We start from the raw sequence: 72,089 nt of genomic DNA, 5'->3' as shown, positions 1-72,089 counted from the left end.
TGAAAACTTTAAAGTTTTTTTTCTAAAAAGTCAGGGGAAATTATATCTGCTAGGGTAATTGCAGATTTTTAAAATGATGAAATAACACAGGCCAATAGAAATCAGCAAAATGCAGTTTTTATGTTGGTCCAGCAGTAGTGATCATAGAAATACACGCATTTTTTAAGTAATGTTTTTTTTTAATGAGGATAGTGGAGATAGCTGTGGAAGCTGCAGGCATGTAACACAGCACTTTAGTTATCCTCGAAAAAGATCTGTAGCATACTAGTAAAACTAGTTTCTATTTTATGTGCAACTTTTTTGTTTTATGCAAAGTCCTCAAAATATTCACCAAAGCCTATCATTGCAGATTGCAAGTATCTACTAAAAGTGAGGTCATTGTTGAAGGATACCTACAAGGCAACATGTAGTTACATAAACACATAATAAAATTATATGTTTATACCTATAATATAAACTTTACAAAATGTTGAATCCATAGGTTAACTAACTGGTCTTACATACAGAAGACTGATTTAGATTCAAAAGAAATGTCATGCTATTTAGTTTAGGTATTTAGAAGTTCATAAAATAAAAGTGATAACATTGTTCAGCACTTCCAAAGAATCTTAGAAGAAGAAAAGATTCAGATATTAAGTAAGTAATCAATTAAAATTCAGCAACACAGCCTAATTTGTACTTGTCTAAATTAATGGATAGTCTACAGGCTTTAAAAACAGTTTTATTATTTTATGTGCACAGCCAGGCAAACCAAATGAACCAAATGTTGCCTTTTTAAAGTTACTTTAATTACTAGCTAAGAATAGTTTGTAATTAGTCAAATGTAGAAACATAATAGTACATGCCCTTCCTTGTATAGCAATTACTTGCTTGAAATAGAGAGTTGTAAATTTGTAAAATAATGTTTTTCTTTAAGAAGAATTTTTTTCCTTTGAAATTAATTTACAAGACTGCCTTGACTATAAATAGTGCAGAAATAAGTTCACCTATCTTCTGACTGAATTCAAATAAATTCTATAATAAATCAGATTTGAGCTAATGAACTGTACTAGTGCATTTTCAAATAAGAGCAACTTCTGTGTTGTCTTTTCAGTATTTCCTTTTGAGAGCATTTAATTTTTTCATATTTCTACTTCCATTATTTCTAGATTGGCCTCATCTTATGCAATACGAAATCTGTATAAAATACTATTGATATCTAAGCTAAATTGGAGATAATTTGTTCTAAAAGGATTCTTCACTTTATGCGAATATTCACACAAGAATTACTTTGAATGGTAAGATACTTTTAACTTTATTTAAACACCCACATTTTCACTCACATTTTTCAGATTAGAGGGTATTTCTAAGATAATCTAAAATGGTGCTTTTTCAAACTTTAATGCATATACACATTACTTGGGGATATTATTAAAATACAGAAATATTTCAGTACTCTGGGATGGGGTCTGAGATCTTGCATTTCTAACATGCCCCCAGGTGCTGCTTATCCAAAGACCACACTCTTGAGTTACAAGTATCTAAAATATCTTTCTAAATGCAGTGATTTTGTGGGTGATCTGATTGTCTTATAAAATTATTGCATATATGCACTTCATGACTGTGGCTGCAGATTTTTTTTCAACATTAATGTTTCCTGAAAGGCTCAGTAGAAGGAAACCAACTGTATTAACTGGATTTAAACCGAGTTAGTTTTCATAGACTCAGACTACTTTCTTTTAAACAAATATTTCTTGATATGTGAACTTAGTTAAGACATTTTAAATCTCTGAGTTTTAGTTTTCTCATCTGCAAAATTGAAGGTATGGAATGAAAGACTAAGCCTGAAGTAGACATGCAAAGATATTAGGTATAAAATAATTACTTTCAGCTTTATATTTTGAGATTTTTAAAAATCAAGGTTGGGGGTAATTTCCTTGAAAAAATGAAATGTAGGTCTAGATTATTAATAAGCAATTATATAAAAGCAATTAATTGTATTTGGGTTTAAAAAATGCAAGGCTGAGCTTGCAGTCAGGAAGGAATGAGAAATAATTTGAGTGGTAATGTGTTATTAAAACTGTATTTTCAAGTGACAACACTGTCTCAACAACTCAGTCCTTAAAATTATGAAAAGTGGTCACATTTGTGTTTACTTTGTCTCAACCAACTTATCTCAGAAAAAAATGTAGTTTCTCTTTCATGGTCTACTTGAAGAACTGGTTATTTAAGCTGTTAGATGGTCTCCAAGCTCTTTATTTAAGCTATTTTTTTCCTGTTACAAAACCCAAAGGAAGTATCTTAACCCATTAGATAATACAGTTATCCACCCCTCACCATATATGTGTGTATGTATGTATTTATTTTTTATTAAAGTACCATTGATATACAATCTTATGATGATTCCACATAAATAACACTGTGGTTTCAACATTCACCCATATTATTAAGTCCTCACTCCCTTTATTGCAGCCACTGTCTATCAGCGTAGTAAGATGCTATAAAGCCACTACTTGTTTTCTCCATGCTGTACTGTCTTCCCCATGACCTACCTATATTGCCTTACCATGTATTTATTTCTTATATTTGGCTCTCTTGTTTTCTCAGAGGCTAATAAGTACTTTTATACTTTACATAAGATTGGTAATATGCATGTACTTACCGACTACAGTGACTAAACCAAAAGTGGTGAATGTGATATGTATTTTAAAAAATAATACAAGGTATTTGAAATTTTAATATCCAGTATTATATTTATGCTTACCATAACTAAAAATAAACTTTCTTCCTTTCCATACCAACTCTATGTCTCTATATTTCTATACTTTCAATTTATGTTCACAAGAAATTTCTGAGTTATTTAAATCAAAAGCTTCTGAGGACAGATTTTCTGACTGACTTATTTTGTGTGGATACATTTTCCGGGTGAAGAGTAGGGGAGGGGAAAGCTTTAGGGAAGCAAACAAATCAGCAATGGAAAATAATACCAGTAGCAACAGTCTCCTTTTTCTTACTGGCCGGAGCTGAGTCATGGATTACGGATGTGCCATCTTTAGTAGGTTTAACCTGGCAAGTAGAGAAGAGCATATGGAAAGCTTTTCTTATGTTTTAACAAATAAGAACTTGGATTTGAGAGAAATCATTTTTAAAGGAAAATTTTTCTCAGAGTGGGAATTCAGCTAGTAGAAACCCATATGACCACATTAGTTGTTAAAGAAAATCTCTCTCTTCTCTCCATTGTTACATGGCCATCTTTTGAGTACCTACTCCCTGCCAAGAGCCTTCTCACATCCCTGGCTGCCTTGGCTTTTCTCCCAGGCCCCAGTTGTTTATCTAATGAATAAAAATATCTCTTTTGTACTTTCTCAATTTAAATAACATCTATCTTCATACTCTAGAGAAAGGAAACAGCATTTGAGAAGGGAAAAGATAGTCTAAGCACTTTCAAAGCAAATATAATACATATATTAAGGCAAATGTGTTAGCAGCTGTGTCCACGATAGTAAGATTTTTCTTTGACTGCCACTATCAATGAAAGTAGACTATTAGAAAACATAGGCAACAGAAATTTTCATGACAGTCTCAAATAAAAATCTCTCTGAAATGCAAAAGGAAAAGGCCAGGACTGATTACTCACTGGTTCTCAAATCTTTGATGCCCTTTTGTAAAGGTGATTCTGGTACTGAAAAATTTTTTAAAGCACTATGGTTTGGCTTTAAAAAATTCACAGAATAATTTTTAATCAAACTTGCCCCCATAAAATGTCAGTTTTAAGATGTTAGATTAGAGGTTGCTTACATGATGTTGTTTTAAGGGGTGCTTCTCTTTCTATCTCCTCAGTCAAGTGCCATGATCCTTAGAAATTCATTTCTCTGGATTTTTATTTTCTTTTCTGTTTGATTTGAAAGTTCACTGCAAAATGTGCTTCCTGTCCCACAATTCTGGTTCTCCACTCCTTCCCTAAATGTTATGGGGCATTGAGTAACTAAAATTGAAGAACAGGGCAGAGTTCTAGTGAACACTGAATTACGAGAATGAACTTTCCTGCTAACCAGTGACATCTTTCTAGAAATGATGGCTAGGAAAGAGTGTGTAATTCCAGTACCAAAAGGAGGCATCACTTTTGGGGATACTTATAAATCCTTACCTAGTGAAGGAGGAAACTCAATTCAAATTCAGAGACATAATTTTTATGGGTATATTCCTATCTGAAACTTGAAAAAAGAACTGAAGTATAATTATTAGTTTGAAAGTTAATTAATGCTGGTAGTACTTATTAGGATTAACATGCTCTGTATTCCCACGTTAATGATACTGAGTGATTTTGGAAATCTCTGTGGCATTTGACAGAGTTGATCACACTATTCGCAATGAGAACTTTTTCTCTTCTGATTTCTTTGACATTATCTTGGCTCTTTGGCCATCTCTGAATACTAATTTTGTGTTTACCTCTTTGCTGTCTCCTTTTGCTGTATCTTTTTCTTCCTATAAAACCACAGATTTCTGTCCTCATACCACCCCCTCCATAAACATTTTTTAAATCCAATTCTTGCCATTCAAGATTGTAGTAGCTTTTTACTGCTTCATGCAAATCATTCCCAGTCTTACAGATCTGCTCCTTGACTTTGCTACAAAGCTCTAGCTACATATTTCCAATTGCCTGCTAGACATCATTATTTGCATGTTCTACAGTTTCCTTAAACTAAAAATTTCTCAAACCAGATTTACCACCTTCCTTCACAAAACAGCTCATTATTACTAAATTTCCAATTTCTGCTACTTATACTTTTCTCCCATTGACTCAGCCTGATGATAATGGAGTTTTGTTGGAGCCCTTCATCTCTGTCTAATCAGATTATCTCCTTCTTCCTTCCCATTTGTAAATTCTGCTGAAGGGTAGCAGAATTGGCCATCCCAAAATATGCCTTTTTGGCATAAGAATATTTTGAGTTGATTATTTTTGAGGAGAAGCAGGTGCAGGAGAAGCTCTAAAAACAATTCCAGTTTACCCTTTCATAAGGGTTATATACATTTAAAAATCTCCATTTCTAAAGTTATCTCCCTTTCTGTCCCAGGAAGAGAAGGATGACTAAAGCACAAGAAACTTTTATCAAGGAAGATGGCACTGACTTAAATCTGCATAACAATCTTACCCTTGTTTATTGTGCTTTTCCTGGTAACCTCCCATAACTGGCTCCCTCTGCCACAACCTCTAACACCTCTTTTGTCTTCAACTGAAAATGACAATTAAGGTGTAGCTTGGGCCATTCTGAGGAATTTTATTGTTTCCCTGGGTATCTCCCATGTGTGTAGGAACTGTACATACTATAAACTTCCATTTATTTGTTTCTCTTATTAATCTGCTTTATGTTGTTAGGCAGCTGCATCTGGGGAGGTTTCTCCCTGTGTACTAGGTGAAACCTCAACCCAGATGGGGGAGGGTTCTTGACTCTGAATGAGAAAAAATTCTCTACCAGGTTGGAGGAGTATAGGTAAGGAAGGGATTCATTACAGTGAGAGTAGTAGTGAATGGCAGTAGCCCTGCAGGCAGAAGAGAGCAAGGAAGAGCAGAAGGAGGAAAGGGAAGTTCATTGAATTCCTGCTTGACAAAGGACAGATCCCTTGTTAACTCCTAAAGCCAGGATAACCTGGCATCCAGTGTCCACTTGAATCTGCACAGGTTGGGAATTAAGCCCCTACCACCCCAGGATTTGGGGGAGCCACAGAACACTGGATGGAGTGAGTTAATGTTCTGAGAACTTCCCAAAGGCAAAGAAAGGAGATTTTCGCCTTACAGTTACAGGCCTGTCTGGGTTACCCAGGTGATGGGAATTTGCAGGTCCAAATTACAGAGCTCAGTAGTCCCTCCCTACCTTGTCTGAAGTAAGACAGAGAGAGTGAAGACTTATGCTTAAGTCTAGAAAATTGAATGACATAGCAAAGTGACAAAGATGCTTACCCCTGGAAGAGCACAGAGCCAAGACACACTAAGTTGAGCAGTGAGAAGTCTTTATTTAAGGTGTGGGTAAAATTGCAATATTTCCAGAATCTCTTGCCTGGCTTTAGTTCATCTGCATATCAATAGGTAATCACAAGGGTGTGCAAGAGTTTATCTGTACCAGAGAGGTTGGGTGGAGCTTTCTTCTGCTGCAGTTTGGTCAAGAGAGACCAGATGACTCCTTGTGAGAAAGAAACAGGTTTCTTAACTTTATTTTTCCCCTTGACTGATTTTGGCTTTAGAGGTATTTTGCCCTGGGATTTTCCCCCCAGAGTTACATAAGGAAAAAAGAATATACTCGAAGAAAGAGTAGTGTGGGTAGCCTCAGAGATGAGGCACACATAAGGGCTTAGGGTTCTGTCTTTTAAGACTTTCAAGCATGGGACAAAGGGCAGCGGAGGGGACTAAGGTTTGACATGTGATCTCACATTGACTGTCTCCAGTGAGAGACATTATGTTATCATCTATAGTCTGTCCTCTAGATATTCTGTAAGATAAACTTAACACAAGGAATTTCTTGATCCTGTTCTTCTCCAAGATAGTGGTTACCCCCAAGCAATGGGGTCATATCATTTAGGACTACTTTCCCTGCCTTAAGATAGGGTCAGTTATTGGTTGATGACCATGAATATATTAGGAATCTTATCTCCTAACTCCCTGGTTTTAAAATGTAATCTTAGCCTTAAGATGGAGTCCCTACTGTTCTTACTATACTTTTTATATCTCAGCATTTTTCATCACAGACAGCAAAAATTAATTATGATGCTTGTCCTATGTCCCTGTCCTACCTTAATTATAAGAAGTCTCACCCGAGAACAATGAAGTATAGATGGGAAAATTATTTTTCCTCTCCTATACTGGCTATCATAGCTTTAGTTCATAGCTTAATATTCCTTCCCCACTTTAGTTCAAGTGCTACTGTAAGATCTACTTTTGCACCTGATTTACCCATCTGAGGGGATTTAGAATCTGTATTGAAAGAATTGTGACTTCCTACTTTTTAAGTCTGGGACACATAGCATAGTGTCTTAAGCCTAGTAGATACTCATCTGTTTACTTAATTATTTTATCATTATAAGCTCTATATAATGATAATGAAACATGAAAATAGTGTCCAAACTTAGTCATTAAAACAAAGTATCAAAACAACAAGCATTATTTTATTGGTTTGATTTAGAAAGAGCCTTGGCTAGCCAATAGAAGTTCAAATTGACATTAGAACTTTTTAAGTTACTTGCCTACAGTGTGACAAATCCTGTCTCACAAGAGTGACTTTAATAATTTAAGTGTTTCTTTGGATTTTATACTTGAAAGCTAAATGTATGTGGGTGGAAAAGAATGATTCTGACTTGAGTTGATAGGATTAAGAAACAGCTCAACTGAGTAAGCTTTTGTGGCTACTATTCACTGAAAATGCAAAAGGTAGATGGTTGTATAACAAATGGTAGAGACAGAGACTAATTTTAAGTGTAGAAGAGGGATTTAGACTACTAAATAACACCTTGCTTATGCACTTGGAAATAATTTCACTTTTCTTGAAAAAATAATTGAAAATGGCATTAGCTTTAAAGCAGCCAATAAAACTAGTTTGATGATCAAGTCTTTTTATTCTACATCTAAATAAAAATCATGTGAGAAAACTGGGATGGAAAAAAATGGATGGAAAGGCACTTGTGTATTAAAGTTGTCAAGACATGGGCTTCTTAATATTCTGGTCAGCTTTTGCATTTGGCTGTAGCTTACCATCAGTCCCTGTCTTCCCCAGTATTTATCATCTAGAGTCAGAGTTCTAACACCTTCAAAGTCCAGCATTATCCAACTTTGGAGCCAATTCTAGACCAGGCTGGCCAAACATTCATAGCCATACTCATCCATAGGTGCAGTTACTTATGCCCCATCTGTCTTGTGTCATCTTCCTAATCATTAGCCCTTTCCAGTCTTTACTATTTTCCCTATCCAGCTTAGATTCCATGTGTTAATTTTTAAAAATACATTTTTCTGCCTCTGGGCTAAATTAAGGCAGAGAGTGAAATCAAATATTCAGTTAGAGGAAAATAGAATGTTACATTATTTTTCTCAGATAACATAGCTACACCAACTTTAATATCTTTCTAAAAAGCAAACTTGCCTTGCTCTTTTGTCTGTCATCTCGTCTCTCTGACAAAACTCCGACCTTGCATCAACCCAAATATTTGCTTTCTCTAAGCGTGCACATGAGCAAAGGGGCACTACCAAAGAAAATCATCAGTTCAGCACATTGCTTCTAACATAAGTTCTTAAGTTCGGTACTTGGACCATAACACTGCCCAGCAAGCCTGCTGTATTTTACTGACCAACTCTTTCCCACTTGGTACAGAAACAATTTCAAAACTTTTCTACTCTCCTTAAGGTCCTGGATGCAATTTTGTTACATCTGTCCATAGACTGTATAGAAACCACTAGTTGAATTTACCCAGCTGCCATCACTAAATCTATGCACTTAGCCATACGGTGATGCATCTGCATTCATCCTCTTTTCAGTCCTCCTCTACAAGATGATTAATTGTCCTTCTTCCTGGCTAATGTGCAGTCGGTGCTCCACCTTTTGGTTTCTAATCATATTCCTTCAGCCTTTTGTATTAGTCAGGGATCTTCAGAGAAACAGAATATGTAAGTGGAGATTTATTATGAGGAATTGGCTGACATGATTATGAAGGCTAAGAAGTCCCATGATCTGCCATCTGTAAGCTGGAGACCCAGGGAAACTACTGGTGGTGTCATTCCACTTTGAATTTGGAGGCCAGGGGACCTGAAAGTATAAATTCCAGTCCAAAGCAGGAGAAAACTAATGTTGTAGTTCAAGCAGGTAGACAGGAATGGAACAAATTCTTTTGCTTTTTGTTTTATCAAGGCTGTCAGTGGAATGGGTGATACTGGCCTATGTTGGGAAGAGGAGCCTTATTTTATTGAGTTCAAAGATTCAAATGCTAAATCTCATCTGGAAGCATTCTAACAGATACACCCTCAAAGTAATGTTTAATTTGGGCACTCTGTTGCCTAGTCATATTGACACATAAAATTAACCATCATACCTTCTTTCAAACTTATTTGGCATACCTTTTCCTTCCCAAATTATTCAACCCTGTCCTCCCTAGTTGATCCTTCCCACTTACATTTAAATGTGCTTAAATATCTCTCATCTTAAGATAGCAATGTCAAACATTATATAACATTACATTTTTCTTCCTTATTAAATGTCTTTTATTTACTTTTTTAATCTTTTTTGTCCTTGGATGGGAACTCAGATTTGCTCCTATGTCATATGATATTCATCCCACACACTCATTTTATTTCTAGTTCTTTAAACAACAGAACTAGTAGGAACTTAATGAATGAGCTAAGTAAACTGGAAATGTACTCTGCGTGCATACTTGGAATCATCATGTATGGTAAGATGCTCATAGGTTATTTTCTAGAGTTAAATATTCATTAAGTGCCCATTATGTGCACAGCATTGTAATTGGAGCTGGAGATACACTGGTGAGTAGAATAGGCAAGCTCCCTGTCCTTATAAACTTAAATTCTCTTAAATAGGTAGAGGGAGTTGAAAAATAAATACTGAATATGTACCAACATGCACAGATAAATACATACATTCAAAAATAGATGTATGAAAAAATGAGTAAGTAAACAAGAAAATATCAAATCATGATAGTGCTGTGCAGAGAATTAAAAGAGGAGTGATGTTCTGGAGATTGTCTAGGCGGTCATTTTAGGAGGGTTCTCAGGTACAGCCTATTTGAACAGGTGACATTTATGGTGAAATCTGAACATACGAGTAGAGGAGTATTTGAGGCAGATGGAACAGCTTGTGTGAAGCCCTAAGATAGCAACATTAAGAAGGCCGTCATGGTTGGTGTGGTGCACAGGAAAATGGTAGTATGATTAATATCAGAAACAGGCAGATTCCTAAGGCTTTGTAAGACAGAGAAGGAATTTGGATTCACTTCCAGATTTGCTGAGAAGTCTTTGAGGGATTTTAAGGAGAGTAAAAGGGTAATTTGTGTTTTAGGGTGATTGTTTCAGTATCTACATGAGGATGGATTGTAGTGGGGCTAGAGTGGAAGTTGAGGGACTGGTAAGAAGGCAAGTGTGGTAGTCTAGGCAAGACATGAAGGCAGCTTGAGCCGTGCTATAGTAGAGATGGAAAGAAGATCCAGTGATTACTGGGTCAACATGTATGTGGCTTTTCAATTTTGCAAGTTGTTCCTCAAAAAGATTTTATTAATTTATACTCCTCAAATGGTATATGAGAGTATATTATAACAATGCAAAGCTGATAATTGTCTTAGAGAGCACACTTCAATTTTATATAAGACTCAAACAAGGCCTGCTGATCTTACATGCACTCATTTAAAATGACAAGTTCCTTACCTAGGAAGGAACCCCAGGCTTCTGCCAAGTTCTCGTAGTCTATTATATACCATAATGTTTTCTCAGTGTTTCCCTTCTCTATGCTCTGTGTCCTTTTGTTTGACATTCCTCAGCAGGATCTCTCCATGTTGTATATGCATGCATATACAATCTCTTTCTTGTTTTAGATTATGAAGTCTGAGGGCATGTAGAACCTGCTAACCTAAGTGATAATGCTCAGCCAGACTGCTGTTATGAATCACCAGTGATTGCATGAACAAATCACTGAAACAAGAAACTGATCATTCATTATGTTTATTTTTCTACTACCATTTGGTCACTGAGAGTAGTGAATCCCAACAGTTCTACCATGATTATTGAATCTCTAGTTTCACATTTCAAGTTCTACTAGAGGAAGAATCCAGAGAATGTCTTCCAGCTGTATATTGTGGAAAAGATTTGAAATTCAGATTCAAGTTTTGGCTTTGCTCCTTTCTCATAGTGTGACCTTGGGCCTTTGTTTCTTCCTCTGTAAACCAGGCTAATGATAGGTACTTGTCTTCCTAGGTCACAAGATTTTCTGAGATTCTGGATGTTATATGTGAAAAGAACTTGTAAACTCTAAAATACACATAAGTGCTTCTATTTGATAAAAGCTATAGTTGATTGGAGCTCTTAATTATGTTGCAGATGCAGATACTTTTCTAAAATCTTCACTTGTATCAATTTATTATTCCTCATGACACTCTACTATACCCATTTTTCAGATAAAAAATGCAGGAGAGATTAAAGAACTTGTCTAAGGTCACACACCCAGCAGATGACAGATCTAGGACTTGACCTCAAGTAATTTTACTGTACAGTTCCTGTTTTTAATCATAATGCTCTGTTAGTACTTTGTAAAGTTGACACTATTAAAATATTCAGAGAACATGTATTAATACAAAATATATGCCAGGCACTGATGGTACAATAAAGAAAGGGCAAGTTTAGTTGTAGCCTTCTAACCATCTGTCTAGGAGAAGAATTTTTATTCTTTTTTTAAAAAAATTTTTTATTAAGGTATGATTGATATACACTCTTATGAAGGTTTCACATGAAAGAGCAATGTGGTTACTACATTTACCCATATTATCAAGTCCCCACCCATACCCCAATGCAGTCACTGTCCATCAGTGCAGCAAGTTGCCAGAGATCCACTGTGTCCCTTCTCTGTGATACACTGTTCTCCCCGTGATCCCCCACACCATGTGTACTAAACAAAATACCCGTCAGTCCCCTTCTCCCTCCCTCCCCACCCGCTCTTCCATGTCCCTCCCCTTTGGTAACCACTAGTTCAAAGAATTTTTATTCTTTAAAGAAAAAAACCTCATGCTTAAACAACTGTAGTGGCCCCTTACTTCATTAGTATGTGTGAATTAACAGATAATGAGTCAACATAATATAGATTAGCATACATTTTTTAAAAATAATCATCCTATGAGTAAATAGTCTTTGTTAACTAGGCCATGTTTTTTTCAGAAAATAACTTTCTGTTTCAACATTCTAAAGAGATTAATTTTTTTTCAAATAGATAAGCAATTATTTTAGTTTTCTTTCTTAGTATTTGTGGCTTTTCAAACACATTCAAGACTTCTGTCATATTTGAAGAACTCTGCTAATGGGACATCACTTTCAATTTTAATTTAGTGGTCAGTGTGACTTTTACTTAAAGAAATCTAAGATAAACATGTACAGGTGGGCTTACTAGCTATATATTTTTGTAACATAGTACCATGGAAACTGGATTTCTATGGCTTGATAGAAGGTCTCATCTTAAGCGGCAATGAAGTCTGAATTTTAAAACATTTAAAGAAATTTTCTTCGGTTCATGTCATGCAAATTCCTTCTCTTCTTGCACATATTTTTCTGCAATACTATAGATCATTATGCAAGACCATTTATGTAAGTGAATTGCTCAGTGATATTATCAGCCAAAATTGTAGGTTGAGGTCAAGTGATGTCAAGTCATTATTTAAAGAAACAAAGACAAAGGGAAAAAGACAGATTGTAGAGGAGAAATTTAATACATTTTGACAATGTAAGTAGGCAGGTCAGTAAAGGATATGAAGCTCGAGTGATGTCATTATAATTGGCTTTAGTTCAGAAGTGGCAGGGTGGCAGTTAGCCAAAAAGGCACTTTGATGTTGTTTGTTTATATCTTTCTATTTAGCTATCCATATCCAGAAGCAGAGATTATAGTGGATGACTGAATATTGTGGTTACTGCCTTATTTTAAACTTTGCTTCTAAAATGCAATGACTGTCTTATTTAGAGCTTTCATTTTAAAGATGTATTTCCTCCCCTCATGCAGGTCTGTAGGACTCTCTATAATCTAGATACATTCAACTGCTGAAGAAGTATTTTTTGATGTAGTGGTGCCGATATAGATTTTGAGTATAGATAAAGTATTTAGGGAAGATTCCCATGATGTTTTTAAATCATAAAATAATCAGATCTTTGCAGCATTCAATGCAGATTCATGGGTGGTATTTATTCCAAGCCTATGAAGAGAGAGAAAGGAATCATGTGGAAAGATGTTTTCCTTTTTCAAATTCTCATTAGATTGCATTATGCACTTTTCCCCTCTGTAGGCCATGGCCGCCTAAATTGCTCTTACTCTATGGGCTAAATCACATGTTTTTAGCAATTGATGGTTTCCTATTTGTTTGAGGTTTGTAAGTTAAATTTTTGTTGCATGCAGATATTATAAAGCAAACCTGTCCAACAGAAATATAATGCAAACTAAAAATATGAGCCACATGTTAAATTTTCAAGTAACCACATTTAAAAAATAAGTTAACATTAATTTAGTAATATATTTTCTTTAATGCAATATATTTAAAGTATTATCATTTAAAAATGTAACCAAAACAGCTCCAGTGCTGCTGCAGCTGATCTTGAGCCTACAACTGATGCCTATTGTCTTACTTCTCTTGTATCCATTCTGGATTCTCTTCACCCTTGGTTAACATTTTTGGTTGTCTAGGTGGCTTTTCTAGTGGGTGATCCTGACCATGTTCATCTCAGGCCATGCAGCCACCTAAATACTTACTGTCAAATCTGGACATAGGCATCCACTTGGTCTTTCCCATTGATGGTGCTTACCTGGGGTGAGGATAGGGATCTGCTAAATACTAAATATGTCTATTCCTATATAGTATGAAGGATAGAGGAAACAATTACTGGGTTGTTTCATGGCCCCACTGCACCCATTATAAATTTGGCCTTGTGAATCTAATTATTACTGTGTTTCCCCACTTGAACATGGAGTCCTGGATGACTTCTGGTTCATTAAAAAAACATATGACTTTAAAATTTCTGGGTTTTCTCTTTCTCTAGTGTAGAGTCACCTGAGAGAAACATTATAGATTTCTGTGAAAGAAGAACTGGTTGACTCATTACCGTATAATGTTGCCTTGATATTGCATGGTGATTCCTTTTGGATTCTTGACCTCTTCTTCAGTTTCTGGAGGCTCATTTAGGAGGCTGGGGTAGACCTTGAAAGGGACATGTGTTGTCTTGAAAGGCAGAAGTATCTGCATTGTCTTCAAGTAAGGGGGTGTGGGTGGTTGCTGGTTTTTAACAAGGAGGAATGGACACTATTTCTGATGGGCCCAGGAGGGACAAAGGAGTCTGGGTGTTCAGGGGTTATGAGTGCCAAGTCCTAGACATTCCCATTCCAGGTTTACTAATCCAGGTCGTGGTCTTGGCATTGGTTAATCACCTGTTTTAAAGTTTAACCTTCTCTAGAGTTCTGCTAATTTTATAATTCAGTTCTGGGAAAAACCCTCAGGGTTCTTTGCCTTTCATCTACAGTATAGCAGATATTCTTTATGTGCAGCCAAGGAATTCCTCTGGTTTTCATACTTTACTTTAGATTGATGATTAATTACCTCTAACTTTTCATTGTATTTTTTTTCTTCAGTGAATTGATAGCCCCCAGCAACATCCATTCCTTCCACAGTTCCTGTAAGTATTACTTCCTCCAAATCTCTCCAATGCCTGCAACTAGTGCTTTCACTTCCAATCCAGTTCACCCTAAGTGAAAATTTTAACAATTGCATTGCTGTAGTATGCCAGGGGCTATGCACATTCCACCTAGCACCAGTAGCAGGGTCCTAACTGCTAGTCATCAACAGATGATTCAGCATCAAAATCCCACTGTAGAATCTGCTTCTTAGGACCTCTGACTCTACTGCTTTAGATCACTATTCCTGGAAACAGATTTTGAGATGGAGATTTGCATGTGGGAATTTTATTGGTGAAAGCTCTCAGGAATTGGATTTGAAGGCATTGTAAGTAGTAGAATTAAGGAGAGGGAAAAATTGAAATTGTCTCATAGTTGCAATAAATAAGTTCTGGAGGTCATGTGGCTTTTAAATTGTCCCTAATTAAGGCATAGGGGATTGGTCCTTTCACCTGCAGCCTCCTCCCCTTACCAGTTAACCAGTCATTGGGTGTGGACTGTCCCTGGGAAAGGGGCATGACCTTGGGTTGAATTGCTGCAGATTCCAGGAAGGGAACTCAGCTATGAGCTATCAGCAGCCTTTACTTCTGGAAGGTGGGGTGTCAGTGCCTTGGTCTAGGAGGGCATTTGTGAGTGCCGCAATCCAGATCCATCCCATCAGATCCTAGGCATAGAGTGATTAGCTTCTGTGTAAAACATCAGAGTGTCCAGAACCGCCCTGTCAGCCTTTGTCCTCAAGGTAAGAGGCAAGAGACTCCTGGTGGCAACATCTGGAAAGTTAAGTCCCAGACTTTGTGTCTTGCACCCCTTTCCATACCTGGATATTAAGAGTGAAATTCCCTAATGATTACTAAAATTCTCTTCTGATCAGAGGGGAAGGTATGTTTCTACAAATTTGCACTTTCACAATCTGAAGGCCCTCTCCCATTATAACACTCAAAAGGCTGGCATAGTTCATGCTGAGCAGGTAGGCAATCACTGATGTATTTCTATCAATAAATGGTGAAAATATCTCAATGGAGATTAAATACTCAAACATATGTGCAAAATTTATGATGGAGGCATCACCTGACAGAGAAGTCTCCCATATCAGGCAACCCATTCAGTATAACAGTTGTACATAAATGACTTAACCAAGGACACAACATACTGCAATTACAGAAATAGATACATTATATGTCCACTGGACTATCCCTGCAACATATTATCTCTCTGGACTAATAATCTTGACTCCTTTGACTTCAAATAAAAATTAGATCATGAGCCAGTTGATCAAATATGAAACAGAGTATGTCCATTTTTTCTATGATTAATATTGTGATTTCATTTTGTGATATATTTAGGTGCAATCTTCTGTCACAGACTTCAGTCATTTACATAACTTAAGGATAATTTCTTTTGGGCACTAAGCCACATCAACCATCAAGTTCTGAAATTTTTGAAGTTTTTTTGACAGTGAGAAATTTCAGTGCGAGAAACAAATAATTATTTGATATAAAATCTTGGTACAAAATTGTTCCATTTTTTTCTTCTCCTCAGTTTCTTCTGTCCTTCCTTCCTGCCTTATTTACTGAGTGAAAAGCATGGACAAGCGTACAATTAACTCAAATACAAATGGGCAGTGTCCTATTTGTAACTTTTGGAAGAGAGTGAAGAAATGAACATTGAAGGGTCATGTTTTAAATCCAAATAGAGGTATTTCTATTCATAGAATGCTAATGTTAATTTACTATATAGCTGTTCCATACTTTTTAATAGCTGTATGAATATATTTTATTTATTCATATATATACAAAATATAGAAGAAATAACCTCTTTATTAATCTCCTAGGATGTTTAGACACAATATCTCACAGTACTCAAGACACAATACTTAACCAGTATTAGGCAAGGTCTGAAGTTGTTAACAGCAAAGAGACTTACAGACTTAGGGTTTTTCTTTTTCTTTTTTTTTCCTTTAGGCAACTTACTTTAAAGCCCTCTTTTCTGACCTTATCTTATTTTCTTTTCTCTGATGAATTTGAAAATTTGATTGTTCTCTCTTTAGCATTTTTTTCCTCCTCTTCTATTTTTTGTGCAGCTCTGGTCTCTGGATTACCTCCCCATCTCCCTTTTATTTCTTGTTTCTTCTAGTAATTTCTCCTTCTCTATCCTTTAAATACAGGTGTTATCCATGGTTCTGCCTTTTCCCCCTCTCTGCTTTATGTTTCTCTCCACTTTCTGCCTTTGCTGCTTCATCCACTTCCATGACTACAGCATGACCTATATACTAATGACCTCCCAGAAGTCTAACCATCTTCACAAGGATGTATTACAGGGTTCTCATGTTCTATCCCAAATTCAATCACTATATATATGGTGAAAGTTCAGTTTGAATAGTCACAATTTGGGAGGCAGAAATGTAACTTTGTGTTGTATAATACTTCATTTTCCCCCCCAAAGACATCATATATATTTGAAAGACAATAGTTTCAAAGTCATTTCCCAAACTCAATATCTATGGGCCAGGATACACACCTTAAGTAAATGAGTGAGGTCCTCATTAATTATTCATTTATTAAATGAGATTTTAAATTAACCAGTTATGTGGAGTAGTGTTTTTCCACATTGCTGTGATAAGAATCAGTTGGAGTTCTGGAGGCTAATTAATTCCACTAATTATTAGGGTGAGCTTGGTATGGGCTAGTAACTTGAGAACTTTTTTGTTTACAGATATCAGCAAGTGATTACTGTAATGAAGGAAATTTGGGAAACATGATCATTTTTAAATTTCCTTTGCAAATTTTAAGTTTTTAACTACTGGTCCCAAAATGACTCCTGGAAGCCTTAATCCAGTCCAGTTTTGGGAAAGGATAAAAAAAGTTTTCTGAACGTTTGGTTTGATGACTTCTCCCCTTTGGAAGGATCACAGATACTTTATTGTGGTTGTGTCCTGGAAGATACTGATTCTTATTTCTATTCCTGGCCCAGCTTTTCTAGATCACATTTTCCTTTGAGGGTCTGTCTTCTTTGAGTTGAGGTACAGCAACCCAATTAAATCATTAAAAAAATTAGTTTTTTATTACAGAATTGTCACATTAAATGACCTCTGCTGGTTTCTGTCTTGTTGCCTTCTCTCCTGAAACTGAGGAAATTAGGGTGCTTTATATAAACTTAGTATTTTGGCCTTTCCACCTTAAATCTCATATTGATGGCTCTGTGTATGTCTGGATCTCATTGTTTTCTTTAACTGGTCCACTTCCCTTTGGCGTCCTGGTCAAGATAATATCTCCTTCCAAGGTCATTACCTTGTACGAATCTAATGATGTGGAGGATGTTTCGCCTTCCTGCCTGAGTTTGCCATTGACCTGAGCCAGAGTTTCTGGTTGTGAGGGTCAGGGATCTTCAGTTTGGTCATGAACGTCCTCACTGGGGCAGAGACTGTGAGGCTCTTGGCCAGAGTTCAGAGCAACCCCTTTTTCTTGCATTTGTCCTACACATCTCTGGTGGTCATGTCCAGGCACACACATGGCTGGCCATGTAGTCCATGACTGTGGCCTCTGGGAAGGTGCAGCTCTGCTTACCCATCACCTTGCCCAGCTCCAGCTCACGGTACAGGCTCCATTATAGGTGGGTGTGAAGATGGCCCAACCCTCGGTGACGTAGTGGGTGTACAGCTTTAGGAGAAACATTGGCTCCGCTCAGCATTGCTCTCTGCATCACCCAGGTGAAGTCTGGTAGTCCCTGCCCATGCATACGATATTCTTTCCCTGCTCCTGGAGGCTGCACAGCTGCCTGAGGGCTGCCAGGGCTCTAATTAGTACCCCTTGAGCCCTGTTGACTTTGCCAGGCCTTGTCACCTAATGCCTACAGCTACCCAGAGAGGACCACCAACCTTGGAGCATTGTCTCGTCCACAGGGGACTGTTCCCCTTGACACTCGGGAGAACGAGCAGGAGCCACAGCACTTGGACTTTTGGAAACAGCTCTGCACTGAGTGGCTTTGGGACACTCGTCTGTTCCCTGGAGAAAGCAGGAGGCTCTGTAGTATCTCATTTTGTTATCAGGTTTGAGGGTAGATGTCATGACCTCCTGCCTTTTAAACATATGTCAATCTGTTCTGAATATTAGTCTTATTTTTTCTGGTACTTTCTCAGTCTCTCAATTTTTCCTCGTAATCTGAAGGAAATTGCCTCTCTCTTTCCTCCTTCCCAAGAAGGCATTTGGGTGTGGAAGGAAGCTTTTATATGCTTAAGGCATTGGGGGAGGGGCACCTGGACTTTGTTACACAGATGTCCAGCCAACCTCACCTGGTTTTTGGTGCCAGTCTGTGTGTCTTCTGCAGGGTAGACTGGCCTATTTGGTCTGTCAGTATTCTGAGCTGGTCTCCACTGAGTTGTGAATTGTTCCACTATGTTTTGAGGTGTGTTCTCTCGATTTCCAGGCTAGGCCTGGGGAAGGATCAGCTCTAAGATTTCTAGATCTATCCTTTTCCTCCCCCACAATATATACAAGTGTGTTTCTGTCACTTCCATTTTCCACAGGGGTTTTGATTCCAGCACACGTCAAGTCTCAGCATTTAAGTCAGGGTCTTAGAAGATGTAGAGGTGGCATCCTCTAACTGGACAATTTCAGAAGACTTTAACAGAGGGACTGTTTATTAAGGTGTGAAGAAACTGGAGGGACAGTGCAGGACTTAGGCTACAAAAAGCAGGATGCCCGGGTGAAAGCTACAGGTCTTTGGTGGGTGCAGATAGCCTGTGACAATCCCTAAGAAAAGAGATAGTAAGTACCCTGACCCCTCTCCACTCTCTGATCTTTTCTAGGTGCTCTTTATTGGCTAAATCCAACAAGAAGCCAGTGGGAGGAGAGCCTGTAAATGCAGCCCATCAATTAATGCAATCCAGTCAATCTCCTGGGCCCTGGAGCAGGTGGAGAGTGGATTTGAAAGCAAAGTGGAAGATACCCAGCAGACAGCTCCCTGGCATGGTGTTAAACGCATAACACTAGGATTGAGAAAAGGTCAGAGAAAATTCTGGTGTGTGTGTGTGTGTGTGTGTGTGTGTGTGTGTGTATGTCGTGTGTGCATGTGTGTGTGTGTGTGTGTGTGTCTGTGAGAGAGACACAATTAAATTTTTTTCAAAACTTTTCTCTTTCTACATTATCTGTATGCAACCTAGGAATGGCCCTTGATTTATCTCTCTGTTCCTCTCTCTCCTCTTACCATAGCCAGTAATTATACTTAACAGTTAGTGAATCACTGTGGCCAGAATGGTGCTGGGCACTTTACATAAAATATCAAGTTCAGTCTTACTCAGGAGACACTACTTAACTGATAGACAACTGAAGCATAAAGGAATTAATGTTCCCATGGTCCTACAATGGTAGAACTAGATACAAACCTTGGAAATCTAGTTTCAAACCCTCCTTTATTGGCCTCCACAGAATATTGCAATCAAGCAAATTGTCAAATTCATGTGTTGAGTCTGTCACCCTTTCTTTATATCCATTTGGGTTTAAGGAAAATTCTTCTATAATGAGTGCACATATTCCTTTTTTTTTCTGTCTCCGATCCATACTCTTTATTGCTATTTGAGTTATGTTTCTAAAATAAGTCAGCAAAACTGATCATGTTACTCTTTGCTTAAATCCCCTTGTTAGTTCTGTCTTCATAATAGGATGAACACTATATGGCTTCCTAAGCATGTGAAATTGGCCATGATTTGGGACCAGTCTTTATTGGTTCATTGGTACTTTATTGGTTACTTTTTTTTTTTTTTTTTTTTTTGCCTAACCTTCTCTTTATGTATACTCAGACATCCTTTCCTTTAATGATTTGGACTTTTTGTAATTTCCTGATCATATTAGATTATTTTATGTGTCTTTTATTCATTTGTGTTTTTGCCAGAATGCTCAATCTACCACCATTATTTTTTACTGTTGGTTTCTTATATATGCTTCAAGATTCCAAATATTATCTCCTTGGTGATGTTTTTAATTTTTTAACTTTTTAATTTTGGCATCATTAATATACAATTACATGAGCAATATTGTGGTTACTAGATTCCCCCCATTATCAAGTCCCTACCACATACCCCATTACAGTCACTGTCCATCAATGTAGTAAGGTGCTATAGAGTCACTACTTGTCTTCTCTGTGCTATACTGCCTTCCCTGTGCCACCGCACCAGATTTTGTGTACTAATTGTAATGCCGCTTTTCCCCCTTATCTGTGCTTTCCCACCCACCCTTCCCAGTCCCTTTCCCTTTGGTAACTGTTAGTCCATTTTTGGGTTCTGTGAGTCTGCTGCTGTTTTGTTCCTTCAGTTTTTTCTTTGTTCTTATACTCCACAGATGAGTGAAATCGTTTGGTACTTGTCTTTCTCCACCTGGCTTATTTCACTGAATACAGTACCCTCTAGCTCCATCCATGTTGTTGCAAATGGTAGGATTTGTCTTCTTATGGCTGAATAATATTCCATTGTTTATATGTACCACATCTTCTTTATCCATTCATCTACTGATGGACACTTAGATTGTTTCCATATCTCAGATATTGTAAATAGTGCTGCAATAAACATAGGGGTGCATATGTCTTTTTCAATCAGGGATCTTGTTTTCTTTGGGTAAATTCCCAGGAGTGGAATTCCTGGGGCAAATGGTATTTCTATTTTCAGTTTTTTGAGGAACCTCCATATTGCTTTCCACAATAGTTGAACTAATTCCCACCAGCAGTGTAGGGGGGTTCCCCTTTCTCCACATCCTCACCAGCATTTGTTGTTGCTTGTCTTTTTTATGTTAGTCATCCTCACTGGTGTAAGATGATATCTCATTGTGGTTTTAATTTGCATTTCTCTGATGATTAATGATGTGGAGCATCTTTTCATGTGCCTGTTGGCCATCTGAATTTCTTCTTGGGAGAAGTGTCTGTTCAGATCCTCTGCCTATTTTTTAATTGGATTATTTGCTTTTTGTTTATTGAGGTGGGTGAGCTCTTTATATATTTTGGATGTTAGTCCCATATCAGATATGTAATTTATGAATATATTCTCCCATACTGTAGGATGCCTTTTTGTTTTGCTGATGGTGTCTTTTGCTGTACAGAAGCTTTTTAGTTTGCTTTTGTTTCCCTTGCCTGAGGAGATATGTTCATGAAGATGTTGCTCATGTTTATGTCCAAGAGAGTTTTGCTTATGTTTTCTTCTAAGAGTTTTATGGTTTCATGACTTACATTCAGGTCTTTGATCCATTTCGAGTTTACTTTTGTGCATGGAGTTAGGAATTAATCCAGTTCATTGTCTTACATGTAGCTGTCCAGTTTTGCCAACACCAGCTGTTGAAGAGGCTGTCATTTCCCATTGTATATCCATGGCTCCTTTATTGTATATTAATTGACCATATATAGTTGGGTTAATATCTGGACTGTATTCTGTTCCACTGGTGTATGGGTCTGTTCCTGTGCTGGTATCAAATTGTCTTGATTACTATGGCTTTGTAGTAGAGCTTGAAGTTGGGAGGCGAGATCCCCCATGCTTTATTCTTCCTTCTCAGGATTTCTTTGACTATTTGGGGTCTTTTGTGGTTCCATATGAATTTTAGAACTATTTGTTCCAGTTCATTTAAGAATGCTGTTGGTATTTTGATAGGGATTGCATTGAATCTGTAGATGGCTTTAGGCAGGATGGCCATTTTGACAATATTAATTCTTCCTATCCAAGAGCATGGGATGAATTCCCATTTATTAGTGTCCTCTTTAATTTTCTTGTCTTGTAGTTTTCAGGGTATAGGTTTTTCACTTCCTTAGTTAAGTTTATTCCTAGGCATTTTATTCTTTTTGATGCAATTGTGAATGGAATTGTTTTTCTAATTATTCTTTCTGCCAGTTCATCATTAGTGTATAGGATTGCAACAGATTTCTGTGTATTACTTTTGTATCCTGCAACTTTGCTAAATTTAGATATTACTTCTAGTAGTTTTAGAGTGGATTCTTTATGTTTTTTTTATGTACAATGTCATGTCTTCTGCAAACAAGGACAGTTTGGCTCTTTCTTTGTCAACCTGGATGCTTTTTTTTTTCTTTTTGTTGTCTGATTGCAGTGCCTAGGACCTCCAGTACTATGGTGAATAAAAGTGGGAGAGTGGGCATCCTTGTCTTGTTCCAGATCTTAGGGGAAAATCTTTCAGTTTCTCACTGTTAAATATGATGTTGGCTGTGGGTTTGTCATATATGGCCTTTATTATGTTAAGGTACTCCCCTCTATACCCATTTTGTTAAGAGTTTTTATCATGAATGGTTGTTGAATTTTGTTGAATGTTTTTCAGTATCTATGGAGATGATTATGTGGTTTTTGTCCTTCTTTTTGTTGCTCTGGTGGATGATGTCGATGGATTTTCGAATGTTGTACCATCCTTGCATCCCTGAGATGAATCCCAATGGATCATGTTGTATGATCCTCTTGATGTGTTTTTGAATTCAGTTTGCTAATATTTTGTTGAGTATTTTTGCATCTATGTTCATCAGGGTTATTGGTCTGTAGTTTTCTCTTTTTGTGGTGTCTTTGCCTGATTTTGATATTAGAGTGATGCTGGCTTCATAGAATGAGTTGGGAAGTATTCCCTCCTCTTCTATTTTTTGGAAAACTTTAAGGAGATTGGGTATTATGTCTTCTCTAAATGTCTGATAAAATCCATTTGGTCCAGGAGTTTTGTCCTTGGGTAGTTTTTTGATTACTGATTCAATTTCATTGCTGGTAATTGATCTGTTTAGATTTTCTGTTTCTTTCTGGGTCAGTCTTGGATGGTTGTATTTTTCTAGAAAGTTTTCTATTTCTTATAGGTTATCCAGCTTGTTAGCATATAATTTTTCATAATATTCTCTAATAATTCTTTGTATTTCTGTGGTTTCTGTTATGATTTTTCTTTTCTCATTTCTGATTCTGTTTATGTGTGTAGATTCTTTTTTTCTCTTAATAAATCTGGTTAGGGGTTTATCTATTTTGCTTTTTTTCTCAAAGAACCAGCTCTTGGTTTCATTGTTTTTTTTCTATTGTTTTATTCTTCTGAAATTTTATTTATTTCTTCTCTGATACTTATTATGTCCCTCCTTCTTCTTACTCTGGGCCTAATTTGTTCTTCTTTTTATAGTTTCAATAATTGTGAATTTAGATTATTCATCTGGGATTGTTCTTCCTTCTTGAAACAGGTCTGAATTGCGATTTACTTTCCTCTTAGGACTGCCTTTGTTATGTCCCACAGAAGGTGGGGCTTTGTGCTGTTGTTTTAATTTGTCTCCATATATTGCTTGATCTCTGTTTTAATTTGGTCATTGTTCCATTGATTATTTAGGAGCATGTTGTTAAACCTCTATGTGTTTGTGAGCCTTTTTGTTTCTTTGTACAATTTATTTCTAGTTTTATACTTTTGTAATGTATGTTGTGGGTTGGTAGATTTTCAATCTTTGAATTTACTGAGGTTCTTTTTGTTGCATAGTATGTGGTCTATTCTGGAAAATGTTCCATGTGCACTTGAGAAGAATGTGTATCCTGCTGCTTTTGGATGTAGAGTTCTGTAGATGTCTATTAGGTCCATCTGTTCTGCTGTGTTGTTCAGTGCCTTTGTGTCCTTACTTATTTTCTGTCTGGTGGATCTGTCCTTTGGAGTGAGTGGTGTTTTGAAGTCTCCTAAAATGAATGCATTTCATTCTATTTCCTCCTTTAATTCTGTTCGTATTTGTTTCACATATGTAGGTGATCCTGTATTGTGTGCATAGATATTTATAATGGTTATAACCTCTTGTTGTACTGACCCCTTTATCATTATGTAATGTCGTTCTTTGTCTCTTGTTACTTTCTTTGTTTTGAAGTCTATTTTGTCTGAATCAAGTACTGCAACAACACCTGCTTTTTTCTCCCTATCATTTGCATGTAATATCTTTTTCCATCCCTTCTCTTTTAGTCTGTGCATGTCTTTGGGTTTGAGGTGAGTCTCTTGCAGGCAAGATGGATCTTGCTTTTTTATCCATTATATTATTCTGTATCTTTTGATTGGTGCCTTCAGTCCATTTACATTTAGGGTGATTATTGACAGATATGTACTCATTGTCAATGCAGGTTTTGGATTTGTGGTTACCAAACATTCAAGGATAGCTTCTTTAATATTTAATCTTCTAACTTAACTCACTTATTATGCTATTATAAACACAGTCTAATGATTCTTCACTTCTCTCCCTTCTTTTTTCTCCTCCTCCACTCTTATATGTTAGGTGTTTTATTCTGTACTCTTTTTGTTTCCCTTGACTGATTTTGTGGCTAGCTGATTTTATTTTGCATTTGGTTGGTCTACTTTCTTTGCTGTGGTTTTATTTTCTCTGGTGAGATCTATTTAGCTTTAGGGGCACTTCCATATAGACCAGTCCCTTTAAAGTACACTGTAGAGGTGGTTTGTGGGAGGTAAATTCCCTCAACTTTTGCTTATCTGGGAATTGTTTAGTCCCTGCTTCAAATTTAAATGATAATATTTCTGGATACAATATTCTTGGTTTGAGGCCCTTCTGTTCATTGCATTGATTATATCATGCTATTCCCTTCTGGCCTGTAAGGTTTCTGCTAAGAAGTCAAATGATAGCCTGTTAGGTTTTCCTTTGTAGGTCACCTTTTTTCTCTCTCTGGCTGCTTTTAATTATTCTGTCCTTGTCTGTGATCTTTGCAATTTTAATTATTGTACATCTTGGTGTTGTCCTTCTTTGGTCCCTTGTGTTGGGAGATCTGTGGCCTTCCATGGTCTGAGAGACTATTTCCTTCCCCAGCTTGGGGAAGTTTACAGCAATTATTTCTTCAAAGACACTTTCTATCCCTTTCTCTCTCTCTTTTACTAGTACCTTTATAATGCAAATATTTTTACATTTGCATTTGTCCATAAACAGTTTTGCATTCCATAAACAGTTCTCTTAATATTCTTTCATTCCTACAGATCTTTTTATCTCTCTCTGCCTCAGCTTCTCTGTATTCCTGTTCTCTGATTTCTATTTCATTTACAGTCTCTTCTACCTCATCCAGTCTGCTCTTAAATCATTTCATTGTTTGTTGCATTTCTGATCTCCCTCTGGAATTCTTCCCTTAGCTCTTGCATGTTTCTCTGTAGCTCCATCAGCATGCTTATGTCTTTTATTTTGAATTCTTTTCAGTTTCACCAGGCCCTCTCTCTGGTGTTTCAGGGATTTTGGACTGAACAAGGTTCTTCTGCTATTTCATGATTGTGGAAGTCATCATCGGCAAGTGGCATATGTGTCAGCTGGGAGAAAAAACTCCCTTCCTGCTTGCTGGTCACCTTGCCCATCTCCACTGCCTGTGAAGGTCAACCGCACATAGGGAGCAGCCTCTGGGTTAATCCCCTTAACTGCTGTGTGCCAGGCGGCCCTCAGGATCACCTAGGGCATTGGCAGGGGTTGCAAGTAAGTGGTGTGTGTTCTGCCATGAGAATGGTGCCCCTTCGTGCTTTCCGAACTGTGTGCTGGTCTCTGCTGCCTGTGCTGGGAAACTGCACACAGGTAGTAGCCTCTGGATTAATCCCCTGAGCTTCTGTGGGTGGGATGGCCCTTGGGATGGCCTAGGGCATTGGTGGGGTTGCAGGCAAGCAGTGTGTGTTTTCCATGAGAACAAGCCCCTTTGTGCTTCCCTGACTCTGCATTGGTTTCCTCTGTCTGTGCTGGTCAATGGGTGCAGGGGGCAACCTCTGGGCTAATCCCCTGAGCTGCTGTGGATGAGGAGGCCCTTGGGGTGGCCTATGGCATTGGCGGGGGTTGCAGGCAAGCAGCACATGTTTGCTGCAAGAAAAAAGCCCCTTTCTGCCTTCCAAACCTTGAGCCAATCTCTGCTGTATGTGCCCATCAATTGCGGGCAGGAGGCATCTGCTGGGTCTGGGCTGGTTAGCCACATGCAGGGAGATGTGTGGTTGCTGTGGGCATATATGCTTCTCAGCTGTTCTGCAGCAATGGTGGGTCAGACGGTTTGCTTGCAGTGCTGGCAGGTGGGAGTGAATGGCAGGCTGCTTATCACCATGAGGGGCTTTGGAGCTGTGTCATCACCCAGGTGGTTAGGGTGCCTGAAGTTCCTAAAAGTTCCCATCCTGCTGGGCTGAGTGTGCCAAGAAGATTTTGTGCACCTGTTAAACCCTTGTCCCTTGAAGACTTTTACAGCACCTGCTTTTCTTTTGTTCCAGGGCAGCCGGCTGTGGGAACCTGTTTGCAATCTTAGTCTCAGATTTTGCTTTTCCATTCCTCTAATATCCAGTACACCATGCAACGTGTGTCTGTGCTCCTGGTGCAGATTACTAGGGCTGGTTATTTAGCAGTCCTGTGCTTCTACTCTTTCCCCACTGTGATTCTTTTCTTCCTGCCAGTGAGCTGGGGTGGGGGGAGTTCTCAGGGCCCACCAGGTCACAGATTTGTATCTTACCTTTTTCTGTGAGATGTTGAGTTCTTGAAGATGTATTGTACAGTATGCAGCCTGGTTGGTGTATTGTATCTTCTCATCACTCTTTCAAGAGTAGTTGTATTTGCTGTATTTTTAAAATATATATGGTTTTGGGAGGAGATTTCTGCCACCCTCCTCATGCTGCCATCTTTAGAATCTCCTCCTTGGTGGTGCTTTTTTGCAACCTCTTCCCATCCTTGCTCTCCACAGTGAGTGGCTTTTTTTCCTAAGTGTATTGGTAGTACATTCTACATGCTTTTTCTGTAGGCAAAATTCATATAATTCATCTTGTAATTATAGTCAAATAGCATCAGATGGGCATTTAAGTTGTATAAATTCACAACATCTACTTGCCTGTGAGAGGAATAGTTGAAAAGGTGAGGTGAAAGTGTGGACTTCATGCTGTGAGCATGCTTGAATCTCAAACAGACTATACATGACTATGGAAAGAGAGTTGTGAATTATATTAAGGGATTTTTCTCTTTTCCATCTCTGGCAAAGAAGAGAAATGTAGCATTTATACAGCTGGGCAGGTGGATAATGATGGCTTCCCAAGTAGTATAGGATTTAGAAAGAGATAAAAATTGTCTCTATAAAATGAAAATGATTCTAAGAAATAGGAAGAGCTATAGGAAGAGCTATCAGTTTAATATTTTCATAGATTTGCTAAAGTTTTTCTAGTTGGAAAACATGCTATAATTTCTGAATAAGATCTCTAAAAGGAAATAGATGGCTTACATTATTGAATATATGGTACATTCTTATATACAAGTTATGGAATAAAGTATCTTAAAACCAATATGCTATATTTTACAGAGAATTTAGGGATTTTTATGGGTGACTTTGTAGTATACACATTTGACTTATGCCATGACTTCAGAATTAATAAATCTAGTATACAAGTTTATATGGTAGACTCTGCTTCTTTCTCTATTTTCCAATCTCCAAGCCCACTAAATCTACTATTCTCAGCTGAAGAATCCTTGGCAGGGGGCATATATCAGAATTTCAAAGTGGAGACTTCAAAATACTCCATATGACATCATTTTTCAAATATTCTGATATGTATCTTTAGAGGACTGTTCACAGACATCATTGACTATAGGGAATATAAATTACTGATGGAATAGTTGTTTTACATGGAAATTATATGCTGTAAGAAAGAAAAGGCTGAAGCCACTGCATAAGATCATGTGACTGTATAGGGACTATAGCTTTTGTTATATGTAGTTATCTTCCTTAGCACCAACTGTACCTAGCACAGAGGAGATATGCTCTGGTGGTTAATTTTATGTGTCAAATTGACTGGCTAAGGAATGTCCAAAAAACTGGTAAAATATTATTTCTTGGTGTGTCTGTGAGGGTGTTTCTGGAAGAGATTAGCATTTAAATCAGTAGTGGGCTTAATCTGTTGAGGGCAGGAAGGAGGAGGAAATGCAAATTCTTTCTCTTCTGACACTGGAGCTTCTGGTTCTCAGGCTGTCTCACTGTGGGACTTAACACCAGCGTCTCTCCTCCTGCTCTCCCCTCTCCCACCTCTCTTGGCCCTTGGCCTCAGACTGAATTATACCACTGACTTTCTATCTTCTACAGCTTGCAGAAGAAAGATCATGGGACTCCTGGGCTTCCATAACTATGTGAGTCAAATTCTATAATAAATCTTTTCTTACGTATATTTCTATATATGCTATATATCCTACGGTATTGTTTCTCTGGAGAATTCTAATACACACAGTTTACTTAGTTGAATTTGTTCTCTAAATTGGGCTGATGACTATCTGAATGCCTCTGCAACATTTATCCTTGCTCTAAGAATCTGATTGCTTATTTAATCAGAGAAGAGAGGTATCCTCCTCAGAATGTTGCCTCTAAGTTCCCTTTCTTTGTTCTTCCTTTAGCAGAATTTGTCTATTTACAACTTTTTTTAAAACAAAATTTGTTTGTGTTCCTTTAAAAAATTTTCCTCTCCACCAGTTTCCAGAACTCTGGCCAGCTGACTAAAGTGAATAGTGACACTGCTTCACCTCATCCTTTTCCATTTGTAGAAATATGTGATTCTCTAGTCAATCTTGGGGATAATCTCCATGATCAGGCTTTCTTTTCTAATCTCTACTGATTATGGTGGCCATCCTGGGAACCCTGTCAACATTTTCCATGTCAGTCTCTGGTTGTGGTCTACATGGGTATTCTGGATGTGGGATGATTATACACTCCAATGGCTACTACATAGCTATCATATTAGAGAATTGCTTTTAATATCTATCATGTTATACTATTTATAACATATTTTTCTCGTTTCTTTTCCCACCTAAGTGTAAAAATCTTTTATTTCTATTAATATTCATCTTATTTCAATCTGTATGTACAACTTATTTTATATTTGTAAGCATAATGAATATAATTTTTCATGTGATATGTGGTCCAGAGCAGCACACTCAGTTACTGTGAGGGTCAGGTAGGTAATAATAATGTGGGAAGCTGTCACATAAGAGAACATAGAGTTGCAACTCTGGAAAGAGGAGTGCATGCTTTGACTAAAGGTATTAAAATTTAGCTTAACAACAAAAATGAATTTAAAAATCGTCTACTGGCCTGCTTAATAGCCCCCTTTTAAGTCACTGACAGAATATTAATAACATTGAGGCTCTCAACACTTTTGCTCACTTATTTATTAACAAACATTTATTGAATGCTTCAGAGTTCCTGGTGCTTATTTAGAATGCTGTGACTCTAATTACTAATACTAATACTGATACTAATACTAATCCTGATGCTAAGAATTTGTCTGTTTCAGGTTCTCTAGATCTATGAAAACAGGCAGAAAAATAAATGCCTAATTACAGAGCTATGTGATCAGTGCAATGAAGTGGTGGCTTGCCAGAGAGCTTAAGAACTTAGAAGAGAGGTTGGGTAACAGTTGAGAACTCAGTGCTTAACCAGAGAGCCAACTATTACAGTAGGTAGATGTGAGCAGGGAGGGGAAAGGGGAACTTCAGCCTTTGTTTACCTTTGGCTGGTGTTTACATTCAGTTAGATGCTTGTTTACATTCTAAACATTCCATGTACACTGCTCTCTCAGGATATGGGGAGTGAGAATATGGATAATAGACCAGCTAAAATTAGCTGGTTTCAACATGGAAGAGAAGTTGACCATGAGTTCACATCAAAATACATTATATGCTTATTAGCATGCCAGAAAATCACATCCTGTGATGCCATGACAATTCTGAGGCAGATCATCTAGTGACAAAAATAGGGTGTCCCCTTATTTCCTAGAAATCCCCTCCCTATTCTGAGAAAACCCCGCCCACCCTGATGAATATTCCACCCTCTGCTCAAACACCAGCTGTAAGACCACCCAACTTGATCCCCACCCTGAACCCCATCTCTGGAGCAGGCCTGCATTCCCTCCTTTACATGTTCTTTGTTTTACCTAACTACTCCTTGCTCACCTCTCAGGCATGCGCACACTCCCTCCTTGAGTGTGTACTTTTGCCCCATTAAACTACTCTTTGCCTGCGCCTGCTTCATCTGCTCATGAATTCTTTCCTCCTCAGAGTCAAGGACCCTCCCCTTGAAACTTCACCTAGCACTCAGGGAGGCCTCCCTCGACTGGATTTCCTGACAAAAGTACCTCTTGCTTAAAGCTGGAAAAATAAATTTATGGACTTGGGAATGTAGGAAGGAAAAGTTTTGGAAAGGTAGGCAGGAAACAGATTTTGAAAATTAGCATGTCAAACGTGATTTTTTTTCAAAAAATTTATGTTTAAAAACATTTGTTACATCCATTAAGGTTGGTATAATAAAAAAAGTATTCCTCTTAATGTTGGGGATACTTTGTTCTAGGTTACATTATTCTACAAGTTTTTTTTAAAAAACATTGTTGTTCCATAACTATTCATAATTAAGGTTAAATATTGTTTGTTTGGGGAATACCAGAAAGTACTAACTAGTGGGCTGAGGGAAAAAGAGTGAAGAGAATCATCCTGTGTACCTTTTTGGAATTTCACAATGTACATTTACTCACTAAATGCTCTTCCCCCCACCTTTTTTTATTCTTATTACTATTAACATTCTGTGAACAGTGTTCTGTGGGACAGCAATTTATAAGGTGCTGCTCTGCCCTACAGCAACAGTTACTGAAACATGAAAAGTCATGGTTATCCAGGGTTATTTAGGCTACCCTAGCCCAAACAATAGTACACTTTTAATTCTTTCTTCTACAACTTTTAACAAAAACTTACTGAGTATTTTACCAGTTCTCTTCCATTGAATTAACTTTTTATTGAAGAAGTTTGAGTAGTTGTTTTTGAAATGATACAGCCCCTGTCTGTTATAAATAAAGCCAAATGAAAGGTATTTGCAAAGATTACACAATAGTGTTACAATAATGATAAATTGTGTTCCATTGTTACCACAGGGTGGGTTCTGGTGATATCTGATTAGGTAGTTAATGGTCCAAAACTATAATAAAAAAGAGAGATATTGTTGAGTATTCATTCAATAAAATGAAAATTAGGTCTCTGCCTGCCAAGTGAAAATGTGTGTAATAGCTGGAGAATCATTATGAAAATAATGTGTGAATCTTCAGGCTTGTAGGGGCTTCCAAATGGAGCTAAATTAAATTTTAAAAAGAATAATGAAAAGTGACTGCTTTCCTTTAATTTTGGTAAGCATTTTTCAATCTCTTTGCATTGGTCTTTGTTATAGCAGTGTGCAGATGATTGGGTTGGAAGTTAACCTGTAAAGAGTCTGTTTTCAATTAGAGAAATGTCTAAATCACAGGACACCGCTTATGCATTTTGTTCTTGAAACTCTGTAGAAAAACACAAGCAGGACTCCTTATAGAGATTTTTTTTCTTTTGTGAACTACTTGCTGATCTGCACAGTAATGGTAGCAAACATTGAGGTCTGTGTAACACTCAGGTATGAGCAGTCTCATGTAGGAGAAGAATCAGAGCAAAGGAAACCGAAACTCACACGTGTGAAAAAATTACATTCAGCTTTGATTGACTACCAGAGAGCGAAAAGCCCATTGACAGAACTGGTTAAACTTATTAATATTTAGACATGAGTTAAACTACTAAGCTAAACTGCTCATTAAAATGAATGAGGTAGGGGGGCGGAGCCAGGATGGCAGCATGAGTAGAGCAGTGGAACTCTCCTCCCAAAACCACATAGAATTATGAAAATATAACAAAGACAACTCTTCCTAAAATAGAGACCAGAGGACACAGGACAACATCCAAATCACATACACACCTGCGAGAACCCAGCGCCTCGCAAAGGGGGTAAGATACAAGCACCGGCCCGGCGGGACCTGAGAGCCCCTCCCCCCGGCTCCTGGCGGGTGGAAAGAAACCGGAGCGGTTTTTTTTTTTTTTTTAGCGAGTGCTTTTTGGAAGCCTTAAAGGGACAGGGACCCCAATACCAGGGAAACAGGGCAGTAAGACCGGTGAGCAGGTGCCTGAGACCGGTGCCTGAGGACAAAGAAAATCACACTTTTGTCTCTTTTTTTTTTGGTGAGTGCTTTTTGGAAGCCTTAAAGGGACAGGGACCCCAATACTAGGGAAATAGGGCAGCAAGACCGGTGAGCGGGTGCCTGAGACCGGCGCCTGAGGACAAAGAAAATCATGCGTGTTTCCCATTTTTTTTGGCGAGTGCTTTTTGGAAGCCTTAAAGGGACAAGGACCCCAATACTAGGGAAACAGGGCAGAAAGACCAGTGAGCGGGTGCCTGAGACCGGTGCCTGAGGACAAAGAAAATCGCACGTTTTTCCCTTTTTTTTTGGCGAGTGCTTTTTGGAAGTCTTAAAGGGACAGGGACCCCAATACTAGGGAAACAGGGCAGCAAGACCAGTGAGCAGGCATCTGAGACTGGCACCTGAGGACAAAGAAAATCGCACGTTCTTTTCCTTTTTTTTTTTTTTTTTTCTCTTTCGTTGTTGCTGTTGTTTTGGTTTGGAGAGTTCTTTTTGGAAGTCTTAAAAGGGCAGGACAGGACACTTAGCCCAGAGGCAGGGAATCTGGGGATCTCTGGGCACTCTAGACCCCTGGGCAACAGGGAGCAAGAGGCCCATTATGGAGATAAATAGCCTCGGGGCTTCTCCCACTCCAACGGGGCTCCACCATTTTGAAGGAGCAGCCCCAGCCAGGCCATGCCCACAGCAACAGCGGATATAAACTCCACAGCAACCAGGCAGGTAGCAGAAGCCCGGTCTGCACACAGCTGCCAAGCATAGGCCACTAGAGGTCGCTATTGTCCCAGGAGAGGAAGGCCACAAACCAACAAGAAGGAAAGCTCTTCCAGCTGTCACTCGTACCAGCTCTGCAACTATCTCTATCACCATGAAAAGGCAAAACTACAGGCAGACAAAGATCACAGAGACAACACCTGAGAAGGAGACAGACCTAACCAGTCCTCCTGAAAAAGAATTCAAAATAAAAACCATGAACATGCTGAGAGAGATGCAGAGAAAAATGCAAGAGCAATGGGATGAAGTCCGGAGGGAGATCACAGATGTCAGGAAGGAGATCACAGAAGTGAAACAATCCCTGGAAGGATTTATAAGCAGAATGGAAAAGATGCAAGAGGCCATTGAAGGAATAGAAACCAGAGAACAGGAACGTATAGAAGCTGACATAGAGAGAGATAAAAGGATCTCCAGGAATGAAACAACACTAAGAGAACTATGTGACCAATCCAAAAGGAATAATATTCGTATTATAGGGGTACCAGAATAAGAAGAAAGAGGAAAAGGGATAGAAAGTCTCTTTGAAGAAATAAATGCTGAAAACTTCCCCAAACTGGGGGAGGAAATAATTGAACAGACCACGGAAATACACAGAACTCCCAACAGAAAGGATCCAAGGAGGACAACACCAAGACACATAATAATTAAAATGGCAAGGATCAAGGAAAAGGAAAGAATTTTAAAGGCAGCTAGAGAGAAAAAGGTGACCTATAAAGGAAAACTCATCAGTCTAACATCAGACTTCTCGACAGAAACCCTACAGGCCAGATGAGAATGGCATGATATATTTAATGCAATGAAACAAGGATACTGTATCCAGCCGGACTATCATTTAAATATGATGGTGGGATTAAATAATTCCCAGACATGCAAAAGCTGAGGGAATTTGCTTCCCACAAACCACCTCTACAGGGCATCTTACAGGAACTGCACTAGATGGGAGCACTCCTAAAAAGAGCACAGAACAAAACATACAACATATGAAGAATGGAGGAGGAGGAATAAGAAGGGAGAGAAGAAAAGAATCTCCAGACAGTGTATATAACAGCTCAATAAGCGATCTAAGTTAGGCAGTAAGATACTAAGGAAGCTAACCTTGAACCTTTGGTAACCACGAATCGAAAGCCTGCAATGGCAATAAGTACATATCTCTCAATAGTCACCCTAAATGTAAATGGACTTCATGCACCAATCAAAAGACACAGAGTAATAGAATGATTAAAAAGCAAGACCCATCTATATGCTGCTTACAAGAAACTCACCTCAAACCCAAAGACAAGCACAGACTAAAAGGATGGAAAAACATATTTCAGACAAACAACAGTGAGAAGAAAGCAGGGGTTGCAGTACTAATATCAGACAAAATAGACTTCAAAACAAAGAAAGTAACAAGAGATAAAGAAGGACACTACATAATGATAAAGGGCTCAGTCCAACAAGAGGATATAACCATTCTAAATATATATGCACCCAACACAGGAGCACCAGCATTTGTGAAACAAATACTAACAGAACTAAAGAGGGAAATAGACTGCAATGCATTCATCTTAGGAGACTTCAACACACCACTCACCCCAAAGGATAGATCCACTGGGCAGAAAATAAGTAAGGGCACACAGGAATTGAACAACACACTAGAACAGATGGACCTAACAGACATCTACAGAACTCTACATCCAAAAGCAACAGGATATACATTCTTCTCAAGTGCACATGGAACATTCTCCAGAATAGACCACATACTAGCTCACAAAAAGAGCCTTAGTAAATTCCAAAATATTGAAATTCTACCAACCAATTTTTCAGACCACAAAGGTATAAAAGTAGAAATAAATTCTACAAAGAAAACAAAAAGGCTCACAAACACATGGAGGCTTAACAAGATGCTTCTAAATAATCAATGGATCAATGAACAAATCAAAACAGAGATCAAGGAATATATAGAAACAAATGACAACAACAACACAAAGCCCCAACTTCTGTGGGATGCAGTGAAAGCAGTCTTAAGAGGAAAGTATATAGCGATCCAGGCACACCTGAAGAAGGAAGAACAATCCCAAATGAATAGTCTAACATCACAATTATCGAAACTGGAAAAAGAAGAACAAATGAGGCCTAAAGTCAGCAGAAGGAGGGACATAATAAAGATCAGAGAAGAAATAAACAAAATTGAGAAGAATAAAACAATAGCAAAAATCAATGAAACCAAGAGCTGGTTCTTTGAGAAAATAAACAAAATAGATAAGCCTCCAGCCAAACTTATTAAGAGAAAAAGAGAATCAACACAAATCAACATAATCAGAAATGAGAATGGAAAAATCACGACAGACCCCACAGAAATACAAAGAATTATTAAAGACTACTATGAAAACCTATATGCCAACAAGCTGGAAAACCTAGAAGAAATGGACAACTTCCTAGAAAAATACAACCTCCCAAGACTGACCAAGGAAGAAACACAAAAGTTAAACATACCAATTATGAGCAAAGAAATTGAAACGGTAATCAAAAAACTACCCAAGAACAAAACCCCGGGGTTTTACCTTGGAATTTTATCAGACACACAGAGAAGACATAATACCCATTCTCCTTAAAGTGTTCCAAAAAATAGAAGAGGAGGGAATACTCCCAAACTCATTCTACGAAGCCAACATCACCGTAATACCAAAACCAGGAAAAGACCCCACCAAAAAAGAAAATTACAGACCAATATCCCTGATGAATGTAGATGCAAAAATACTCAATAAAATATTAGCAAACAGAATTCAACAGTATATCAAAAGGATCATACACCATGACCAAGTGGGATTCATCCCAGGGATGCAAGGATGGTACAACATTCGAAAATCCATCAACATCATCCACCACATCAACAAAAAGAAAGACAAAAACCACATGATCATCTCCATAGATGCTGAAAAAGCATTTGACAATATTCAACATCCATTCATGATAAAAACTCTCAGCAAAGTGGGAATAGAGGGCAAGTACCTCAACATAATAATGGCCATATATGATAAACCCACAGCCAACATTATATTGAACAGTGAGAAGCTGAAAGCATTTCTTCTGAGATCAGGAACCAGACAGGGATGCCCACTCTCCCCACTGTTATTTAACATAGTACTGGCGGTCCTAGACATGGCAATCAGACAAAACAAAGAAATACTAGGAATCCAGATTGGTAAAGAAGAAGTTAAACTGTCACTATTTGCAGATGATATGATACTGTACATAAGAAACCCTAAACACTCCACTCCAAAACTACTAGAACTGATATCAGAATACAGCAAAGTTGCAGGATACAAAATTAACACACAGAAATCTGTAGCTTTCCTATACACTAACAATGAACCAATAGAAAGAGAAATCAGGAAAACAATTCCATTCACAATTGCATCAAAAAGAATAAAATACCTAGGAATAAACCTAACCAAAGAAGTGAAAGACTTATACTCTGAAAACTACAAGTCACTCTTAAGAGAAATTAAAGGGGACACTAACAAATGGAACCTCATCCCCTGCTCATGGCTAGGAAGAATTAATAAAGTCAAAATAGCCATCCTGCCTAAAGCAATATACAGATTTGATGCAATCCCTATCAAATTACCAGCAACATTCTTCAATGAGTTTGAACAAATAATTCAAAAATTCATATGGAAACACCAAAGACCCCGTATAGCCAAAGCAATCCTGAGAAAGAAGAATAAAGTAGGGGGGATCTCACTCCCCAACTTGAAGCTCTACTACAAAGCCATAGTAATCAAGACAATTTGGTATTGGCACAAGAACAGAGCCACAGACCAGTGGAACAGATTAGAGACTCCAGACATTAACCCAAACATATATGGTCAATTAATATTTGATAAAGGAGCCATGGACATACAATGGCAAAATGACAGTCTCTTCAACAGATGGTGCTGGCAAAACTGGACAGCTACATGTAGGAGAATGAAACTGGACCATTGTCTAACCCCATATACAAAGGTAAACCAAAAATGGATCAAAGACCTGGATGTAAGTCATGAAATCATTAAACTTTTGTAAAAAAACAAGGCAAAAAAAAAAAGGCAAAAATCTCTTAGACATAAGCATGAGTGACCTCTTCTTGAACATATCTCCCCAGGCAAAGAAAAGAACAGCAAAAATGAGCACGTGGGACTACATTAAGCTGAAAAGCTTCTGTACAGCAAAAGACACCATCAATAAAACAAAAAGGAACCCTACAGTGTGGGAGAATATATTTGAAAATGACAGATCTGATAAAGGTTTGAAGTCCTGAATATATAAAGAGCTCACATGCCTCAACAAACAAAAAACAAATAGCCCAATTAAAAAATGGGCAGAGGAACTGAACAGACAGTTCTCTAAAAAAGAAATACAGATGGCCAACAGACACATGAAAAGATGCTCCATGTCGCTAATTATCAGAGAAATTCAAATTAAAACTACAATGAGGTATCACCTCACACCAGTAAGGATGGCTGCCATCCAAAAGACAAACAACAACAAATGTTGGTGAGGCTGTGGAGAAAAGGGAACCCTCTTACACTGCCAGTGGGAATGTAAATTAGTTCAACCATTGTGGAAAGCAGTATGGAGGTTCATCAAAATGCTCAAAACAGACCTACCATTTGACCCAGGAATTCCACTCCTAGGAATTTACCCTAAGAATGCAGCAATCAAGTTTGAGAAATACAGATGCACCCTATGTTTATCACAGCACTATGTACAATAGCCAAAAATTGGAAGCAACCTAAATGTCCATCGGTTGATGAATGGATAAAGAAGATGTGGTACATATACACAATGGAATACTACTCAGCCATAAGAAGAGGAAAAATCCTACCATTTGCAGCAACATGGATGGAGCTGGAGAGTATTATGCTCAGTGAAATAAGCCAAACGGAGAAAGAGAAATACCAAATGATTTCACTCATCTGAGGAGTATAAGATAAGAACAAAGGAAAAACTGAAGGAACAAAACAGCAGCGGAATTACAGAACCCAAAAATGGACTAAGAGGTAGCAAAGGGAAAGGAACTGGGGAGGATGGGTGGGCAGGGGGGGATAAGGGGGGAAGAAGAAGGGGGGTATTAAGGTTAGCATGCATTGGGGGGAGGGAGAAAGGGGAGGGAGGGCTGTACAACACAGAGAGGACAAGTAGTGATTCTATATTTTGCTATGCTGATGGACAGTGGCCGTAATGTCGTTTTTAGGGGGGACCTGATATAGGGGAGAGCATAGTATTCTTCATGTAAGCATAGATGAAAGATTAAAAAAGAAAAGGGGGATTACTCCTTGATAGGATAAAACAATTGGTAAATCAAAGATTAACCCATGCTTTAAATATCCTTAAAGTTGATCACTTAAAGGGTGTCAGATGATCAGCTATGGAGGTACTCTTTTCTGATAATATTCCTTTCTCTTAATAAAAATAAAAAAAGAAAAGTTGTTCCTGTGTGCTGACCTCCAATGAGTTCTGCACAGTGGTATAGAGGGCATGTCAAAGTGTGGGCAAAGGGTCTGTTTGTTTCTATGCAGAAGATCAAGGCCTAGCTTGGCTACCCAGAAAATGAACTTAGATACGATGACATGAGGAAGAGCTTCCGGCATCAGCACTCTCTGGAGGACTCGTGCCGGGGATAATCATCAAAAAGACTCCATATGATCCAGGCGATGCTGTGGTTGTGGCTGCTTCCACCCCACCGTTTCCTGGACTTGCCATTGGAATGAGGAGGGAGATGTCTAGGCTGGCATGTGCATACAGTGAGACAACGAATTTGACCAGATCTGTGCTGTTGGAACTCAATCAGGAGTTTGGAGGGGTGCAAGTTGTAGCGCTCCAAAATCTTACGACTATAGACTATCTACAGTTAAAAGAACATATGGGATGTGAACAGATCCCAGAAATGGGTTGCTTTAATTTGTCTGATTTCTCTCAGACTGTTCAAGTACAGTTGGACAATATCCATCATATCATAGACTAATTTTCACAAATGCCTAGGGTGCCTAAATGGTTTTCTTGGCTTCACTGGAGATGGCTAGTAATTATAGATTTGCTTTGTTTATGTCACCGTATTCCTATTATGTTAATATGTGTGCGCAAGTTAGTTAGTAGTTTAAAACCTATATATACTTAAGGTACTCTACAAGAAGATATGTCAAAGAAATAATCAATCCTCCCATGTTTTCTTCCATATGTTACCTCTATAGCTTTTCTTCTTCCTTCCTAATTACAACCCTTAAATAGAGTTCGTGCCTCATATCGAATTTACCGAGTATCATAATTCCTCCAGGTGGTAAAGATACCTCGAGACAAGTGCTGGGCATAGAAGCCACAGGGCATAAATCTGCAAAGAAGTAAAAAGCTAACCTTTTCAAACAATATGGCTTCTCTCTCACTTACCAACTTTACATTTCCCTGTATGGCCCCAGAAGATGACTGTAGCCAGAAACAGGTAAGATTCCTCAACGGAGGAACAACCTAAGACAGGCACTGTTGCAGGGGAGCCATCAGGTGAAAAATTGGGGAACAACAGTGGTGAAACTTAGAACCTCATCCCCCCCTGTGTTGAGAGAAAGCTTCTGCATCCATGGATGTTTTATTGCCCTTGTCTAGCTCGGATTAGCACATAGTCTACAGGCACACACCTGATCATCTACAATCGCTCTCTTACAACACTAAACTATGTTTTCTACCTTTATCTTGCATCTACCTACCACTTCAGCAGTTTATTAAAAATAAAAATAATAATAATAATAAAGGGAGAAATGTGGGATCCACATATAAATCAAGTATAAAAATCAAACGAATATTCATATTTGACCTGATTATTTATAGTTCATAATGCGTGATCAAAACCGAAAGTTTCTGTGATGAATGCCCTTGTACTGTTCACCATGTAAGAACTTATTCACTATGTAAGAATTCGTTCACCATGTAAGAACTTGTTCGTTATGCTTCAGAAGATTGGAGACTGACGAGAACTAGGCTTGAGATGGATTAATGATTGTGCATTGAGCATTGACCCCCCACACAGAATTTTATTGTTGTTAACAACCATTTGATCAATAAATATGAGAGATGCCCTCTAAAAAAAAAATGAATGAGGTAGATCTTCATATACTGAGGAAAAATATTCTATTTATTAGAAAAAAGATAAAAAGGAATAAAAGGAGAATGAGGTACAGAACAAAGTGCAAATATGTTCCTATTTTTTGTCTTTAAAAACTGTATAATATATGGGCTTGGGAAATGTTGATTGTTATCTATGAAGAGTGAGACATATCTGGGTTGGAAATTAAAAACTCATTTTTTAGTGTATATACCTTTTTGTACAGGGTATGTGCATGCATATGTGTGTATACTTCTGTGGAGTTATTAAAAAAAAAATACCAACTAGATCGTGACAAGGTCCTCTTGGTGGTGGTGTTGAACTGAGCAACAGAAAGAGTTTTCCTTCTGGACACACTGGATGTCCATGCCCAGAAACATGGTGAGCCTTCCTAGGAGAGGCCATTGGAAGCAGTAAAGAATGGATGGACTGTGGAATCAAGCAGAGTCCAAGTAGAGTATGTTTGAACTTGACTTTTCTAAGCAGCAATTAACTTAATATTGCTGAGCCTTGGTTTCCTTATCTGTAAAATAGAATAACAGCACTTGCCTTCTGGGTTTTTATAAAGCATGTGCCTAGTACAGTGCTTGTTGTTATGGTTTCTGTGTAATGGATTACCATCTTGTTTGTAACTATTTTAAATTTTATTTATTACATTGATCCCAGGCAATATGCCAAAATGTTCTCTTTTTCGGATATCTGAAAGTAATGGTATTTGTGTAGTAAGCAGTAAACTCTTTAAAAAATTTATTAAAATTTTTTTATAGTGAAATACGTATAATAAATGTCACAGTCCTGCGACAATCGTACAGGCTCACCAAGGGATTTGAGGAGACCGAAGAAAAAGCACAAGAGAGTAGGGGAGGGCTGACACTCCTGCGTGTTGCCAGCCAAGCTTTATTTGGGTCCAGAGTATTTATACAGCAAAGAAGCACACTATTCCAGGAAATAGCGTTATCCAATAGACAATCAAGCACAGTTTTGATGTCAGCGGTAGCTGGGCAACGTCAAGAACAATAAGGCTCCTTCAGTTCTTCATGGAATGCCTAAACAGGTTGTTCTTTGTTCTCCATTCCTGCCACATCACCAAGTGGGGGAAGGCAGGCCAGAAGCAGGGGCGGTGTTTCCACACATCCTCAAGGTCTCCCTATTTTCAGAGTAAGGAGTCTTGGCTCGTCCTCAAGGACAAGACATGTTTTTGTGGGCAGATAACTTCCAAGGACTGCACCGGCTGTTCTCAAGCTTGTGCTTTCCCATGCTGCATTCAGACCTGGGGGAAGGTGCTTTCCCATTCTGCCTACAAACATGTAAGAGGACAAAGGCGGTCCCCAACAAATAAAATGCAAAATCTTAGTGTATTCACTCATGTACCCATAGCACGGATCAAGATACCAAACCGTCTCACTAATTTTTCCCCTTTCATCTATTTCACCCAACCTCCACACCTCTCCCACTGTGGCAACCACTGGTCTATTCTCTGTGTTTATGAGTCTATTTCAGTTTTATTTATTTGTTCATTTGTTTCATTTTTTAGATTCCACATACAAATGAAGTCATATGGTACCTGTCTTTCTCAATGGTATTTTTATTTTCAGCTTTTAAAAAAGCCCTCTATGCTGCTTTCCACAGTGGCTGCAATAATTTGCAATTTCACCAGTAGTGTACAAGGGTTCCTTTTTATCCCCATCTTTGTCAACACTTGTTATTTCTTGTCTTGATGATATAAGCCATTCTGACTGGTGTGAGGTTATGTCTCATTGTGGTTTTGATGGTAAACTCTTAACATGTAATATTTTCTTTAGATGTTTCCTCCAAGTGAAGAATAAATCTGTTAACTTTGCTATACTTAGTTGCTGGATTATGCCTCTTTGCCCAATAATATTTTTTTTTGATAGCTACTCATCCAAATTGTGAATTCTAGGGCAATTCTGTTTTTCTTCTTTTACTCTTCCCTCTCTTCCTTCCTTCCCTTTATTTCTTTCTGTTCTCTACTTTGGCAGAAATACTACCTGGAAACCCATTCTCATTTGAGATGTCTGCCTTGAGAAACTCTTTTTTGTGAAAGCAGTCTATTCCTGAGATATGCTTTTATTACTCTTTTTATATTTTCTTACTCTTTACATAGAAAACTATCCACAATACCTTGAGAGACCACATTTTTGAAGAATGCACTCATTGGTTTCTTTTTTTTTCCATATATGCTTCTATCCCACAACCTGAAAAATGAATTTATTACTTTAAGCACTTGACTGTGACCTTATACTATACTATACCTTTGATGGTTAGTTTATATGTTAACTTGGCTAGGCTATAGTTACCCAGTTTTTCAATCAAACACTAATCTAGATGTTGCTCTGAAGAAATTTTGTAGATATAGTTAATATCTGTAATCAGTTGACTTTAAGTAAAAGAGATTATCCTTGATAATGTGGGTAGTCTCATCCAATCAGTTGAAAGGCCTTAAGGGCAAAATGAGTTTCTCTGAGGGAGATGAATTCTGGCTGTTGACTACAGCCTCAGCTTCTGCCTCAGTTTCCAGCTCCGTGGCATTCCCTATAGACCCAGACCCAGGCTTGCCTAGCCAGATGCCACATTGGAGAAGATAAATATATATATATATCCCCACTTGTTCTGTTTATTTGGTGGAGATTTGACTAATACAGAGAGGACCAACAGTGTACTGAGAGTGGAGTCTGCTGTAACAAATACCTAAAAAATGCAGAAGTAGCTTTGGGATCAGATAATATAGAGGCTGCAAGAATTTTGAGGAGTATTATAGAAAAAGTCCAGATTTCTTTGAAGAAACTATTGATAGAAATGTGATTGTTAAAGGTATTTCTGGTGAGATCTCAGAAGGAAAAGAGGAATGTGCTGTTGGAGACTGAAGGAAAGATGATTCTGGTTATAAAGTAGCAGAAAACTTGACTGAATTGTGATCTACTCTTAGGTGGAAAGTAGAACTTATAGGCTACCTATGAACTTGGATATTTAGTTAAAGAGATTTCCAAGCTAGATTTGGAAGATACAGCTCACAGTACAATTCAAGGGGAAAGAGCTAAATTGAGGAAGGAACTCAAGCACAAAGCAATAAGCACTTGATGATTTGGAATACTTTTGGTGTATCCACACTGCATAGGATGCTAAAGTTAGGAAACTGACTATTAGAAAAGCATGTTCTGCAGATAGGGCCAAGGATGTGGCTGGAAACCTTTTGCTGAAGAGATTATGTAATGTATGGATCGAAGCAACCATTTCAGCAGAAGCCACGAATACTGATGGGGTTATCCAGGAAGGTTCTGTTGAACACTCTCTTGTCTAATTGTGTGGATCTCATGAATTACACAGAAGACTGATAAGGTTTTTTAGAATTTTATACCAACTTGGACTGCATGGTTCAAAGTTTGGACAAACTGAAAGAATGTTGGACTCACAATGTTCTACAAATAGGAAGCAGGCTGACAGAGCTACTCAGCTGCACATATATACCACTCTTAGAGAAAAAGAAAGAATGACTGTAAGTGCAGTGCTGCAAATGCAGAGACATGGGCTGACAGTGCCTCTGTAGACCCCGAAGCAGGGACCAGTACAGTGTCCATGGGTCCAGAGGGCAGAGGTTTGAGCTACAGAGGATTTTTCAAGCCTTGAAATCTAATGCAGTTTTTTCTGTTGGGTTTCAAACTTTCTTGGGACTGGTGGTTGCTTTATTTTCCATTTTCTCCCTTTTGGAAGGGGAATGTCTATCTTATGTGTGTCCCACTATTGTATTTTAGGAGCAGACAACTCGTTTTCTAATTTAAAGATCCACAGATGGAAAGGAACTTTGCCCTAGAATGGGTCATTACAGGCAGCCTTACTTAAACCTGATTTAGATGATTAAGAAAGTGAGACTTGGGACTTTTTGAGCTGGTGATATTTAGGTGAGATTTTAGATTTAGAGATGATGCTATAATGGGTAACACTTTGGGGGATGCTGGGATGAAGTTAATGTATTTTGCATGTAAGACTGACATGAACTTGTGGGGGCCAGAGGGCAGACTGTAGTGAATGAATAGCATCCTTTAAATATAAGTGGCCCAAGTCCTAACCCCTGGTATCTCTGAGTATGACTTTATTTGGAAATAGGTTCTTTGCAGATATAATTAAGAATTTCAGGATTAGATTATTCTGGATTAGAGTAGGCCCTAAATCCAACAACAGTGCCCTTGTAAAAAGGAGAGGAAGATTTGAGACATAGAGACACAGAGGAAAACACACAAAGGGGATGGCTGTGTGAAGGTGGAGGCAGATTAATGTGACTGTAAGCTAAGAATGTCAGGGACTCTGAGCTACCAGAAGCTAGGAGAGAGGCATGAAACTCATTCCTCCCTCAGAGCCTCCAGATGGAAACAACCAGCTGACACCTTGATTTCTGATTTACAGCTTCCAAAATTATGAGAGAATAAATTTTTGTTGTTTTAAGGCAGTTTGCGATATTTGTTATGCAACCCTCGAAAATTAATACAGGGAATATTACAGGAAAATAAAATACTCATATTTTTAGGTATATGTTACTCTATTTTTGAGTTGACATTTCAAGGAGGTTGATCATGGAATTTAAGTATTGCCTTAGTTTACTAGAAGTACTTTTCATATTAGGAGAAATATAAGATTGAAGAGTTGTGAGTGGGCAGATGATAAGGGGTCTTGCAAAACAAAGTCAAATGCCTTGGTGACCATTTTCTTTGTTTATGAACCACCAATTCCACCTCAAGTAGGGTTATACCATGCTTTAGACATTTTCTAAAGTGGGTTTTGTTATTTAATCTAAAAAAATAATTTCATTGTGTTTAATGTCTCCAATAAAACACAAATTATGCTGAATACTTTGTAATGTTTACAGTTACTACAAGGTTTTCCCAAGAGTTCCTGAAAGTGTTTCTTTTTCCAAAGGGTATTTATTGACCTGTAAAAATATTTGGGACAATATAGAATCACAAAGTTTTGTAGCTGAAAAGACCCTCAGCTGATGTAATCTAGAGATCCCCCACATTTTTCTTTTGCCAAAGCGTATTGACTTGTATAAACATTTGGGACAATATAGAATCACACAGGTTTGTAGCTGCAAAGACCCAGAGCTGAGGTCATCTAGAGATCCCCACATTTTCTGCACCGGCACAAATGTCAAGGATGATCACGTTCATATTGCAGAACACTTTCACCGCCATACTCTGATCCGAGAAATGCCAGAGTTTTGCAGGGAAGTAAAGTGTAGAGAACTACAGACTTTTTTTTTTTATTCCAACTAGCTTTGTTTTTCCTTTTAAAACCATATACATCGATAGAATAACTAATAAATTTTTAATTAATTGAAGTATAATTTATCAGTTATAATAATTCACAATCACCAAACTACAATGGGTACATAAAGGATATTTCATGAGGTAAAGCAGCCTGTGCATTACGAGCAATTCCACTCTACTTCATTTACTCCACCATAAAGTGGAAGTGATAGTACAACCTTGGAACAGCTGTACATTTTTAAAATGAAAGTATCTGATCTTAATAATTTAACTACTATTAGGTTGAACTACTTGTGATACATTGCCCAATTGCTAATGATATAATAGTGTTATGATACTGGGTTTAGGAACTGTTGCTGCAGTTCATCTCTTTTAGCAGAGAATAAAATTGAAACTTAAAGAGTGACTTAACATTTCATGGTACCCTAATAACAGGATTGGGTTAAGAGAGGGAAGGAAATCAATAGAGAGAGTATGTACTATGTACTTGGTACTGTCCTAGGCATTTTCTACACATAGTCCCAATTTTACAACTCTTCAAGGTAGATGTTATTTTTTTTTCCCCACTGTATAGAGGAGATACTAGATTTTAAGACAGTTTAACAGCTTGTTTAAGAACACACAGCAAATAAGTCACCCAGCAGGGATTTATAAGTTTAAATCTATTATGCTGCTGTGCTAAAATGTAGAACTCATACCTCTTATCTTCAATTGTGTGCTATAAACCACATAAAATTTCTCTCTAACAGAAAAAGTTATAAAAAGGCAAATATGTACACTATTTTCACATACTCAAGATGCATTACTATACACATTGACTTACATTTGTCACATATTTTGCTGATTATCTGAAGAGTAAAGTAGTACTCTCCCTACATATTTGGGTCAATTATTGATAATTATTGACAAAAAAATACCTGGACTAATCAAAAAGAGTCAGAAATGCTAGCAAAATCACTGAAAATGATTGGTCATATTTCCAAACACATCTAGTTGACAATTTTTTCCTTTAATACTAGGTAAATTAAATTGATACTGTGGCACTATGTTGTATTGACCTTAATTTAATCATTAAACAAGTAATTGTTGAGATAATTTAGGTAAAATTGCTTTTTAGTGAATGACATGAGGTTTAAGTGAAGTCTTAAAAAACCTAATACTTTACCTACATTGCTATAACCACTAGATGATTACTCAACTATGCACATTATCATGTCTATATAGTCTTTATGATAAACCTGAACTATAACTGCAGTGATAGATTTCTTTCCCCATATAAACAGCCATTAACTAATTTATTTTGGAAGATGAATGACAAGCTATGAAATTTCTAGTTCAAAGTTGTGTTCAATTACATTTTTTTTATCATAATAGAAGTTATGCTTAAAGATTCCAGAATAATTTTAATTGTGCTATTTCATTTACAAGCTGTCCTTTGTGCTGTCAGGATCCTTTTTATTTTTTTAAACCGCAGATGGCTATATCATATTATTTTATAAAGTATTCACCTTTCACCTGGGAGTCTGAATTTGCTTGGTTGCTTTTACCAATTTTTTTCTAATGAATGTGTTATATCTATCATCAATTGCTTCTATAAATACATCTGTCCATAAATAATAGTTGATTTGTTCAGATAATCCAATTTTTACATTTTCAAATTCACTTTGAAAGTTTAATGAGCTTGAAGTCTTAAGAGATACAGTTTATGTCAATATAAAATGGAGAAGTTACTTAGGAATTAGGTTGATAGTACTGAGCTAACAGAAACTTTTTAAGCTAAAATTCTAAGTCCAGCTGCCACAGGTTGTATCAATTTTCGATAAAAATATTTTGAATGATCAAAATGAAATAGAATTTTTATGCTTTTTTCCTTCAGAGTAAAACTGTAAGTAGTTAAAATGAATATTGTTGTAAAGAAGGTATAAAGGTAAGGCTAATTACTGATATTTTCCTATATGTCACATTGCAGCTGCCTCAAATCCTTTGTGGATTTGTCTAATTAGAAGGAACAAAGAAAGGGAAAGTACATGACTATGCTGTGGTAAACTTCCTCATGCTTGACTTGATAGTCCACAGGAGGGCTTTCAAAAACACCATATAGAGATGTGGAGGAAGCAGGGTTAAGAGAGAGGGAAGTTGAACTGGGACTCACTTATAACAGAAACCTCAGCTCTCCTATGGGGAGATCTGGAATTGTGATTCTTCATAGGATTTCTAATTGAGTCAAAAGAACTGAGTCTTTATACAACCACATCATTTATTGGTTGCAGGCTGCCCCTGAGGAGGCGTCATAATGTAGGGCTCAGTGGCTTCCTTTGGCCAAGGGCAGTTCCTGGAGAGACAGTTATCTGCTTGTTGTCAGCAGGCAGCACCCCAGGAACTAGGAGAATGAGTGGGTGCTGAGAGTCCGATTTGGGTAGCACTGCTAGAATGGAAGACTCACCCACATAAGTGAGCCTTGGCCTTTTTAAAGAATCTTCAATATAAACATCCTGTTGGAGATAATTCAGTAATTTCCCTTGACTCTACAATGAGGGACCTACCTAATTTGAATCTGTTCTTTGGGAAACTGTTAGGTCTTCTGGGTCTCAGTCCCAGGCCAATCCTTTCCACCTCTCCTAATAGGATGCTGGCTGGTCCTGCTTAACATGAAAGTATCTGGCAATGACTGCTGCTTATCTGACTTATTGTCATTGCCAATATCTGTGTATTCCTACATTTTCTGCTACTGGGTCCCATACATGTGAATGGGTACATTACTAGGATGCGAAACAGACAAGGAGTATAATACTCATTTGTCTTCAACACCTTGCTAGGCCTCTGAATGCCTGCTTTACTGTCAGCTGAGCCTTGGCCCTGCTGTAGTGAGTTTGTTTCTTTATGGTCTGGTTTACTCTCTCAGTCTGAAGCAGTATTCAGACTCATTCTGACTTAGCCCTAGACTTATTACACAACATTAAAACAATGGGGAAGTCCGGTACACTGATATTACTATTCATCTGTAGTGTGAAGTTGGAAGAATTTTGCAAGGCAAATTTTGAGCAGTGGTAAAAATGTGCATCATATGTACAAATGGATGAAGTTTTGTGAGTGTTTTAACAATTACACCTAGTACAGCTTTTAGTCAAACTGAACTTAGAGATTGGGGCCTTTATTTCTGAATCCCATATTATACACAATTAATTTTGCGTACATTGAGAGTTTACAACTGTATTGAGAATGAATAGTTCATTGAATTTAACACATTGTGATTCTAAGCCAAAACAAGAGAACTACATAATTCATTAAATCACTCTGCTTTTCACTGTCTTGATTTCTGCTCACCTACATCATTTACAGAAAAAGAGGAAGGAGATGTGAGTTTGTTGATTCTCTCCTTTGTTTTATTTCCAGATTGATTGTTTACATCTCTCTTATCTATTCATTCTAGGTTTAGATTCAATCTGTTAGATGGTAATGCTAAAGCACTTAAAGTATATAAAAACTTAATCAAACCAGCTGAAGTGCAAAAAGAAAGTCATATTTCTGAAGTCTTGAATTCTGAAGTCTTAAATATATGAGTATGCATTGCCAGAACTGTACCCTTAATTTATTCACTCAACATTTAACGAACATCCAATATAGATATACTACCAAATTAGAAATGGTATATTCTTAAGAGTGACATCAGCAACATGGCTGAATAAAATCATCCATTGTCATGTCCTTCTCCACCAACAAAAACAATCTGACATCTATCCATGTACAAGAATGCCTTTGTGGGAGCTGTGGGATCTAGTACCCTATGCCAAAGGACCTGGGAGCAGTCTTGCCTACCTGTGCATTGGTATTAGGCATACAGACCTCAGTCTCAGCTGTGGACTCTGCAGTGGCCTGTGAACCCTCTTTAGTACTTTTTGGCTGTGGTCTGGTAGCCCCTGGAACACCTTGTCTTAGAAAATCATCCATAGATGAGAAAAAAGAAAGCTACATTATATGCTTTTTGTGACATGCTTCACTTTTGTTCACTGATTTTCTAAACACAAATTCTGTAACCTCTGTAGCTTCTGCCAAACTTGACTAAGCCTTGAGAATTCCTTGCCATGTTACTGTTGTGTGATACAAAAAGTGTTCTCTTTTGTTTTTTTTCTTTTCTTCTCTTTCATGATCTTCCCCTTCTTTATGGTTTTCTTCTCTCTTATTTATTCATAAGCTTACCGTTATTTTTATGCTTCTCCATTCTTCATCATGTATTCTTCACTTTTTTATATATATATATATTTTTTCTTACATCCTTTTTTATATAAGACATGCTGCATGTTGTAAGGTACACAAAGATGATAAGAAAGGGTTATTGCCCTCAAACAACTCATGTTCTTGAATGGTAACATTTCTTACCAACAGCTTGACTAGAAATTTAAAAATTAAAATTAAGTCAAAAGAAAACTAACATCTCTACCTAGCCAAATAAACTCTATTATTTTGAATGATGATAAACAAAATGATTTATGTTCCTTTTTTATATATCTACAAATGTTTTAAATTCATTAAAAAAATCTGAATTATGTCACCAACTTTTGACATTCTGTGGACTGCTTAAAGTCAAATATGCAACTGACTAGAAGTTAAGTTTAATGGATTTTGCCAATTCCATTTTCTATTTTGTCCTTTCATATACAAGAGCCACCTCAGAATATTATCATTCTCATGTTGTTATCTAGAAATTCTTTATTTCTATTTTCTAATATAACAGGTTGTCAAGAACGGTGAAGATTCTAAGATTTTACCCTACTTACATGGTAAGAAGTTAGCCTGCCACAGCTTTATGGAGCTGTCAGAAGATACAAGATTCATGGGTGAGAGTCAAAGTTTTTTACTTACAGAAATAGCAGTAACCAGACAATCATCAGCATCCCATATCAGAATAATTTCTGTGAAACTAGGTCAAACTGGTTAGATGGGAAGGTCTACCCTTATCTGAATCTTATAGAAAGAAAAGTAGCTGTCATGGATGGCCAACTTCCTGAAAGGACCACTGAAATAATCTGTTGATCAGGCAAAGCAAACTTTACTATTCCCCAGTAAAGGAGACAATCTTCTTCACAGAATTTTAGTAATATCTTAGAAAATGAGAAGTCAAGGGCAGATATTTATAAGAATTTGGGTTATGGTTTTAGGGCGGTCTTTTAATGACAGGGAGCTAAGTGGGACTGAACAACCTTATGATAAAATAGTTTAGGATTAGTGAACATAGCAAGGTAAAGTTTATGAATTAAGTTTTGAAATTTAAACAGTCATTTGATAAGTAAGTAATTTTCTCTGTTACATATTGTCCACAGGAGGAGCAATTTAATATGATGAACAATCTATTGTTTTGAGAAGGGACTAGCTGAATAGCTGATACTTAAATAAATGGATTTTCTGGGCAAGAATCTTACTGGGCAAGAATTTCCTGCAGTAGTAAAATCATGTTCATATACACAGTCTTAGTTCCTGATCATATTTAATATGTTCAGTTGTAGGTAGCTTGTTCTGCCAAGGCATTAATTTGTTAATCCAAGGACATTATTTAATTGATTAAATAGGAAAAAAAACCTGTGGGCAGTAGAGATAAAGATGTAATCTGGAAGAAATAGAGACATGGGCAAACCTGAGAGGTAGGGGCAAGGGTGTGATGATTGCATCACTTACGTATTCCGTGAATCCCAAGAAGTTTAATGAATACGGTGGACATCAACCACAGAACAGTGGGATAGGATAGTTCAGTGCACTGAACCCTAGACAACAAGCAAGGTGGGAGTAGTTTGTGTGGCTATTTAAAGGCACCAGAAACAGGTAGGCATATGTGGTATAATAAAGAATTTATCTACTTTTTGTCCTGTGTTCCTGGCATGGAGCTCTTAAAACCCCTTGGAATCTCCTAAGTAATAGGAGTATCTTTGTCATTTGGGGAAAATTGCAGTATTTCTAGAATGCCTCCCTTGGCTTTAGTGTATCTCCACATCAACAGGCCTTCCTAAGGGGTGAAGAGAAGTAGTTCATCTGCATATCAATGGGTAATTACCTAGGTGACCTAGGGCTTATCTGAACCTGAGAGGTTGGTGGGAGTTAGGGTTGGGGATGCTTATATTGCTTCTGCCTGAGCAGGAGAGAGATGGCCCCGACTGCAATTTATAAGCAGTGAATGGGCTTTAAACTTTATCTCTTCATTTGACTGATTTTGGCTTTAGAGGTATTTTGCTCTGGGATTTTCTCTTCCTGGAGTTACGGTCATGCTAATGAGGTGACTCATTATGGTCTACTAGATAGATAAAAATGGGGTTGGTCACTAGGAAGACCAACAATGTGGTTAGAAGGTTGTGACTTTGGGCAGCCTGACCTTAGCAGAGGAGAGAAGGGCTGGGTTCAGTTACCTGACTGATATTTAATCAGCCATGCCTATGTAAAGAAACCCTAATAAAAACTCTAGATACCCAAGCCCAGTGGAGTTTCCTGGTTGGAAATTGTGAGCAGAGTGACATGCTCTGATTCCATGAGAGATGGATGGAAGTTTTGCATTCCCTTCTAGACAATGCTCCATGAGTCTCTTCATTTGGTTCTCATACATGTATCTTTATAATAAAACTGTACAGACAGTACAGTACTTTCCTGCATTCTTTGAATTGTTCTAGTGAATTATTGAACCTGGAGGTGTTCATGGGACTCTCCAGGATCAGTAGCTAGTTGGTCAGAAATGTAAGTGATCTGGGGGACCCTTTAAGACTTGCAGCTGGCTTCTGAAGTGAGAGCAGTCTTGTGGAAGACTGAATTCTTAAACTGTGGAGTCTGATGCTAATACCTTGGTGTTGTAATTTGACTGCAAAACAACTAATTGGTGCTAGACCATTTGAGGTGAAAACAGAATAGTATACTACTGAATAGATAAATCATTTCCCCAGATTAATGTGGGAGTAAATTTTCAGCAGCCTTGGGTATTCTGAGACCTGAGAAATATATTCCTAGCAAAAATAGGAAAATTAAAGATAAGAGAAATATATATCTTTTTAAAAATTAATTTCCTTTAAAAAATCATTTAAGTCTACCTTATTTCCTTAAGTGTAACTACACTCCTTTCAAATTCAGAAACATATAATTTGATTTTAGGATTTTGTGGTATTGCTTCTCTGTTTTAGCCTTTCAATAATGATTAATGCAACTTCCTAGTAGTGTAATGCTTAAAAAATTTTTAAAAACTAAGGATGTGCCTAAATATAATAGGACACTTCATAATTGACTTAATTTCCCTAGGTATTTTGATTTTTAAAAGAAAGGAGGAAGATGGGAGAAACAAAAGGTGTATATTCAAAATTCCTACCAGAATACTGGCAGCAGCTTCATTCACTGGAGTAATTTTACTCCTCTCTGCACTTGTAGCTATATAAAGCAGTAGTTCCCTAGCTAATTGAAATAAAATAATACTGATATTGCCAGAGGCAAAATGTGCAAATTGCATACTTTGCTGCTGAAAACATACCAGTAACATCTGAGATTTTTTTCTACTTTATTTTTATTTCTATAGAGAAATAAAGGAGAAATACCAGCTATCACAGATAGTGATGCTGGGGTTCTTGTTCACGAAGTTGAAGAATGAGCTTCACAAACACTCAAGGTAGGAGAGCAATGTACAGGCTTTTATTTAGAAATAAAGTGAGAGGAAAGAGCTCCTGGCTCACTCCAGGAGGGGACAAGAGAGCCCAGCGTGGTGCATTGTCTAGGGGATTTATAGGCAGTTGAGAAGTTTTGGGAACTGAGGGCTTAGGGTGTGGGCTTGTACCACCTGCCCTGCCCTCAAGGTGGGCTGGGCTTTTGTCTGTCTGCTAGGGCTGTTTACAGTGAAGTCACGGGTTATGATGAGATACCCTTGCAGAACACTCAAACATTCCAGGTCAAGTTGCTCCTGGCCTTTTGACATTTAACTGATCTCACTGAAGATGTCTATATTCCTAGTCTAGTATCTTTACCCTAGAGAATTAGTGTGACCTTGACTTTGCATAATGCTGAACACAGAGTTTCAATAGGGACTTTACATTGTTACATTGCTTTGACTGTAAATATCTTGCCTTGCTTTTTCCGGAGGCCCTCACCCTACTCTGTCTAAGCCCATGGTCCCTGTCTCAATAGGAAGAAGAATGGAAGATAAATATAACCAAGTCTTTTTGCTTCAATCACATGTCATAAACTGTATAGAAGTTGAAGAACTTTATACTTGTCATTATCACAAAAAGCTCAAAAATAGTAAAAAAGCATGTATCTTTATGTATTCTTGTGAATATGCATCTTTATTATTTGTGAAAATGATTTAAAACAGAGATCTACATTATTTTCCAGACTAGAACACGATGTGTAATAACATAAAAACCATACACTTAGAAGAATTATTCATTTGTGTCAAAGTCTTCTCTAAAGAATGTTGCCATGACTTCACAGTTCACCATAGCTTTATCAGAACTCTGCCCATTACAAGAGAAGCTCACTAGGTTAAGTTTATGCAAAGGAAATGGGTAAGAAATATCAGCAAAGATAAAATTATTAAAATAATAAGGCTGAGTAATTTTAATACAGCGTAAAATATATAAAATGTGCAGAAGAGCATAAATCATGTCTTATCATCAACATCTGATTTTCACCAGATTAAAATATTATATTAGAGTTGAAAAATGATTATTTTTCTGATTATCACATTTATTTTGTATTTATAATCTAGCTTTTTTCTTCAAAGAGAGGCTTTTCCCTTTTCTTTTCTTTTTTTTTTTTCAGATTAACTCACACATCTAAAAAGGTTCAGTGTATTATAAAACATTACTATCATTTATTGTGGTGATCAGTTTTGCCCAATTTGTGTGCCATTTATGTTTTATTCAAGTATAGTTGGCTTATAGTACACTTCACATTTTATTTTTTATTGAAATATAATGGACATACAATACCTTATTAGTTTCAGTGTACATCATATTTTTTATTGAAATATAATGGACATACAATCTTATTAGTACAGTGTACTCAGTATATAAAATATATATTCAATACATAATGAAATAATGATACCATCTGTCACCATACATAGTCATTACAATATTATTGACTATATTCCCTATACTATACATTATATCCTCATGACTTATTTTATAACTGGAAGTTTGTACCAATTACTCCCCTTCTGCTGTTTTGCCCATCCCTGACCTCTCCCACCTCTGGAAACCAACAATTTGTCTCCTGTATATGTGAATGTTTCTGTTTTGTTTTGTTGGTTTGTTTATTCAGCTTTTTAGATTCCACATATAAGTGAAGTCATATAGTATTTGTCTTTCTCTAATTTCGCTTAGCATAATACCTCTAGGTCCATTCATGTTGTTGCAAGATTTCATTCTTTTTTATGGATGAGTAATATTCCATTGTATATATGTACCACTTCTTTTTACTCATCTATTAATGGATACATAGGTTGCTTTCATATCTTGGCCACTGTAAGTAATGCTGCAGTAAACATAGGACTGCATATATCCTTTTGAATTAATGATTTTGTTTTCTTTCAGTAAATTCCTAGAAGTGGAATTACTGGATATATGATATTTTTATTTTTAGTGTCTTGAGAATCTTCCATTCTGCTTTCCATAGCACTATGCAAATCTAAATTCCTGCTAACAGTGTACAACAGTTTATTTTCTCCACAATTTTGCCAACACTTATGATTTATTTGTCTTTTAGACAATATCCATTCAGACTGGTGTGAGGTAATAGAAAAGGTGAGAGTGGACATACTTGTTTTGTTCCTAATTTTAAGGGGAGAGTGTGCAGTTTGCCACCATTAAATATGGTATTAGCTGTGGATTTCATTAATGGTTTTTATCAGGTCGAGAAAATTCCATTCTATTATATGTTTTCTGTATGTTTTTATTATGAATGTAAGTTGAACTGATCCGAATGATTTTTCTGCATGTATTGAGTTGAACATATACTTTTGTCTTTTTTAGTTTGTTAATATGGTGAATTATGTTAATTACTTTTCAAATGTTATTTATTTATTTATTTATTTATTTATTATTAAGGTATTACTGATATGCACTCTTATGAAGGTTTCACATGAAAAAACAATGTGGTTACTAAATTTAGCCACATTATCAAGTCCCCACCTGTACCCTAATGCAGTCACTGACTGTCAGTGTAGTAAGATGCCACAGATTCACTGTTTGCCTTCTCTGGACTGCACTGTTTTCCCTGTGAACCCTCCAGACCATGTATACTAAACATAATACCCCTCAATCCTGATCTCCCTCCCTCCTTACTGCTCTCCCTCCCCTTTGGTAACCACTAATCCCTTCTTGGAGTCTGTAACTCTGCTGCTATTTTGTTACTTAAGTTTTGCTTCGTTGTTATACTTCACAAATGAGGGATCATTTGACACTTGTCTTTCTCCACCTGGTTTATTTCACTGAGCATAATATCCTCCAGTTCCATCTATGTTGCAAATGGTAGGATTTGTTTCATTCTTATGGCTGAATAGTATTCCATTGTTTATATGTACCACAACTTCTTTATCCATTCATCTGCTGATGGCACCTAGGTTGCTTCCATATCTTGGCTATTGTAAATAGTGCTGAGATAACATAGGGGTACATATATCTTTTTGTTTTTGTTTTGAAAATTGGGCATTCTAAAACTTCCCAAAAATTCTAATAGAAAATATTAAGCATTAATGCTAATTTAGGTTGAACTGAAATGGACATGTCCTTATGGTTATCAGCTGCCTAAGTTTACCTAAAATCATTTAAGTTGATGTTATCTGTTAAATTTTTCGAAAATAAAATGCTTAGAGGCTTGACTTTGTCTAATGTTAAGTAAAGGTTTTGTAATTAATCTTAGCATAGTTGTTAAGAATGAGTAAACTAAACATAGCAAGTGAACTTCTTAATAATTGTGTGTTAGTGTGTATACCTACCTACAGCCTGAGAATCTTTGTGGTAACCTAAAACCTTAAAGTTTTGCTAAGTTCAGAAGATATACTTTGTGCTTAGTGAGAGATTGTGCTGTAAAGCTCATGGTTACAGAAATTATAAAATGTGTTTATAAATTTGTCAAACTAAAGAATGTTAGCATAACAGTTTACAATAGCCTACTTCTCCGTGTTCACTGAAAATTAAGGTTCCTAATGGTTTTAAGTTCTAATTAAAACTACTTAAAGTAATAAGATAAACATTTCTGTATGCTAAAAGATGTATATTTTAATAAGAGAAGGTATAAGGAATGGAAATTCATTCTGCATGCCAAAGAATGTGTCTTTTGATAAAAGAAAGTAACTTTGTTCTAAAGTACAGCTGTTTTATTTAAAGAGGGAGAACTGAATGTAAAAGAAAGTTGTAGAACATTTGTGGAAGAATTGAAATAGTCATGCTGTATAAAATTAAAGTAAATGAGTCTCGATATCAAGTACACAGCAAAATTAGAATTTTGTTTCCAGTTAAAAAGACAAAGTTTCTTAATGGTTAGTCTGCTCTTACTGTTGAAAGATGATGCCGGGGTTCTTGTTCACAAAGCCGAAGAATGAGCTTCACAAACACTCAAGGTAGGAGAGCAAGGTACAGGCTTTTATTTAGAGATAAAGTGAGAGGACAAAGCTCCTGGCGTGAGCCAGGAGGGAACAAGAGAGACCCCATATATCTTTTTGAATCTGAGAAGTTGTCTTCTTTGGGTAAATTCCAAGGAGTGGGATTCCTGGGTCAAATGGTATTTCTATTTTTAGTTTTTTGAGGAACCTCCACATTGCTTTCCACAATGGTTGAACTAGCTTACATTCCCGCAAGTAGCGTAGGAGGGTTCCCCTTTCTCCTCATCCTCACTAGCATTTGTTGTTCTTAGTCTTTTTGATGCTGACCATCCTTACTGGTGTAAGGTGGTATCTCATTGTGGTTTTAATTTGCATTTCCATGATGATTAGCAATGTGGAGCATCTTTCATGTGTCTGTTGGCCATCTGAATTTCTTCTTTGGATAACCATCTCTTCATATCCTCTGCCCATATTTTAATTGGGTTATTTGCTTTTTGGGTGTTGAGGTGTTGGGTGTGAGTTCTTTATATATTTTGGATGTTAACCCCTTGTCAGATATGTCATTTACAAATATATTCTCCCATACCATAGGATGCCTTTTTGTTCTGCTGATGGTGTCCTTTGCCTTACAGAAATTTTTAGTTTGATGTAGTCCCGTAAGTTCCTTTTTGCTTTTGTTTCCCTTGCTCAAGGAGATGCCTTCAGGAAGAAGTTGCTAATGCTTATATTCAGGAGATTTTAGCCTATGTTGTCTTATAAGAGTTTTATGGTTCCATGAGTTACATTCAGGTCTTTGATGCATTTCAAGTTTACTTCTGTGTATGGGGTTAAACAATAATCCAGTTTCATTCTCTTGCCTGTAGCTGTCCAGTTTGGCAACACCAGCTGTTGAAGAGGCTGTCATTTCCCCATTGTATGTCCATGGCTCTTTTATCATATATTAACTGACCATGTATGGTTGGGTTTATATCAGAGCTCTCTAGTCTTTTCCATTGGCCTATGGCTCTGTTCTTGTGCCTGTATGAAATTGTCTTGATATTGTGGCTTTGTAGTAGAGCTTGAAGTTGGGGAGCATAATCCCCCCAACTTTATTCTTCCTTCTCAGGATTGCTTTGGATATTTAGGGTCTTTTGTGGTTCCGTATGCATTTTAGAATGATTTTCTCTAGCTCATTGAAGAATGTCATTGGTATTTTGATATGGATGGCATTGAATCTGTACATTGCTTTAGGCAGGATGGCTATTTTGATGATATTAATTCTTGCTATGCATGAGCATGGAATGTATTTCCATTTATTGGTATCTTCTTTAATTTCTCTCATGAGTGTCCTTTAGTTTTCAGAGTATAGGTATCTCACTTCCTTGGTTAGGTTTATTCTTAGGTATTTTATTCTTTATGATGCAACTATGAATGGAATTGTTTTCCTGATTTCTCTTTCTGCTAGTTCATTGTTAGCATATAGGAATGCCACAAATTTCTGCATATTAATTTTGTATCCTGCAACTTTGCTGAATTCAGATATTAGATCTAGTAGATTTGGAGTGGATTCTTTAGGATTTTTTATGTATAATATCATGTCATCTGAGAACAGGGACAGTTTAACTTCTTCCTTGACAATCTGGATGCCTTCTATTTCTTTGTTGTCTGATTGCCATGGCTAGGACTTCCAGTACTATGTTGAATAGAAGTGGGGAGAGTGGGCATCCTTGTCTTCTTCCTGATCTTAAAGGAGAACTTTCAGCTTCTCGCTATTAAGTATATTGTTTGCTGTGGGTTTGTCATATACGGCCTTTATTATGTTGAGGTACTTGCCCTGTATACCCATTTTGTTGAGAGTTTTTATCATGAATGGATGTTGAATTTTGTCAAATGCTTTTTCAGCATCTATGAAGATGATCATGTGGTTTTTGTTCTACTTTTTGTTGATGTTGTGAATGATGTTGATGGATTTTCGAATGTTGTACCATCCTTGCATCCCTGGAATAAATCCTACTTGATCATGATGGATGATCTTTTTGCTTTAGTTTTGAATATGGTTTGCTAATATTTTGTTGAGTATTTTTGCATCTATGTTCATCAGGGATATTTTTCTGTAATTTTCTTTTTTTTTGTGTTGTCTTTGCCTGGTTTTTGTATTAGAGTGATGCTGGCCTCATAGAATGAGTTTGGAAGTATTCCCTCTTCTTCTACTCTTTAGAAAATTTTAAGGTGGATGGGTATTAGGTCTTCACTAAATGTTTGATAAAATTCATTGGTGTGTCTATCTGATCCAGGGGTTTTGTTCTTAGGTAGTTTATTGATTACCAGTTAAATTTCATTGCTGGTAATTGGTCTGTTCAGATTTTATGTTTCTTTCTGGGTCAGCCTTGGAAGGTTGTATTTTTCTGGAAAGTTGTCCATTTCTTCTAGGTTATCCAGTTTGTTAGTGTATAATTTTTCATAGTTATATTCATATTTCTGTGGAGTCCATTGTGATTTTTCCTTTCTGTTTTCTGATTCTGTTTATGTGTATAGACTATTTTTTTCTAGGTAAGTCTGGCTAGGGGTTTATCTATTTTGTTTATTTTCTCAAGGAAACAGCTCTTGCTTTAATTGATTCTTTCTATTGTTTTATTCTTGTCAACTTTATGTATTTCTGCTCTAATCTTTATTATGTCCCTCCCTCTTCTGACATTGCACATCATTTGTTCTTCTTTTTCTAGTTTCATTAATTGTGAGTTTAGAGTGTTCATATGGGATTGTTCTTCTTTCCTTAGGTAGGTCTGTATTGCAATATACTTTCCTCTTGGCATGGCCTTTGCTGCCTCCTTCAGATTTTGTGGTGTTGAATTATTGTTGCCATTTGTCTCCATATATTGCTTGATCTCTGTTTTTATTTGGTCATTGATCCATTGGATATTTTGGAGTATGTTGTTTAGCCTCCGTGTGTTTGTGGCATTTTTCATTTTCTTTGTGTAACTTATTTCTAGTTTCATATCTTTGTGGTCTGAGAAACTGGTTGGTACAATTTCAATCTTTTTGAATTTACTGAGACCGTTTTTGTGGCCTAGTATATGACCTATTCCTGAAAATGTTCCATGTGCACTTGAGAAGAATGTGTATTCTACTGCTTTTGGGTGGAGACTTCTGTAGATGTGTGTTAGGTCCACATGTTCTAATGTATTGCTCAGTGCCTCTGTGTCCTTACTTATTTTCTGTCTGGTTGATCTGTACTTCAGAGTTAGTGGAGTTTTGAAGTCTCCTAGAATGAATGCATTGCATTCTATTTCCCCTTTATTTCTGTTAGTATTTGTTTCAAATATGTAGGTGCTTCTGTGTTGGGCGCATAGATATTTATAATGGTTATATTGTCTTGTTGGATTGACCCCTTATCATTATGTAATGTCCTTCTTTGTCTCCTGTGACTTTCTTTGTTTTGAAGTCTATTTTGTCTGATACAAGTACTGGAACTCCTGCTTTTTTCTCCCTATTAGTTGCATGAAGTATCTTTTTCCATCTCTTCACTTTTAGTCTGTGTATGTCTTTGGATTTAAAGTGAGTCTCTTGTAGGCAGCACATAGATGGGTCTTGTTTTTTTATCCATGCAGTGACTCTACGTCTTTTCACTGGTGCCTTTAGTCCATTTACATTCAGGGTGATTATTGGTAGATATGTGCTTATTGCCATTGCAAGCTTCAGATTTCTGGTTCCCAAAGGTTCAAGGTTAACTTCCTTACTATCTAAGAGTCTAAACTAACTCACTTAATATGCTATTACAAATACAATCTAAAGGTTCTGTTTTTCTCCTCCTTTTTCTTCCTCCTCTATTCTTTATATATTAGGTATCATATTCTGTACTCTTTGTCTATCCCATGGTTGATTTTGGAGATAGTTGATTTAATTTTGCATTTGCTTAGTAATTAACTGTTCTACTTTCTTTACTGTGGTTTTATTACCTCTGGTGACAGCTATTAAACCTTAGTAACACTTCCATCTAAAGCAGTTCCTCCAAAATACACTGTAGAGACAGTTTTTGTGAGGTAAATTCGATCAGCTTCTGCTTCTCTGGTAATTGTTTAATATGTCCTTCAAAATTAAGTGATAATCTTACCAGTAGAGTATTCTTGGTTTGAGGCCCTTCTGCTTCATTGCATTAAATACATCATGCCACTCCCTTCTGGCCTGTAAGGCTTCTGCTGAGAAGTCTGATCATAGCCTGATGAGCTCTCCTTTGTATGTGATCTCATTTCTCTCTCTGGATGCTTTTAATAGTCTGTCTTTATCCTTGATCTTTGCCATTTTCATTACTATATGCCTTGGTGTTATTTTCCTTGGGTCTCTTGTGTTAGGAGATCTGTGCACCTCCATGGCCTGAGAAACTATCTCCCTCCCCAGATTTGGGAATTTTTTTAACAATTACATCCTCAAAGACACTTTCTATTCCTTTTTCTCTCTCTTCTTCTTCTGGTACACCTATAATGCAAAAATATTCCTTTTGGATTTTTCACAGAGTTCTCTCAACATTCTTTCATTCTTAGAGATCCTTTTTTCTCTCTGTGCCTCAGCTTCTTTGTATTCTTCTTCTCTAATTTCTATTTCATTTATCATCTCCTCCACCATATCTAATCTGTTTTTAATACCTTCCATAGTGTTCTTCAATGATTGGATCTCTGACCGAAATTCATTCGTGAGGTCTTGAATATTTTTATGTACCTCCATGAGCATGGTAACGATTTTTATTTTGAGATCCCATTCAGGAAGATTCATGAGGTTGATATCATTTGAATCTTTCTCAGGTGTTGTATTCATAATTTTACTTTGAACCAGGTTCCTTTGGAGTTTTGTATTTGTATATGGCACTCTATAGTGCCCAGAAGCTCTTCTCTCTGGAGCTGCTTACCCCCTGAGGCAATGTCAGGTGTCGCAGGGGGTCAGTATTGGTGCCTGGGGTGGAGGAAAGAGCTGTTTCCTGCTTCCCTGTTGCTATGCCTGCCTCCACTGCCAGAACCAGTGGGCCAAGCACACAGGTATAAGCCTCTATGTTTTGTGTTTGTAGTTGCTGTAGATCGGGCTTCCCTCTCGCTTCCCTAACTCCAGGGTAGGTTTTGCCATTTTGCGAGCCAGGTGGGATTGGCTGGGAAAAAGGTGCAGTAGGCTGCCTATCACAGAGGGGGTTCTTCCAGCTGTGTAGCCAGCCAAGGAGCTGGAATGCCTGTAGATGGAGAAAGTTCCCAACCTGCTGGGCAGAGTGCACCTGGACAATTTTATCTACCTGTCCTTTCTCCTGAGCAGTAAGCTCTCTGTAATACTTGCCCCTTCAGCAGCCCTCTTGCTGTTATTAAGTCTCTCAACTTCCTGCCTTTCTTTTGTCCCAGAGCAGCCAGATATGGATTCCTGCTTTCCACAATCAGCTGTAATCTCAGTCTCTCCAGGTATTCTGCCTATCTTAGCTTTCCAGTCCCCTAGTCATGGGAGTAACATGAAAGAACCATGACATGTAGGTTTGTGATCCCAGAGCAGATCTCCAGAGCTAGGTATTCAGCAGTCCCAGGCCTCCACTCCCTCCCTACTGTTTCTCTTCCTTCTGCCAGTGACCTGGGGTGGGGGAAGGACTTGGGTCCTGCTGGGCCATGGCTTTGGTATGTTACCCTCTTCTGTGAGGTTTATTCTTTTCTCCAGGTGTATGCAGTTTGGCGCAGCTCTCTTTCCTGTTGCTCTTTCAGGATTAGTCATATTAATTATATTTGCATATTATCTGCAGCTTTAGGAGGAAACTTCTGTGTCACCTCTCATGCCACCATCTTTAATCCTCCTTTTCAAATGTTAAAATACCCTGACATTTCTTGTATAAATCCTGCTTGATCATAGTTTATTATCTTTTTTATATAGTGATAGATTTTTTTCTAAAATTTGATGAGAATTTCTTTACCTGTGTTAACAAAGAATACCAGCTAATTGTATTTTCTTGTATAATGTCTTTGATTTTGATTTCTGGGTCACTTTGGCATTATAGAATTATTTGGGAATTATTTATTTCTTTTTAATTTTTTAGAAACATGTAGAGTTGGTGTTATTTTTTTGGATTGAATGTTTGGGAAAAATTATTTATTTCTGCCTGGAATTTTCTTTATGGGAAAGTAACAATTAGACATTTTTAATAGATAAAATTTATTTGTCTTCTTGAGTTGGCTTTAGTACTTGTATCTTTCAAGGAATTTGTCATTTCATTTAAGTCAACTTTATTGCTGTAAACATTTTCACAGTGCTCCCTTATTATCTTTTAAATGTTCATAGACTCTATATTGATGTTACTTCTCTCATTCCTGGTCTTGGTTGTGGGTGTCTTCTCTTTTTTTCTGGCAGTCTGGCTAGAACTACATGAATTTTATTGATGTCTCAAGAACCAGTTGGTTTCATTGAATTTTAAGGATTGTTTTCACTTTCCTAGATAATTGATTTTTACTCTGATATTTATTTACTTTTTCCTTCTTCAGAAGCTAATCATTGACTTGAGGTGATTCTTATTTTCCAGTACAAGTATTAAGTGCTTTAAGTTTCTCCTTAAATACTATTTAATAGTGGTATCCCACATATTTTGATATGTATGAGTTTCCTGGAGCTACTATAACAAAGTACATTAATTGGGGTGGCTTTAAACAGTACGCATTTTGTTCTCTCAGTTCTGGAAGCTCAAAGTCCTGAATCAAGGTGTCAACAGGGCCAAGCTTTCTCTGAGACACTGGGTGGAATCCTTCCATGCTCCTTCCAGATTTCCGGTGGGGGCAGTAATGCTTGGTGTAGTTTGACTTGCATGTATCACTCTAACTTCTGCCTCTGTCATCACAGAGTAATGTTCTTCCTGTATGTGCCTCTTCTCTTCTTATAAAGACACCAATCTATTGGGTTAAGGGCCCACCTTATCCAGTATTATCTTATCTTAACTGAACTATTTACATCTGTAATAACCCTATTTTCAAGTAAGGCCAGATTCTGAGATATTAGGGGTTTAGAACTTGAATGTAATATTTTTTGGGGGAGCACAATTTAACTCATAAAGTTGTGTTTTTATTTTCACTCTGTTCATAATATATTTTAATTTGTCTTTTGACTTCTCTTTTTAGACCCTTGGTTTATTGAAGGTATGATCCTTAGTTTTCAAATAATGTAGAGGTTTTCAATTTAATTTTTTGCGAGTATGCTGGTGATGAATTTTTGTGGCTTTTGTATGTTTGAAAGAAATCTTTATTTTAACTTCAGTTTCCAAAGACATTTTCTTGAGGTGTAGCATTTTAAGTTGGCAGGTTTTTCACCAGTACTTTAGACATACTGCTCCACTGTCTTCCCTTTTGCATTAATTCCAAAAGGAAATCTGCCATTTTATGTCTTTTTTTTTTTTTTTTTTTTGTATATTACATGCCTTTTTTTCCTTTGGCTGTTTTTTAAGGCTTTCTCTTTGAGCAATGATTTTATGGTGTAGGTTTCTTCATGTTTCTTGTGCTGGGAGTTCAGTGAACTTTTTGGACTGCAGATTTGTAGTTTTTATTAAATTTGGAAAGTTTTGTAGGTTACTTCTTCCATATTTTTTGTTTCCCCTCTTCTTCCTCCTCAACACAGAAGACTGTAAGTACACATGTTTTGAATTGTTTGAAGTTGTCTCACTGGTCACTAATGTTATGTTTATTTTTTTGGGAGAGTTTCATTTCCTTTTTCTCTACATGTTTCATTTTGGATAATTTCTATTATTGTGTCTAGATAACCTCACCATTCTTTTCTTCTGCAGTGTCTAATCACCATTAATCTCATCCACAGAATTTTTCACCTTGAAAAATATAGATTTTATCTCTAAAAGTTTGATTTGGGTTTGACAAAACTTCCATGTCTTTATTTGAACTTTCGGACATATGGAATATAGTTATAATGAGATTTTAAATGTCCTTGTCTGCTAATTCTAACACCAATAGCAGTTCTGGGTCAGTTTATATTGTTTGATCTATTGTCTCATTATGAATCATATTTTCCTGGTAACTTTTTATTAGCTTTATACAGGTACTATCGACCCTTAAAAGTTTTATACATTTAAGGTGTCCAATGAGGTGATTTGATATACATTTACACTGTGAAATGATTATCATATGCTAGTTAAACATTCATCACCTCATATAGTTTCCATTTTTTTTTTTTTTGGTGAGAACTCTTAGTAAATTTTAAATCTACAATACATTAAAAGTAACTGTTGTCTCCATGTTGTACATTAGGTCTCCAGAACTTACTCATTTTATAACAAAGTTTGTACCCTTTGACCAACATCTCTCCATTTCCTTCACATCCTTATCAGCCCTTGATAAGCACCATCCTACTCTCTGCTTCCATGAGTTTAACTATTTTAGATTCCACATATAAGTTAGATCATGCAGTATTTGTTTTTCTCTGTATGGCTTATTTCACTTACCATAATGTCCTTAAGGTTCATCCACATTGTCACAAATGGTAGGATTTTCTTCTGTTTTGAGGCAGAATAATATCCTGTTGTATAAATATGTCATTTTCTTTATTCATTTATCCATAAATGGATACATAGTTTGCTTCTATATATTGGCTAATGTGAATGAGGCTGCAGTGAACATGGGAGTGCAGATATCTCTTTAAGACAATGACTTTATTTCTTTTTGGATATATACATGGAAGTGGGAATGGTGGATCATATGGTTGCTCTATTTTTAATTTTTCTGAGGAAACTCTGTATTGTTTTCTGTAAAACAATTTTTATACAGTTTATATTTATATTTACATCATCATGTAAAAAAGTTCCCTTTTTTCCATATCCTTACCAACACTTGTTATCTTTTATTACTTTGATAATAGCAATCCTAATTGGTGTGAGGTGATATCTTCTTGTGGTTTTGATTTGCATTCCCTGACATTAAGATTTCTTATCACACACACACACACAGTAAATACAAAATAAATAGAAAATAGATAAATAAGATGGAAGGAAGCTTTTGAAAGTGATAATATATAAGATGAATTATGATGATGATTTTATGGATGTGTGCTCATCTTCAAATTCATGAACTTGTAAACATTAAATATGTGCAGCTTTTTGTATGTCAGTCATGCCTCAATAAAGTGTCTCTTAACAATATATTTTATTGAGTCTGAGTTTCAGAAAATATTGCAATTAGATGCATGTGCTCAATCTACCATATTGAAACAGTCAGTGCTAGTAACTATTAACTATTAGCATTATTCTAAATTCTCAGGAGAAAAACCTGTGCTCAAAAATGTAGACTTATAAAACTTCCAACAGAAAGTTAACTCTTTGCCTCTTTCTCAATTGAAAAAAAGTAAAAGTCATCATTATTGAAATTAGGTTTCTCACTTTCTGGAGAAACCTAATTCTCACATTCTTCTGGAAAAGAAACACATTCAAAGAGGAGTGAGTATTTGGGGGCTTTCCTATGCATTATCATTTTGAAGATATTTGACTTAAGAAGTTCTTATAACTTATTCAAGAACTCAGACAATATAAGGAGAAAGTTGAAAATAAATAACGTGTTCTTGAAATACTCATCTGTAATACCTGGATTTATTCTTTTGTAGGCTTAAATCCATGCTCACTCAGCTAAGCCCTATTTTGTTCCAGGACAGGTACACTAAATACTATGAAGTTGGTTTCTGCCAATGACCTTTCTAGTGTGAGCTTGAAATGCTGCCTCCTCTTGTACATCAGTTCCCATACAATTTCTCATTTAAAAACAAACATCCATTTGTGCTAACCTGGATAAAATGTTCTCATCATCATTTTGCAGTGTTGTTTACATTTTCTAGTACTAGTCCCATCATGTGTACAAAGTTTTGGCATTCTTTGTAGAGAACTGCTTAAGAATGGAAACCACAAATTACAAATCAGTAATGTATTGTAAATTAGATATCCTGTATTATGCTTTCAACTCAACTACAATCAAAGATAATAAGATTGGTCTTAAGAGTTAGAGAGATTAGGACAGTGTAACTTTGTAACTGTTAGAAGTGTTATCAACTGTAGTTTAGTTTTGATTGATGTTACATGAAAGTTCTCAAACTTTTGATGTAAGGTTTCGTTTGGAAACCTTCAGCAATGAGCCTAGATGAATTTGCCTTTTTGTTGTTTGGCAGCAGTTTGGCTGTTGTGGAAATAATGTTGGCATTTTTTTCCCCTTGTGGATATTTTTACAAAGTGTTTCCAAGTACCAGAAAGATATGTACTTTCAAATTCTGTGATGATACATGCTCAATAGGACCTTGTTGAACATATTTTTTCTTCTAATTTTCTACCTAATTCAGGAGATGTAAACCTCTTTTGTAAAGTCATTACTTGGAAAAATAACTTCCACATTCTCTGTGAGTCTGCTATAGGGAAAAGGACATTTTATTTCTCCCTTTAATTAAAACAATACAACTGGCCTTTCAAAATGAATCTGAATCTAATATAATTTTATAATAAAAAGGAGGAGATGTGAGGGATATTTCATGTATAGTTTCTAAAACTATACTTAGATACAAAAAGCAACTGCTATCTCTTTTGAGCACTTATTCCATGAAACTTTATGAGTGTGAAGAGTAAAGAATCAGAACAAATTAAACAATAAATGTGGAGGTGGAGTTATTTTTTGAAGCATTGCCATGAGTTTCCTGGTTTAGCTAGTGGGAGATGTCAAATAATAAACTGAAATAAATGAACACTGAAACCAAATAAGAACCATAAATTACTCACACAAGGATGTGTTTTAAGTTTGGGAGAAATAGTTGTTTGGCTGACGAGGCAGTATTGTTCAGTTTTGCTTTTTAAATCAGAGCAAATATATTGACAAGCATTTAACATACATATATACAGCTTTTCAAAGTGACTTTCTCTAATAATGGAAATTCTTGGCTACTTTCCAGCCTAAGGAGAGGTTAGCCAAAGACTAAATGTTTACTAAGACCACCATAATGATCAGATTCCTCCCCTTGCCTGAATCGATGCCACTGTAACACAAATAAAAAAAAGCTTAAAGGGGTAGAGGGTGAAGTGGAGGGCAGATAGGGGTGAGGAAGGAAAAAGGAAAGAAAAGAAAATGCAACTTTTCGTTTCATTAAATTCTCCTTTCTTCCTTTTTGCTCTCTGAATGAATGAAAATACACAAAACCATTACATCCCTCAGTACTTAGCATAGATATCTTGTGTTTCCTGCTTTTAGCCAGATGAACACATTGTGATTTTCTGTTAATTCTCATATGTTGCCAACCATAATGGGTGTTTTGGGTCTTTCTCAGATTTTAGTTCAAAGCATATACAACATTTTGAGAGTGTCTGTCCTAGAAGATTAGTCTAGTTCCAATGTTAGCTCTAAATTTGTATTGTAATATTTTGCATGCCAGGCAACTATAGTAATTCATTCTGTGACATCTTTAGATTTTTATGGAAAATATCACTCATTTTAATGAATCTTTTTATTTTGAGGTTTTTGGGTCAAGATGCTGGCTCCATGTGATCTAGCTGAACTAAGATACTTTAAAAGATTCCCACAAATATTTATTAGAATCAGTTAAGTGATTATATGCTTACCAGCAAAATATTCTTAACTGTCTTTACCAAAGTTGTGTCAATTCCGTTCCTGTTAAGTCAAGTCAAACTCTTTTTTTTAAGTTTAATATAAGCACAATGAACAAAGATGGTAAATAGTTTCATGTGCTGTAGGAACTCACCATTATTTTTAAACTAGCCATGAAATAGATATGAAATGGAGAAATGCATCAGAAAATATTCCATAAGAGAAAGGCAGATCAAATTTAAAAGAAAGAGATCAAAAGTAGCAATTAAATAAAAGACAATATGAAGAAAGTATCATGTGACATCAGAAAGAAAAGAATGGTGAGGAGAGGACAGACATGAAGTATAAAGATTTGGACAAGATAACTAGATGATTCTTTCCTCTGGAACACATTTGAGATCCACTGCTAGGTTAAAGACGGATGGGTAGAAGTTGCAAGATTATTGACAAGAAGAAAGAGATTGAATATAACTTGTCCTGCACATGGTCTCATAACTTTGCATGTGTGTGCTCCTAAGCTTTTATACAATGTGCATAGAATTGGTTTATTCACTCCTGTGACTGTTCCTCACTTCATATAAACATTCCCCTAGTGGTTTAAACATTTCTGGAAACAATTATGTTTCTTAGAAGTAACTCTATGCTTTCCAATTAAGATGCTATGGAAAATGTTGCCAGTCTTAAAAGTCAGACATTTTCTATTACTGTAAAGGATCCTTAAAATTCTCATGAAGAAATTACCGTCTATGACCTAGGATCTTGGAAACTTCTACATATATACATCTAAATATCTATCTACTTACCTATCTAAACAAATGAACACATATGTTTTAGATGCTCACATTCTGTTATAAATGCATACATACAAAAACTGGCCTATGTTACTCTTTATAAATTCATGTTTCAACATCCTGCACTTGGGAAAAAATTGAGAAGAGTTTTATTCAAGTAAAACAGTTTTGAATTAGAATATTCTACAAACAATAAACATTTCAAGTCTCCATTTCTCAAAATTAAGAAAAAGGAAACATTTACTACTTTGAAGATCTTTCCCTTTAAATTGTGCACTTTCAACTGTGCAGTTAAGTTCAAAACTTTAATCCTCATTCATTGAAAATGCAAATCATTTGCCAGCATTTGGAAGTCAAACAGGGTGAGAGGGGAGAGCCTTTACATATTCCAGGTTTAATAATCTCAGCAGCAGATGGAAACAATTCTACAATGAAAGAAAGAAATCTGTTAGGATATTTTGGAGATCTGCTCACTTCAGCAACACCGTCACTGATTGTGGATGCCAATTTCTCAAAGGACTTATTTGAATTGCAGATACTGTAGTAGGGTATTAATTTAACCCAGAAAATGCTGAATTTGGGAGTTATTTAAATTTTGAAAATTCTTAGGTTTAAAAAGTACCCATTTTTTTTTTCCAACAATGGCTCTTACATACCTGACACAAAGAATTTTGAGGCCAACCAACATGAAGGGAAGGAGTGATTCTTATGTAAAGAAGTAATACTAAGTTTCACATTTAAGTGACCATTTTAAGGGAATTAAAAAATTGTATACATTTATTTTGTTATGAAAATCTTTTATTAATATTGAATGATGTGAAATGATGCAGAAAAAATTTAAATAAATTAACCCATGGGTCTTTCAGAGGGTGATTTTTAAGTGAATCTGAGCAGAAATAAAGGACAGAAAAGTCTGCTTTTTAAATAATGGATGGTTGAACTTTGGCAATGAAAGACTGGGGAACTGGTTGGATACTAAGCAATAAAGCTCTGAGGGGGCCTCTTCATATTCATACCTGTGTTTTCTAGCAAAATAAGTGTCAAAATTTGCAACCATATGACAGCAAAATTATGCATTACATGGTGAGTTGTAGATTTTGGATGAAATCCAACTCAAATACTTTCATAAGAACTTGACATGATAAACAAAACACATTTCTTTTCCAAACTGTGGTTTGTTTAAAAAATATATATGACTGTTATAATAGCTGATCAGAATGTAAATCCTCCCCACCTCCATTGTTAGGTTTTTATTTCATAAAAAGTTGTGAGAGGACTGTATCTATATACAGTATGCTGAGAGCCTAAAATAAATGAGGAAGGAACTAACAGAAAGGAGGCAGTGAGTGAATCTTGTTCACATATTTTGGGTGAGGAGAATAGGGGAATACTTTGTGTTGCTCAAAGGGGACAGAATATTCAATCTTCAACCTTTTGTCTTGGTCCTACTCTCTCTGCTATATATTTTGACTTTTTTGAGCATAGAAGTGTAAATAAGGCAGGGGGAAATGGAAAGGAATTTAAAAGCAAAGAGGAACAGAAAAGTAGGAGGGAATATGGTGAGCAAATTCTATTCTCTTGAGTTATCTATAAGGTTGAGTTGTTGGTTTTTAGGTAAAGGACATTATATCTTCTAATGAGTGATGTCTTTGAGACAGTTAACCTACATTCATGGTAGTGAATCAAGGGGATGAACTGAGACTAACTAGAAAACAGATGGCAATAGTGGTGGGGTTATCTCTGAGCAATTCAAAGGGTCAAGAGTATAATTTAAACTGCCTCATATGGATTCCACCTACACGTTTACCACTTTTTATCGTAAAAAGATATGGGACAAGTTTTTCAGTTTGTAGTTGCTCTGAAGAGGTAAAACTGAAACTGCCAAAGGACAAATGGACCATGAATAAACCTGCATTCAAGGCCCACATCTGCAGTAAACTGTGTTAGCTAATCTTATCAGTTTTATTTTTAGCACTGTACTTTTCTAGCCCATAAAATAAGGAGGTTGTTTTACATGATTTCTAAGTTCTGAAGTTCTAAAAATCAAAGTTTCTATGTTTGCTTTATTCTAACAACTGAACCACTTGTGCTTCCTTAGTATACTGAGTATAATAAATATGTAATAAATGTCTGAGAAAGGCCTGTGAATAGTTGAATAGTCCTCCCCAATTATCAATCTTTCTTATTTGTGTTCTCTGTTCTGTAGAATTGTGGAAATCTGTGCCTTGTAAGTTTAAAATTTGGAAAACATTGATTGAACAGCATAGTTTATACTACTTGACACATTATTACTTGATTATTGAACATAAGCACTCCTTCTGGATTAAATAATGGAGATACTTTTATGAAGCAGGTTATAGAAGTGTTGAAGTAGTAGGGAACTTTGTTCGCTAAGGATGGCAATATGCACAGTGTTGAAAATTGGGTACTGGTAAGTAAGGTAGGGACAGAGGGATAATAATAGCCAATTTCACATACTTGAGGAAATACACACACACACACACACACAAACACATATATATATATATGTACACAGATATTTAAAAAAAATTAAGGTACCATTGATATACAATCTCATGAAGGTTTCACATGAGCAACATTGTAGTTTCAACATTCACCCATACTAACAAGTCCCTCTCCATCCCATTGCAATCACTGTCCATCAGTGTAGCAAGATGCCACAGAGTCATTACTTGTGTTCACTGCTGTAC

At 36.8% G+C, this 72,089-nt stretch overlaps 1 long non-coding RNA gene across 1 annotated transcript; it reads left to right on the top strand.

Moving 5' to 3' along the window:
* Positions 1-19,186: 19,186 nt before the first annotated feature.
* On the top strand, positions 19,187-50,706 carry LOC140848185 (uncharacterized). The gene is made up of 3 exons (XR_012128737.1): positions 19,187-19,378; positions 28,420-28,463; positions 50,208-50,706. It is a non-coding gene; the product is annotated as an uncharacterized lncRNA (long non-coding RNA).
* Positions 50,707-72,089: the final 21,383 nt, after the last annotated feature.

This window comes from Manis javanica, chromosome 3 (genome assembly GCF_040802235.1).
Source record: "Manis javanica isolate MJ-LG chromosome 3, MJ_LKY, whole genome shotgun sequence".
Taxonomy (NCBI): domain Eukaryota; kingdom Metazoa; phylum Chordata; class Mammalia; order Pholidota; family Manidae; genus Manis; species Manis javanica.
The sequence above is the reverse complement of the archived record's forward strand: the minus strand, read 5'-3'. Positions and strand labels throughout refer to the sequence as shown.